General features: G+C 32.4%; 2 protein-coding genes and 1 long non-coding RNA gene across 4 annotated transcripts; 1 reads left to right on the top strand and 2 right to left on the bottom strand.

The window, feature by feature from the left end:
* Positions 1-4,697: 4,697 nt before the first annotated feature.
* LOC109120133 (uncharacterized) lies at positions 4,698-8,607 on the bottom strand. Its single transcript, XR_002027622.3, has 3 exons — positions 8,478-8,607; positions 5,143-6,744; positions 4,698-5,050 (listed from the first exon to the last, which is right to left on the bottom strand). It is a non-coding gene; the product is annotated as an uncharacterized lncRNA (long non-coding RNA).
* Positions 8,608-14,021: 5,414 nt separating this feature from the next.
* On the bottom strand, positions 14,022-19,444 carry LOC101252076 (uncharacterized). Of its 2 annotated transcripts, XM_010321539.4 has the most exons (9): positions 19,273-19,444; positions 18,710-19,172; positions 18,600-18,613; positions 18,276-18,397; positions 16,438-16,541; positions 15,614-15,699; positions 15,101-15,210; positions 14,973-15,005; positions 14,022-14,305 (listed from the first exon to the last, which is right to left on the bottom strand). In XM_010321539.4, the coding sequence occupies exons 1-9, from the start codon at positions 19,370-19,372 to the stop codon at positions 14,243-14,245; spliced, it is 1,095 nt and encodes a 364-aa protein (XP_010319841.1). In that variant the 5' UTR covers positions 19,373-19,444; the 3' UTR covers positions 14,022-14,242. The 2 variants fall into 2 exon arrangements, with proteins under 2 accessions (XP_010319841.1, XP_004237525.1); XM_004237477.5 differs by lacking the exon at positions 18,600-18,613 and having other exon boundaries at positions 18,276-18,393; positions 19,273-19,442.
* Positions 19,445-38,231: 18,787 nt separating this feature from the next.
* On the top strand, positions 38,232-39,105 carry LOC138348129 (uncharacterized). The gene is made up of 3 exons (XM_069296738.1): positions 38,232-38,425; positions 38,522-38,576; positions 38,779-39,105. Exons 1-3 carry the CDS (start codon positions 38,232-38,234, stop codon positions 39,103-39,105), a joined length of 576 nt encoding a protein of 191 aa, XP_069152839.1.
* Positions 39,106-59,652: the final 20,547 nt, after the last annotated feature.

The raw sequence follows: 59,652 nt of genomic DNA, 5'->3' as shown, positions 1-59,652 counted from the left end.
ACACAACAAGAGATTAAATAAATAAGTAATCTAACATAATTTATAAAAGCAAATCAATATAAATGTACCTCTTGAGTGGGTGTTGGTGTAGACTTAGGTTTAGGATTTTTTGGACAATTTATCTTGTTATGATTTGGTCCTTTGCAAATTGAACATGTCATTACTGTCCCCATTCTTGGCAACTTTCCAGATTTTCTCACTTCACCAATTTCTCTTTTTCTGTTCTTTGGTGACCTACCAGGCATTTGTCTTGCCTCAGGTGGTTTAACCATTGGGTTTTTGCTTTCAGGCCACATTTCCATGTTTGGGACTGGTTGAATGAAATGAGAATATGTCTTCATATATGTGTCTTTTCTATACCAACTAGATATTGCTTATGATGCATCCATGTTCAAGCAATTCATTGCTGCTATACCATGTGCACATGGGATACCTTTTAATTCCCATGATCTGCAACTACATTTTTCTTGACCCAAATTCACAGTATGCTTGTATACCCCTTCTAACACTTCAAATCCAACATCACCATTCCATTCAATGTTGCAATGCATTCATCTTGTTACATGTGTATTGGATACCATCATTGTCATTGGAGATATTCCATCTGTCCATGTTTCAACAAATGCTCTTGACTTACTCACTCTACTCATCACCTTAACTCTAATCTCTTCCAACATAGTTATAATGGTCTTGTTCCTAGGTCCCAAGATCCAAGAATTGAAACTCTCTGCCATGTTGTTATCTATATTATCACACTTTGAAAATGTTTGGATAAAAGCTTTGCACCATGTCTCCTTGTTGAATTTGATAAGGGATTCAACTATACCTATTCCCAGCTTGGACAGGGATTTAAATTGTACTTAAATTGTGACTCAAATGTTGATCTAGAACAAGCCCAAAATTTCTTCCTTCTCTCTAAGCCTCTGAAGTTTTATGACCAATTTGATAATATGTGTCTAGCAAACATTCTGTGCTCACATTCTGGAAATAGTTCATCTACAACAACTATTAATCAGTGTAGTTGCAAAGAAAAACAATAAAGTTAAATTTTGGTCAAATTAAATTAGCAATTAAATTAAACATAAACAAAAGAAAGATATTCAATTACCTTTTGCATATCACTCATGATAGTTAGCTGGGAACCATTTCCTAGATTAAGATCATCTTTCAGAATGGTCCTGAACCATTTCCCTGTCAACTTTCTTTCAGTATCAATTACCGCCCATGCTATTGGATACATTTGGTTGTTTGCATCTTTAGCAACAGCTACCAAAAGTTGACCCCTACAAATTCCCTTTAGAAAACACCCATCCATCCCTATACATCTTCTGCATCCTTGTTGAAAACTCTTTTTCATAGCATCAAAACAAATATAAAAAGAGTGAAATTGTTTCATCTCATTTCCTGATTCTGAATCTTTAAGCTTCACAACACAAGTGCTACCAGAATTTGTTTGGAGTAACATATCCTTGTAGTCTAGGATTCTGTTAAATTCTGCCACATGATCCCCCATAATTTCCTTTAAAATATTTTTTCTTGTTTTAAAACAAACTGCCTTGCCTACATGAACATTCAACTCTTTCCTCACCAATTCTTGTATCTCCCACCCTTTTATACTAGGTTGAGAAATAATCCTATCTTTCAGATACTTGCATAAGAACTTTGAATTACACAAAATATTATTGATGGTCCTGGTATATTTGTGCTTTGAATTGTATGTCGTGATAGTAAAGTTTTCACTCCTTCCTTCCTTCCTTGCATACAACAGCCATGGCAACCGCTTTTATACTTCACTCTCACTCTAGTACTCTCATTCACATACTTATCTAACTCAACTCCTTTTTTATAGCATATTTTGTAACTGCCTCTCTAAATTGCTTTACACTTTCAAATACCAAACCACACTGTCATATTACAATATCACAAGAAGAATCATATACCACCATATAACTCTTCTTTCTCCCCCTTAAACTCCCTCCTTCAAGTTCATCATCAGAAACAGGTTCTTCTTCATCACTTTAAAGACTATCACAGTCAGAACGGTCATAGTATGGCTCATCCTCTGTTAGCTTACCCTTGAAATTCTTTTTCCCTTTTTCAATATCCCTATACCCTTCATCAAATCCAACTTCACCTAAAAAACCTTCTATTTTTTTCTTCTTATTTCTCCTCCTACTTTCTCTAAGTTTTCTCACATCTTCCTTAACAATTCCCAACTCCTCATGCACATCACTTTCATAGTCAATAGACTGGTCTGAACAGATAGAATCACCGTCTATTTCTTCCTCTACATTTTCTTGGGCACTTGGCTCAACTTCTTCTTGAAAAGAAGGTTCAGTTCCTTGTTGGACAGTTGGTTCAACTTCTTCTTCAGTATCAGTCCAATCTATTGAAGAATAATCATCATCACTTTCTTGTTCGACCCTTGCAATTCCATCATTTTCAAGTCTTTCAGTAGCTGGAAAGGAAGAAGAAGAACCTAACCCTAGATCTGATTTATTTGGTTGTGCAGTTAAGGATTCCCCGTGTGCATTAAAAGACTCAACCACTTGACTTAAAGATTGACTAATTTGACCTTCACTAGTACCAACATCATCCAGGATAGTGTTATCACACACATAATATCTATTGTGTCCCATCATGCATAAATAATGTCATGCTACAAATGTCCATGTCATTTTTCAATTCCACCAAATCACCCCCTAGAGATGGTGTTGCATATATTTTTCCTCATTAATCAAATCAGGAATTGATAAATGATCTTCATCCACATTCTCTACATATTCAGTCCTACCCCTGAACATATACTGGACCTACCTCACTCACCAAGATACCCCCAAATTTGAACCTTAAATTGAGGTACTTATTAGTCATAGTGTCAACCTATAACCACAATAGCAATCGTTATATTGTACAATGCAAGCAACAAAATCGAAGCATATACAATAACACCAAAACAGAAGCAACAATTGGTACTTAGTATAGTAGATGTATTACTCATCAACATACAATAGGCATCCCACACAAAATACTTAAACAAATTATAAAATACCCCACCATTTAACAATACCAGAAACCCTAATACTTAGAACCTAAATTTTACCAAAAGCCTTAATTTTTTAGACTGATTATCAGAAACCTTAATGCTCATACATGAATAAGGTAAAAAACTTCATAATAATACATTCATTAAGTGAAAATTCTAGTTGAAAACTATTAGACCCCTAATCGGAAACTCAATCGGAAACTATGGCGAAACCTTAAATGAAAAATAGGGCAAAATATGAATGAAAAAGTAAAGTAAACAAACAAAAATAAATCAAGCCTTCACAAAATCGAGTGGATAATCACTTGTTAACAATTTCAGACAAGGTCCAAAGAAAATCGACCAATCGACCAAAAACTTCACGAAATCTAGAAAGTCTTTACTCCAGAACTGCAACTGGCACAAATCTACTCATTACTTTGTCAATTACACTTGTCAAATCTACTCGTGAGAGGTTTAGAGAAAAGCAAAGAGGTTTAGAGCAAAACGGAGAAGTTTTAAGATTTGTGAATTGTGAAGGTTGGTATTATCTAGGTGACAAAATATTTATCTAGGTGGCAAAATATTTATCTAGGTGTCGTGCGCGTGTAGACACGATCGTAGTGAGTGGACAGAAAAGGTGTACGTGTTGGATGAATAAGCCAAGTTCAGGGGGGGGGGGTAATAGAAACGAAATAATGTTTAGATGTACAATGAATAAAAAGCTTCAAGTTCAGGGGGTAATGAATACTTTTGCCTTTTCTAAATATCCAACGTTTCTCTTTTCTAAATCAATTCTCTTTTATCAAATGTCGCAAAGTTCAATGAATATCCAGAAAATTGATGTATGTAAGTATGATCATTATTGTCGACTGAAAACTTTGAGGACTCCATTAAATCCAGGTCATCAATTTTTTGAATGCAAAGCATCAAAGGTTTGTAATTATTCGAACAAAAGTTATTGTTGTTGTACTATTTGAAAAATCAACATTTTTGTATATTTATTACGCCTTATTACTGTTATGTGGTTTGTAGGAACACGATGGATGTGGATATTTTAGATGGATTGATCCGTCCTTGAAAATGTTGATGAATCATCCTTAATGAATAGATACATAGACGGTCAAACTCTGATTGATCGACTTAAGAGAAAAGTGAAAGCTCAAAGAAGAAAAAGATTCTTTGAAATTTCAATTGAATGAAAATGAATCAAAGTTGATGGTATTGAACAAGAAGCTCAAGACAGTTAAACTCCAAAAAGATTGGGAAAATGTCAAATTTAATCAAGTTGTGATTGTTTTTCTTTGTCTGCTAACTATTAAATGGTTCTTTAATATTGTGTCGTTCATAGTAATTTGGGATTGTAGTACTTAATTGTTTAGTTTTGCAGTAGTTGGAAGGCTATTCTAGATCAATTAGTGATGTCTTAATTGGTATATAACCTTTATATTTTGTATTTAATATGAAGTTTGAATTGAATTGATCACTGTCGAATTGATTACTTGCCCTTTGTTTTGAAATTTGTTCTGAAATTCAATTGATCAATGTCGAATTGAATTGGTCACTAGTCTTATTGACAAAAACACAAGGCATACATTTAGAGGTAGTGTAGTTGTTGTTCAAAAAGAGATCTAATAACACAAATGCATGGCTGGAAAATACATAACACAAAGTAATGGTTGAAAAATACATAACAAACCATTGTCTTACATGGTTCAAAAATACATAGTATTGCTAACACAAAAACAATGTTCAAAAATACATTAGACGAGTGTTCAAATAAACTAAAGAGTAACTTGTTTTTCAAAAAAACCCTTTTAACATGAGCCAAAATCATAACTACTTTCCAAATTAACTACTTCTAATTTTTCTTTTTAGCTTTCATTTGTTGCAACTGTGAGGTGCTGACTGCATCTTTTCTCTTCCATTTTAGGCCACGGAGTTTAAAATCAATGTTTATATTGGTTGGTGAAGCACTCTTCAATTTTGTTGACCTATGCAAAATCTTCTCACTTGATTACCAGGCTGCAATATAAGAAAAAAAAGGTAATATAAGGTAAGATTGTAAGGCTATCAGAAATACACAAAAAAAGAGTAAATATATTCAGTAAACATACATTAAATACTTGGGCTCCAGTTGTAGGATCAAAGTAAATATTAAAACCAGTTGCAAGCCTTTTGTTTTCTCCAGTAGCAGCAGCAAATGAGGCAGAACTGTATTATCTCCTGTGACCTGATAAAGGTTACAATTGACTAGAAGAACTAATCCTTTCAGTAACAAATGAGGTTTCTCTTGCATTAGCTTTTGTTCTTCCCAATCCTCTTTCAGTCCCAACTTGAACTCTATTTTGAGCAGGTCTTGGCACAGATGTTGTGTCAACACAAATAGAAGTTGGTTGACTTGATTGTGTAGTTGCTTATGTGATTCTTAAGTAAAATGTGATGGACCTCCCATTGTAGACTATATAGCATAAATAAGGATATATGATAACTTGTAGAACAAACAGAAAATGCAAATGAGTTACTAATGGCAAAATTCTTGGCACAGTAGTGGTATCAGGATAAACAGAACTTTGTGTTCTAACCTATTGAGCAAAAATAAGGACATATGAATAACTTATACAATAAAAATTAATGCAAATGAATATGTAAAATAAATCTTACTCCTGTTTGAGAATAACTTTGTTTGCTTGAATTTCCTTGACTTGTAGGTTGATAAATGTTCCCCCCCTCCCCCATACTATGTCACCACAAAATAAAACATATGATTATAAACTTAAAGCAATTCATAAATGTGAATATAACTAGTAATACTTACTCTTGCGCACACAACTTTGTTATGATCAGTTTTCTTACATATAGAACATCTCATCTTTACTCCTTTTCTTGAAATTTCCCCCATTTGTTTGGTTCATCCTTACTCTTTCTTCTCTTCTTTCTAGGTCTATATGGCATTTTTCTTGATTTTGTAGGCTCAATTGATGGATTTGTAGTTTTAGGTCACATCCTCATATTAGGAATAGGTTGGATGAAATGGTTGTAAGCCTTGAGAAATGTTTCCTTCATATACCAGTGCTCTACATGTTGGTCAGGATCTTGGCTCAAGTAATAATAATCACAAATAGTATGAGGGCAAGGTATACCTCTCAACATCCACAACTTACAGTCACAATGGTTCTTCTCCAAGTCAACAACAAATGAGTATTCACCATCACTAATCTCAAAATCATTCACTCCATTCCATTGAACATTACATTTATTTGAATACTCTTTTTTTTATATAGCATATCCCTTGCCATAGGTGAAATGTCTGATATCTATGTTTCATCAAATTTGATCATGTGTATATGTCTGTTCATTATTTTATGCCTAATATCCTCTAACACGGTAAATAATTGATTTATTTAACTAAGATCTAGGAATTGAAAGTCTCACATATGTTATTTTCTACAACATCACACTAGGGTGAGTATGAAAAAAGCCCTACACCAATTTATGGGATCATAATATAGTAAGTCATCTTTTATATCCTTCTTACCTAACTTAGACATTGCATGAACTTTTTCACCAAACTTGACTTCAAACGAGGCCTTTGAGCATCTCCAAAAATGTTTCTTTCTTTCTCCTTTCCAGTTCACATGCCAGTTATTCCATATAAGTCTAGCACACATCCTTTTCTCAACATTTGGTAACAATTCTAACAAGACAGGAATAAGTCCCTAACAAAAAATATATAGATAATAAGTAATTGAAGTAATAAAACTACAACTAAAATATAAGAAATTGTGTAATCAATACCTTTTGCATATATGATATTACAATCAAACGTTCACCAGTTCCCAAGTTTAGATTAGCAATTAAAATAACTAATGAACCATCTCCAACTATGTTTTGTTTCTATATTCACAACTACCCAGGCAATAAGACACATTTGATTGTTCCCATTTTTTTTTGAACAGCTACTAATAACTCACCCTTACAAGCTCCTTGAGAAAATTACCATCAAATCCAATTAAATTCCTACACCCCTCCAACCACCATTGCTTAAATGCATGAAAGTACACATAAAAATACACAAAAAGGTTCTTTCCTGATTCAATTTCCTTATCAATTTTTATCCAACAAGAGCTTCCAGGATTGGTTTGTTTGATCATATCTGCATAGTCACATAACCTGGGAAATTCCAGATTCCAATCACCCATGTCTTCCCTCATAATCTTTTGTTTAGCCTTGTAACAAAGAGTCTTACCAACATAAAGACCCAATGTCTTTCTAACCAAATCTTGAATTTCCCAGATCCTTATATATGGTTGAGATGTAATTTTGTCCTTAAACTTTCTAGCAATTAACTTTGAATTACACAGCTTGTTCCTGTTTAGTGGAATACATTTGTGAATAGGATGATAGTTCTTCACAATGAAATCACCTGAGTCCTTGTCAATAGAAGCATATAACAACCACTTACAGTTAACATTTTTGCATTTCATCTTCACTCTATGTTTTTCATTAGGCCTTAGCTTTAACTGCCTCATGTACTCTACAACATAATCTGTCATTGCTTTCCTGACTGATTTTCACCTTCAAGGACCATTCCAAGCTCAAATATTGACACTTCACAATCTTCATCATACCTAACCTTTTTGCTTCTCCTTCTAGCAGTTATATCTACTACCCTAACAACATTCACATCTAGTTGTTCATCACTCCAATAGTCAGAGTTATCAATATAATCTTCATCTCCACCCAATTTTTCTGCATATTTGTTAGTTTTATTTTTCCCAATATCCTCAAAGGCTTTATCTATACCACCGACCTCACCAACTGGTATTTCTTCAAATTCAATAGCCTTTTTTCTCTGTTTTTTGTTTCTTCTTTCTTCATTAAAAGCTCTCAACTCTTCATCAATATCTGAACCATCTTCTGAAGGTATATCTAGATCTGAATCATTACTCAAGAATCAGATGCATCTTCTCCACCTAGGTTATCATCCACACCCTCTCCATCTAGGTTATCATTCACACCCTCTCCATGTAGGTTAATATGTTCACCCTCAACAGCCTCTCTCTCTTCAGCAATGTTAACATCAACACCCTCACCCTCAACAGCCTCACCCTCTTCACCAATATTAACATCAACACCCTCACCACCAAGGTTACAAGCCTCACCTTCTCCACCTAGGTTAACAGCCTAACCATCTTCAACATTAGTTAGATAGCCTCTAGGTCTCTGAATGTCTAGTAAGGGTTCATCTGATTAATGACATACATATACTTCAAAAGTGTCCTCATGTTTTAAGTCTTTAATATGGTGTAGTAAATGTTGGTCAGTTGTAATTAGGACCCATTGTTTATTCAATAAATCCTTCACATAAATGTCTCAAACATTTTCGTACCTTAATTCTTTAGTATAATACAATAGATCCAAAATGGAAAAATGGTCCTTGATGATATACCTGAGTGCAGACACACAGTTTCCAACATAAGTAGGTACAAATATCTCGAATAAGATTCCACCATGGTAAATCTTCGTAAATATGGTTTTCTTCATGGTCAATTGTTAGCCCTACAAAATATCAAACAAACCCTACATTTAACAGAATATACTCATATAACTCATACAAACAACTAAAAAATAAAGCTTTAAAGCATACTTTCTGGGTAATAGTAAAGAATTGACATAATATTCGCAAACTCTATATTTTTACAAAACCCTAGCTTTATGGAATTCATATAACAAAGCATGTAAACAAACAATCAAAACTTACACCAGGAAAGATCGTATCACTAAGAAGAGGAATCAAACAGGAATAGAACAATTTGGAAGAAATCGCGAGATGGAGAGCTTCAAATAAGAAGAAATCGCGAAGTTAGAGAGAGAGAAGTGATTCGTGAAAGTTAACAATTTGGAATTTTTTTCCAATTTAGACATTAACAAATACACATCGGATGCACATGGTATTTTTTAAATGAACATTCAATACACGTCGAATACACATGAGGAGAATAACTACACGCGCCACACAGTTAATGAAAAGTGATAAAAAAAAGGTTGTACGGTTCAATTATGGGGTGATAGAGGTGTTCAATAGGTAATAGGTCTAGTTGGGGTGTCTAAATGAATAATGAGGACAAGTTTGAAGGGCCGCATATGACTTTGACCTTCATATAAAATTAAACAAATAAATTGATGCATCTCACCGGACATAATACAAGTAAGGTTTAACCCATCGGTGACCCGTTAAACATGACACAAACTTTCACTTAGACACCTTACCTAGAACTTGTTCATTTTAGACACCTTATGTCAGGTCCTATTGTGTCATTTTTGCTGACATGATACGGTGAGTGTAATACAATTATAAAAAGCGCGTGAAAGACATTTTTAGCATATTTTTATTTATTTTTTCTTCTTCTATCCTATTTTTGGGGCACCATTTTCCCTACCTTAAGCTCCTTCAATGGTGAAGAGAGTTTATAGTGATTTTAGAGTTGAATAAACTTCTCTATGTGGATTATATTGATGGTCAAATTAGTGAAGAATTTAATTGTTAAATCATGACAGTTCAAATTATGTGGTTGAAAGTTGACATTACAACTTCACCAACAATTTTTTTCTTCTAGATTTGGCAATTGATTGTGTGATATTTGACCTTAATTACTATATGAAATTTTTTATTAAAATGACAGTCCTTAGTTTAGAAGTTGAGAAAATGACCTCTTTGTTAGTGTATAATGGAATCATCCTACTAATAAAACTAAAAAGGATTAAGATATAACGGTCGGCGGAGAAGACGAAGGGGGTTGAGTTTAATTTGTTGGAGAAGATGACTAGGGTGGGTGGGGCAAGTTCTGCAAAGTAATTTTTCTTTAAAAATGATTTAATCATCTTTAATAATTATTTGGGGAAAAATGTCAGGTGTCATTGATTCATTGACTAATTTTTATTTTTATTCAAAATTCATATTAAAGAATTATTTGTGTCAGATGACAAATGTCTTCATTTGATTTGGTACTTTGACACGTCATCAGCGAGTGAGTTGCACTCACTTTAAATTTTTTTATTGCTTGTGAAAAAAAGGGTGTCAAAATACCCTTGAACTAGAGGAAAAGGTCTAAAAATACCATTCATCCATCTTTTGGTCTAAAAATATTCTTCCATTCATCTTTTTGACTCACTTATACCCTTAAAACTAACAAAATTCTCTCTTTATTCTTTATTTTTTTAAAATATCTATTATGTGTCATTCTCCTATTAGATAATATAAAGAGCTACCTCAATTAGATTATTTATCATTATTTATTCTAACCAAAGCAATATACTTCTTCAAGACCCCATTTTTTTAAAATTCTTTTTTTGTAGTTTTTGATTATTTTTTATTTTTGAATCCAACTCCTTTCCATTTCCAAGTTTTATTTGAACTGAATACTCACGACATAAGAAAAAAATTAACAGCTAATGTTTGATTATTTAAATCAAGATTCTAAACTTGATATAGATGATTAATATTTTATAAACAAATTTATCATGTCATAATCATAACAATATATTATTTATTCACAAATACATTTCACAGATTTTTCTCTATTTTCCTACTTATATTTTTCATGGCTACGACCAGCCATCTGTTTTTTTTAAATGAGTTAATATTTTAAGTAAAATTGTTTGTGGGACTTTTTCTTCGAAAAGTAGTTATAACATATTAGCAAAAAAATTGAGCTGAGTTTTTCTATTTATTTATTTATTTTTAAAAAGGAAGATAGATAGTGTGGAACTATTAATATTTCTATGGTATATTAATTATTTAAAATAAACTTCTAAACTTTTTATAGAGAAAATACAAAATTTACTAGATTTTTTTAATTAAAAAAATTAGAATTTTGAAGAGGTATATAAATGTAAATAGATTGTGGGGAAAAACAAATGGAGATGAGATTTTATTTTTATTTTATCTAATAAGAAAATGACAAATAATAAATTATTTTTTAAGAAAAATAATTAAATTTTGGTTGTTAGTTATAAAGGTATAAGCTAGTCAAAAGGTGAATGAAAGGGTATAAGCGATCCAAAAAGGAAGAAAATGACATAAATAGTCTCTTAACTGTAGGAGTGGGTCTAATATGGTTCCTTAACTATACACTTGACGGATATAGTCCTTTAACTATTCAAAATTTAGTCAGCTTTGGTTCATTAACTATACACTTACTGATTTTAGTCCCTTAACTATAAAATTACCGACTTTAGTCCTTTAAGTATTCAAAAACTTATCAGGTTTGATTTTTCCATTTTTTAAAATACAAATAGCTTAGGTTTATATGAACGAAATCCATTTCTCGAGAAATTAAATCTTTTAACAATTTTTTTCTGTTGTTTCTCTCTCTGTGTGTGCTTCATTTTTCTTCAAATTAAGCTTATGCGAAGAACCTTAACCTTAACGATTCAAATAAAATTCATGAGCAAAGAAAATATAAGTCATAATTTTATTCAACAAATGATAAAATGAAGCATATTTATTTCTACTAATGATTTGAATATGCTAAACTTTATTATAAAAAGAAAAAAATTATTTCCCATTAAATTCAATGTTTGTACTCCAACGACTTCATCGAGCGAAATTTGTTTAAAATTTTAGAAATTGAAATTTATAAAATGGTATATTTCTAATTTTTTAAAATTATTTTTGAATAAATCAATTTTATTATTCTATTCATTTTATTTTATGTGAATAATTTGAGTAAATCAAATAAAATCCACACTAATTAAAATATTCAAGTGCGACTTCAAGTCATTAACAATAATATATGCTTAATTTTATCGTCTATTGAATAAAATTAGGACTTATATCTTGTTTCCTCAATAATTTTATTTTGAATCATAGAGATTATTGTTCTTTTTATAAAAGTAATTTGAAGAAAAAAGGGTGGGGATAGAGAACAACCTTAAAAGTGGGTTAAAGACTTAATTTTACGAATATTTTTGTTAATATAAAGCTATTTGTATTTAAAAAATGGACAAAGATCAAACCTGATAAGTTTTTGAATATTTAAAGGACGAAAATTGGTAATTTATAGTTAAGGGACTAAAATCGATAAGTGTATAGTTAATGAACCAAAGTTGACAAGTTTTTGAATAGTTAAAAAATTTTATATGTTAAGTGTATAGTTAAGCGACCATTTTAGACCTATTCATCTAGTTAAGAGACTATTTGTATCATTTTACCGCCAAAAGGTGAATGAAAGGGGAGCCCAAAAGGTAATGGAAGGGTAATTTTAGACCAAAAGATGAACGGAGAATATTTTTAGACTTTTTCCTTGAATTTGTTTGTATACACTGAACTATTTTTAAAAAAGTTCTCTCATATGTTTCAATTGATCATTTAAGTCCTAAATTTATTATTCTATAAAAATAATTGATATTTTAATCATAATAATATTATCAATGTATATTTTTATTTTATTTTTCACTGTGTGCTGACGCTATTGGGCAGGGCCCTTCCCCATAAGGCCCCATGGTCGGGACACAAGCGCCCTCTAGCTACCCATATGTGATATGCCGTCTTAGCCTTCCCTGACCAGGATCGCTCCCACACCTGTAGTGTTCGTGATCGGCCTCCTCAACTGTGTATCGATCGAAAGGCAGGGCAGCACAACCCCCAACCAAGGGAGTGGTTACGTCCAATATGTCCCCCCTTATTCCCGACATGCTATGGTACCCCAGAGTGGATAGAAGTGGGTCGAGTCCGTATCGCCGCGAAGCTACAGTCACGTCTAAGATCTGATCTATTTACTCGGCAATTCATCCGGTGACTTGACGATCGCTAAAGAAGCTCCAAAAAGCATCAAACATTTCCGATGAGATATTTAATATTAATGTTAAAGTTCTAGTAAATTCAAATTCATGTCACAAAATTTTATCGAAGGATAGGGCGTCGCCTAAATATGATAGTACTTAAGATTTTAGAACTTTTAATTTTTCTTTTTTTGGTTTTGTTATTGAAGTGGTAAAAATGTGAACAAAACCACAAAAAAATGGTAGGAGGCAGTTTATGCAGTATATTTTTTTCTTTCTGATATTTCACTAAACATATTTTTTGTTGCAGTCATTTGATTCAAATTATTAATTATTCATTTATTCAGTGAAATAGAAACAAAAGAATATCACAAAATTATATTGAGAAGATGTTATAACAAATTCCGATTAGATGGGAAGTAAATAGGCTTCACATTTTCATCTGTAAGTAAAATTGTAACAACTATACAACAACAAATAATAATATCACTTAATTGCAGAAAAGCATCAAACAGGAATTAGATATTTATCAAGGAAACAAAAACAAAGGCTAAAGTACTACTATATCAACATATCTTCTGACCTGGTACTTGAATACGAATAATCATTCATGATTAATAAAATCCCTAAAAAAGTAAATTTATTTTCCTATTTTTAATCTTTTAATTTGTAAAGCTTGTAAAGTATCCTCAATAATTTTTGTAGGCATTGTTTTTAGTATTAGTTAAGATCTTGTATACTCAACTCACCTTTCTCATAAGTATTGGGTTCACATAAATTCGACATCAAAATCCAAATATATGTGGTGAAAGTCAAATTTTTGAAGGTAAACTGAATTATATTAATTTAATATCTAGTAATTACAGTTTACATATTCGAAAACTTAGGAATAATACTACAATTTATGATTCTTTTCATCTAAACATGAACTAACCTTTTAGAGATGGGCCTTTACAAAAAGATGTTCATTTGGGCATCCAAAAAATTTGAAAAGGCTATTTATTTGCCAAAAGGAACTTGATTCCTCTTTACTAGTCAGTTGATTAATAAAAAGATGGTGTAGAACCAAATAATGTTTCAGAATATGTTGTATTTATAATGTCACTAAATATCATCAGAAATGTGATGTAACTATGGATACTCTACAGTTGCTATGTACATATGAATACCAGATTAACTAGTTTTGCTTGACTGGCCTAATGAAGAGTTGTTTTTATCAAAGTAAACAACTGTTATTGAACTATTCACCTTTGTTTGAGTTAATTACGGTTCTCCTTATAATCAAATGATTCAACATAAAGTCAATTGTACACCAGAATAAATGTAACAGGGTTGTGTGAAGGGAAGATATCGCAGGCTAAAACATTGTGTTTTTAAGATACGACCTTTCCAATCGTACCACAATTAGCACATATTATATGAGGGGAAGATCTACCGGTCATTAAATAGAGAAACTGGATACCCTTCCGTGCTTGCCATTTCCATGACCTCCTTCTGCAGAAAAAACAACAATGAGTCTTTGTTCGCTACTTGTGCAATACAAGAGGCTTCACAATTTTGTAATTGTTCCACTACTTGTGCTTAAGTGACAAACATGGTGCAAGTAGACCAATGATTACTGTCTATATAAGGAAAGAGTACCCAAGAGAACAACTAAAAGGAAGGCCGGGGGCATCATACTCTTGAGGGGTTTTGCCATGTCAATTTTCATAGGTAACTTCTGCTTGTACCCAGACAGCAAGAGCTCAAGACGGGGAAATGAGAGTGAAAGAGATAGTATACTCTGCCCGGGTGAATATTTACAGCCCTATCTGATTCAGGTAATAGCGTCTTCTTTTACAATCAAATTATTTTGTTTAATGCTTCTACAAGCACGCCATAAGAGGATTTCTCAAAATGGAGACTCGACATAAATGTATACTGCTTCTGATCACATTGGTGTATACCCTTTTCAGTATGTTAAGAGACTATTCAGTGTACAAGATTATGCACTTGGTTTGTGTATCTGGTTGGGGAAGCAGGATGAATACTCAATCTTATAACTTAAGTAATGATTAGTAATGTAAGGGTGGACAAATCTACGTTAAAAATGGTACAGAATCAAACAAGTAATCTCTCTATTAAATGACATAAAGATTAAGAAAAATATCTCTTTTATTACCTGGATGAATGCAGTGATCCGTCCAGGAGCATTCTGAAATTTCACAAACATCAGTAAGGGGATTATTCAACGAGCAGCTTCAAAACTTCTTTTATTTATCAAGTTGTTAGTGCATGGATTTGTCATACCTCAAATCGCTTCTCCTCCCAAGATACGTCAGTCCAAGTTTGTGTATCAAGTGATCCCCACGAACTAGGAGCTTGAATAACTTCCACATGCTGCAATAGCCTCAAGCTACCTGTAATAATAGTTCAAATAAGTATGCTAACAGTAAGAATAAATCCTCCACTGTATATAGGAACACAAATTCATGATAAACAAGCTTCTACCACCCTTCACTTCTAAACTGTCAGCAATATACATAATGGAATGTTGGGCACAATTTTCACTCTTATCTTTCACTTTTAAACTGAGTACAACCTTATATTGCACATAACAAGCATGAAGTTGAACTGGAAAACTGATGGGCAATAGGTTTAAGTATTAGGACCACAGCTCAAATATGTATACTACAAATTCAGTTTCCACTTGACCAGGTAAAGGGAAATAGCTTTGGAGCACCCAGCGTAGAATAAAGTAAGCTTTGAGTATATAATGCTGAAGAAATGATAATTATTTGAGCTTATGACTGAGACACATACTTGTAATGAATGCTTCTGACCACGTTTCACGCTCTGACCATGCAGGTGCAATTTCTCTGACTGGGATTTTGTTTCTTGAGCATATGCTGGACAAACACATGATTATCATGGTCATTATTTAACAAAGTACAATTTTAATGAGATCTGGAATAACCTTTTTTTAAGAAAGAAAGCAGCTCCTAGCAGACAGGTCACTAATGTTTTTTTCTTGACAGATCACTTAAACCTAATAGAAACAACATGATTTAATCCTTTCAATTCTAAAGTCCATATTTCTCATTTCTTCAATAAACCACAGAGCCTCAATAGCTTCATATTGTCCTTGCGGTTCAAATATGGGCATCACGCACAAGGACAAATACCAGAGTCCAGACCATTTTATATAGCACTCCTTTGGGAACATATATGATGGCGTGCAAATAAAAGTTCTCAATGCCAAAGATGTACTGCTAAAAGAAATTACTAATTAATGAGTTATTATTAATTAACTTACCTCCAATTATTATATAAAGAGATTTCTGTACAAGATCTGCTTCAATAAGACTCCCTACCAGTAAAGGAAATTCTTTATGGTACAGTATGTAATATGTGCAGAACACATAGGATTAGGGCAACAGAGAATGATCTAGAATGAATCTGTGCCAACCATATAAAACATTAGGCATAACCAAGTCAACACAACAGTAACCCCTTCCAAGTAGACCAGCATTTATTACATTCTACAGATGAATAAGTTGCTCAAAATGCGAGATGAAGTTCCATACAGTAACCTTAAGTTCTAACTTAAAATATGTCAAGTTTCGAAGGCCAGAGAAGGAACGCACTCAAGAATTACTTGGCGTACAACGCCTGGAAGGACACCATCTCTTATAGGGGCAGTCTGCAATTCAATTGAAACTGTAGACTTGTGATTATCACCATTAACATCCTGCAGCAAAAATTTTAGTAATTTCGGTAAGATAAAACATGATGGACTTTGTATAAGTTATACTCTATTCACATAAAGTTAAAGCAAAATGATAAAACTTAAGGGTGTGTTTGGTATGCAGAGATAATTTCCAATTTGCTCATGTTTGGTCGATCGAAATTTTTCTCTGTAAAAACAAGTTCCTTAAAAATGAAGAAAATAATTTCCCTAATGCAAGTAGGGAAAAAAAGTTTCATTGGTGAAGTTTGTCTCCTCCCACCTCCAAGCAGTCCCCTACCCCCACCCCTCCCCTTGACCATCCTATCCTATGCCATCCCCAAACTCCCACTCCATTCCACCCCCATAGTATTTTTCTAAATAACACATAAATGCTCCTTGGACAATATGTTTTTTTTTACATAAGCTTTTCACATCAAGTTAAGAACATCCTGCATTCACTTTGTGAAGGAGAAGATGGAATGTCGTCACTAAGGATTTACCTTATCCTCAGCAAAATAATACTAATGCACTACTTGGGGATAGCTTGGCTAGTAATTGCTGTAACTCCTGCTAGATAGAAGTTAATATGCCTTCAGCGCAGATGCTGTGTCCATTTTAAAGTAAAGCTTAACACTTTTTTCCCTTGAGCTGTAAAAGAGCTTCTTCCCTTATTTTTTGAAATCAGCACTAAGATGGTGTTGTATCATGTACATCCAAAAAGCAAAAGTATAGCTACTTCCTTCTAAGTCAACCTACAAATCAATCGGTGGTGATTCAGCCTCGTGTACATATTACTCCCTACACCAAATAAACGGGAGAAGTATATAACTAGTCTGGACCTTCAGCAAGGAGTTGGTACATCTTCAAAAGCACCCCAGATTTCTTTCCAGATAGACCACTAAATGCATGCAGGAATTGTATTCCATATTTTCTTCAAGCTTCACTCAAACTTTTATAGCCCCGTGATTTTTTTCTATAGCTCCAATAACCTTAAAATTCAGGAGTAGTTCGGCTAGTCCAAGTCATTCCAGTGTGCCCAGAAGTAAAGCTTACAACTTTTTGATCAGTACAATGTAAGTTCTATTAATTGTTACTTTATCAAAAAGAACTTTCATTATTGTTAGAAGACTAGCAACAAGATGGCGCTTATCTGAACTAAATTTAAATATACAATCAATAACCTTCCTGTAATTGACAATTAGAATTTGTCAAGCTATGTTCATCCTGTACAACTAGAAGACAAGCCCATTATTATAGATCTTAAGTCTCATAGAAAGGTTTCAATCTAAGCACTAAATTCACTGATGAATTATTTATGTATGGCTCAAAGATGCCACAAAGTCAGGTTGTATAATTACAACAGTGAGTACTCTAAATCTAGTGTAAAATTCAATTTTACAATTCTCCACCAACAAAAACAATGGCTGTCTTAAAAAGACCAATTGTTCCCTTCAACAAATGAAATCTCTAATTAAACAACTACGGCTTTACATTCTTAAGCTGATGAAACTCAACTTCCCAGAAAAACCATCAATCAACTAATAAATTGGTACACCTTTTACAAGATCAAATAAGATCTCAGTGCCAGTTGTTATTAACAAAATCAATTGAACAGAAATGGTTTTGGTCATCTGAAATCTAACCATGATAAAAGATTATACAGAATAAAAAAATTCCAACTTTTCTTAGTGCAACACAAAACTTTAACAAAATAGGACTAGGTCGACCTAATAACAGTTTTCTAACGACACTTACCTTGTGGCAAACAACAAAAAAATTAGTCAAACAACCCTCTAAGATCTGATCGCCATTGTTTGACAACAGGAGCTCGTTGACAGAAGGTGGCCTCAGCTTCTCCAATTGTTTCCTTTGCCTACCTATAACGAAAACAACAAATTTCCATTACCAAAAAAGATTATGTCAACAAAGTTCATCTCTTCCCTATATCTTCAAATCAGATACTACAGCAAAATCACCATCTTTTTCTCCTTTTTACCCCCTCTAAAGGAGTTCCCACCCTTTTTTCTCCCTTGGTGACTCAAACTCACAACCATAGGGTTGGAAGTGAGCGGTGCTTACCATCGGAGCAACTCCTTCTCGTCAAACGAAATCACCATTCATTAGTATCAACGGGAAACTGAGTACATCACGGTTAAAAGGAAAGCAACCAGCTGTTCATGCACAATTACCTAACCCAATCTGAGTATTTGGCATTTGCAACGCGTCTACCACGACCTACAACTGCCAAATGTGCTGCATTTTCGTGAATACCAAAGAGCGGAGGAACATAGGAACCAACATGGACATAAACATCAAAAGCTGTAGAAAACTTTTCCTCAAGTTCCTCCAAACTATCAACATGTCCACTGACAAGACATGTAATGGCCAATTCCTCCCCACTTGTTCTTTTGTCCAATACAAGAGGCAGAGCTTTTTTCATTGAATCATCCACAAGAGATTGAACCAATGAATCCCACATGGTTGGTTTTGTTGATACTAAGGAAAAAGGGACTCTACATGTTTCTGAATTGAATAAAAGTTCTGGGTTAGAGTTCAAGAGAATTTTTAGAGAATCAGAGAGTCTGCTCATATGCCTTTCCCAAAACAACAACAGTGAACCACCACTGTGAGTTCTAGTTGTTGTATATGCACCTGAAATGGAAAAAATATTGTATCTTTAAGTTTCTACCATCTCTACCATTTATTTGTTGAAAAAGCCTATTTGTTACAACAACAAAAGAAGGTAAAATACCTTGGTGGGCTTCAAGTAAGGTTGTTACTGATGGGTATTCTCCCAATTTAGGAACCAACCCATTTTTGAAGAGAAATCTGCACTTGCTGCTACTCATCATCGCCTGAAACAAGAAGCTGAATGACCTATTTCCGAAGACATGAAATTTGAGAAAAATCTGCTTATGTATTTAAGGTATTTTGGTTTGAGAAAAAGAGTTATTTATGTTATTATTTAATTATTAATTAAATTATTTTGAATATAAAAGACTCAAATATGTAAGCTCTATTGTAAAAGAACTTACTAAAATTAATATACTAAAAGAAGAAAATTTAGAGAGTAATAATCTTTCATAAAATGTATATATTGTATCAACATGTATAATAACTATTTATAGCCATGACTTTTATTTACACATCACTTTGGCCATTATTGGCCAAGTGATGTATCCTTTGGCCTATTATTGGCCAAGTGATGAGTTGCACAAGTGATGCAACTCATTCACTTGTTTGGAGCCCACGTGGCATGTTTTACACCACTCCCCCTTGTATGTCTATGTAAGTATATAGACATACATAATGCGCATTAATTGTTGCCTCATTAAAAACCTTTCTAGGAAAACCCAGTGGGATAAAACCTAGACTAAGGAAAAAAGTACAGTGCGTATTTTACTCCTCCTGATAAAAACCACGATTCAAATGGTTAAGTTTTCGCATTCCAATTTTGTGAATCATCTTCTCAAGAGTTGAGGCTGGTAAAGATTTGATAAATAAATCTGCTGGATTATCACTTGAACGAATTTGTCGCACATCAATATCACCATTCTTCTGGAGATCATGTGTGAAGAACAATTTTGGTGAAATGTGTTTCGTTCTATCTCCTTTTATAAAGCCTCCTCTTCATTGAGCTATGCATGCAGCATTGTCTTCAAAGAGTATTGTGGGTATCTTGACGTCACACTTCAAACCACATCTTTCTTTGATAAAATGTATTACTGATCTTAACCATACACATTCTCTACTTGCTTCATGAATGGCTATTATCTCAGCACGATTTGAAGAAGTAGCGACAATAGACTTCTTCGTAGATCGCCATGATATAGCAGTACCTCCGTATGTGAACAGATAGCCTGTTTGTGATCGAGCTTTATGTGGGTCAGATAAATAACCTGCATCTGCATGACCAACAAGATCTGCACTATCTTTGTTAGAATAAAACAGACCCATATCACTAGTTCCCCTTAGATCTGCATGACCAACACGATCTGCACTATGTCGGGTCTCGTAGCATTAGCAAGATACATAAGTGCCCCAATTGCACTGAGATAAGGTACTTCTGGACCAAGAGGTTCCTCATTCTCTTCTTGAGGTCGGAATGGATCCTTACTCACTTCAAGTGATCGGACAACCATTGGAGTACTTAATGGATGTGCTTTGTCCATGTAAAATCGTTTCAAGATTTTCTCAGTATAGGCAGATTGATGGATGAAGACCCCTTTTACTAAATATTCTATTTGTAGTCCAAGACAAATTTTTGTCTTTCCAAGGTCTTTCATCTCAAATTCTTTCTTTAGATATTCAATTGCCTTTTGAACCTCTTCTGGAGTTCCAATGAGATTAATGTCATCAACATAAACAGCAAGAATAACACACCCCAATGTTGAATTCATAATAAATATACAAGGACAAATGACATCGTTTATATAACCTTGTTTTATCAAGTACTCACTAAGGCGATTATACCACATGCACCCTGATTGTTTTAAGCCATATAATGACTTTTGTAATCTGATTGAATACATTTCTCGAGATTTTGAACTATATGCTTCAGGCATTTTAAGTCCTTCCGGAACTTTCATATAAATTTCATTATCAAGTGAACCGTAAAGATAATCTGTAACCACATCCATTAGATGAATTTCAAGATTTTCATGTACAGCTAAGCCGATGAGATATCGAAAAGTTATTGCATCCATAACAGGTGAATATGTTTCTTCATAGTCGACACCGGGTCGTTGAAAGAATCCTTGTGCAACAAGGTGTGCCTTGTATCTTACAATCTCATTTTTCTCATTCTTTTTTCATACAAAGACCCATTTATAGCCAATTGATTTAACATCACTAGGCGTTTGGACTACTGGTCCAAAAACCTCACACTTAGCAAGTGAATTTAATTCTGATTGAATTGCTTCTTGCCATTTTGGCCAATCACATCTTTGTCGACATTCTTCGACAGATAGAGGTTCAAGATCCTAATTTCCTTTCATAATGTTAAGTGTAACATCATATGCGAAAACATTATCCACTATGATTTTTGATCGATCTAAACTTATCCCATCACCTGTAGAACTTATTGAGAGTTCTTCATTTACTTGAGTCTCGGGTTCACTGATCTCTTCAGGAATATCAGGATTAATTAGATCTTGAATTTCTTTATGAGATTCTTTTGTAGTGTCATTTTTTGTACTTCTTTTTCTAGGATTTTTATCTTTTGAACCCAATGGTCTACCACGCTTCACGCGTATTTGTGATTCAGAAGCTATGACACTTGTAGATGGTCCTTTTGGGACGTCGATTTGGATAGGCACATTAACTGCAGGAATATGCGACTTTGTTATCCTTTTTGAATCAGTAAATGCGTCTGGCATTTGATTTGCTATGTTTTGCAAATGGATGATCTTCTGGACCTCTTGCTCACACACAGGGGAGCGTGGATCAAAATGAGATAATGATGAAACTTTCCATGCAATTTCACTTTTAAGTTTCTTTTTCTCTCCCCCTAATTGCAGAAAATTTGTTTCATCAAATCGACAATCTGCAAATCTTGCAGTGAATAAATCACCCGTCAATGGCTCAAGGTAGCGAACTATGGAGGGTGAATCAAACCCAACATATATGTCTAACCTTCTTTGAGGGCCCATTTTGGTGCGCTAAGGTGGTGCTACAGGCACATATACAGCACATCCAAAAATTTGAAGATGAGCAATATTTGGTTCATGGCCAAACACCAATTGTGATGGGGAGTATTTATTATAATGAGTCGGTCTGAGACGAACAAGTGATGCTGCATGTAAGATAGCATGACCCCAAACAGTAGTAGGCAACTCACTTTTCATAAGTAGAGGTCTTGCTATCAATTGTAAGCGCTTAATAAATGACTCAGCAAGGCCATTTTGAGTATGAACATGAGCTACAGGATGTTCAACTTTTATCCCTCCCGATACGCAATAAGCATCAAAAGCTTGGGATGTGAATTCGCCAGCATTATCAAGGCAAATTGTCTTAATGGGATAATCTGGAAATTGCGCTCTTAATCGTATTATTTGTGCCAATAATTTTGCAAACGCCAGGTTGCGAGATGATAAGAGGCACACATGAGACCATCTTGAAGATGCGTCTATTAGGACCATAAAATATCTAAACGACCCACTAGATGGGTGAATAGGTCCACAAATATCCCCATGTATTCGTTCTAAAAATTGAGGGGATTCAATGTTAACATTCATTGGTGATGGCCTAGTAATCAATTTGCCTTGGCAACAAGCAGCACATGAAAACTCATCATTTGTAAGAATCTTCAGGTTTTTTAATGGATGTCCATTTGAGTTTTCAATGATTCGTCTCATCATTATTGATCCAGGATGACCTATTCGGTCATGCCAAAGCACAAAAGTCTTTAAAGTCAGTAAACTTCTGATTTACGATAGAGTGTGCTTCAATCGTACTTATTTTTGCATAATATAGGCCAGAAGATAAAGTTGATAATTTCTCCAACACATATTTCTGGTCTGAGACAATCTTGGTAATACCAAGGTATTCAACATTCATTTCATTTATTGTCTTAACATGATATCCATTTCGGCGAATATCTTTAAAACTTAACAGGTTTCTTGGGGATTTAGAAGAGAACAAAGCATCTTCTATGATGAGTTTTGTCCCCTTAGGCAGAAATATAGTAGCTCTTCCGGAGCCTTCTATTAAGTTTGAATTACCAGAAATTGTAGTAACATTTGCTTTTCTTCTAAGCAAGTAGGAGAAGTATTTCTCATCTTTGAATATGGCGTGCGTTGTTCCACTATTAATTACACAAATATCTTCATGATTGATCATTGAGGTATCCATATACTCTTCAAGATAAAAGATATAAACGAAATAAACATTATAATATTATTACTAAACAAAAACATTACACAACCTTTAGTTATTTACAAGTTTAGGAAAACACATTCATACTAGTTCATACAAATGACGAAAATGAAATACATTAACATTATCACAGATCCATCACCTATCAGGTGATCTATCTTTCCTTCGGGATTCTTAAAGAAATCCTCTACATCTAGATGCATGGGTTCAACGGTATCTTCCAAGATAAAGTTGGCTTCAACGTTATTTTTCACCTCCTTCAGGGAAGCTTGATATAGCTCAACCAGGTGCCTTGGTGTATGACAGGTACGTGACCAATGTCCTTTTCCTCCACATCGATAACATTTGTTGTCTGAATTTTTCTTCTGCACTGCATCATGTTTTTCATTCTTCTTTTTACACTGCTGGTGTTGAAGGTTATTTTTTAGTGCAAGACGATCACCATGATTGAAATTTCTTCCTCGACCACGACCACGACCACGACTGGAACCACGACCTTTTTCACGCCTAGATTGGTGAAAATTTGCCGTATTTACTTCAGAAAATGGCATAGAACCAGTAGGTCGACTTTCATGTTTTTTCATCAGTAAGTCATTATGTTGTTCAGCAACAAGGAGATGTGAAATTAATTCGGAATATTTTTTAAATCCCATTTCTCGATATTGCTGCTGCAGAAGCATACTCGAGGCAGGAAAAGTGGAAAACGTTTTCTCTAGCATATCATGGTCAGTGATATTTTCTCCACACAATTTTAATTGTGAGATAATTTTAAACATGGAAGAGTTATACTCACTGATAGATTTAAAATCTTGAAGTCTCAAGTGGATCCAGTCATAACGTGCCTGTGGAAGGACGATCAACTTCAGGTGGTCATATCTATCTTTTAAATTGTTCCACAACACCAGAGGATCCTTAACAGTAAGATATTCCATTTTCAAACCTTCATCAAGGTGATGACGGAGAAATATCATCGCCTTAGCATGGTTTTGATTCGATGCTTGATTATTTTCTTGGATGGTGTCTGCTAGACCCATCGCATCAAGATGAATTTCTGCATCGAGTACCCATGATAGATAGCTTTTTCCCGATATGTCTAGAGCAAGAAATTCAAGTTTAGAGAGATTAGACATTATTTAAGAAAAGAAAATTTATACCTCTGAGGCTTTTAAAGTCTTTACTTGAACTGGCAGAGATTCGTGCTGATAACGTGTTATAAAAGAACTTAATAAAATTAATATACTAAAAGAGGGAAAATTTAGGAAGTAATAATCTTTCATAAAATGTATATATTGTATCAACATGTATAATGGCTATTTATAGCCATGACTTTTATTTACACATGTATCACTTTGGCCATTATTGGCCAAGTGATGTATCCTTTGGCCTATTATTGGCCAAGTGATGAGTTGCACAAGTGATGCAACTCATTCACTTGTTTGAGGCCCACGTGGCATGTTTTACAACAAGCTCAACTTTGAGAATAGCATTTTGTATTGAAAATGATGAAGGGAATATTCAATATGCTATATGTAGAAGGTTTACAGACTCTACTAGTCTATTTGCTGAGGTTACGAATTTGAAGGAAGGGTGTGAGCTATGTGTTGAAAAACTATATCTACCAGTAATATTGAAAATAAATTCTTTATCCCCAATAAAAATATTAAGTGGAGATTGGAATTGGCCCTGGAATATTGTCATGATTAGATGGAGGATAAAAGAGTTGATTGAAGAGGGTCTCATACAGCTTCAACACACACAGAGAAGGCAACAATGCTGCAGATTTTTTTATTCGAAAATAGACCAAGTTGCAGATTTTTTAGCTAACTGGTGTTTTAGTTTTGCATGGACAAAATGCATTGATTCATTTGCAACATTACCAAGGAAGGCTAAAGGCATAATTATCTTAGAGAAACAACAAGTTCCACATATGAGAATCAAAAGACTTAAAAGACAAGCATCAGATGAAATGAGACAAGATTTATAGTTCGGATATAATAATATTGTCTAACAAAAGAGATAAGCAAGATGGAAAATAAACAATCAACACAACAACAGCTTACTGGCAGTACATTTCAGATCAATTTACAGATTTGTACATTGGGATAAGTACAAGTCAATGATACATCCGTTTGAAATCTATTAAGGTGGTATCAATCTCACTAGAGTTTCATTCGAAATTAAATTAAAGTATCAGGATGCGTACCATATAGATACTTAAAGCTGTTAGATTTAATTTCACTTGATTTGTGAAAGAAAAGTTAGAAGCTTGGAGTGAGCTCCATCAGAACTTAAATATATAGCACCTGATGAGAGTTTAAAGGTGACTTGAAATGTATTTGGCTCAAAGCTTCAGATTTGTTACACAAATTAGGTGATAAAAGATGGCATAGAAAAGCTACAAACACAAGCTGGAAGGTAATTTATGATGGTCAACTTACCTGAGAGGAAGATTCCGGCGAGTAGCTGAAGAAGAAGACCGATGGACGCAACAAGAGATCGTTTCACTTTCCTTTATCAGAATGTCAACTTTTTATTCTTTCCCTTTGCACTTTTAAGTTAGACTAGATACAATATGCTCGTGAACAAATGGAAAACAAATGCATTAGTACAATTGATTTTAGAAGTTAAATCTCAAGCGGAACAACCTAAAGTTGGCAAAATATGAATAAAATTAGAAAATTAGCAATATACACAAGATTCTTGGATCATTGAATTTCTCGACTGCTTGCAAGTCACAACTCATGTTTCTCGAAACTATTTCATGCCAGAATACAGCGCTGCAACAATCAAAATTAGAAACGTTGGTTAGTAAAACATAGCCAAAGAACACAAGTAAAGTCAGACATTTCATGGTTCATATATATATATATATATGATAAAGCAAAAACAAGACCTCAAATCAGCTTTACATGTTCAATAATTCCCAACTTTTCATTATTCTACAACAAGAATACTAACCACAAGTCACAACTATAAAGTTAAAGGTTTTGCAGAGATCCCAAAAAATCATGTAATAAACGAAGATTGAGATATGCATAGAAAATGAAAGACGACGATTTTTGAGAAGATAATGAGAGTTGCAAAGATTTCTTTAGAAATCAAAAAAAATTGTAACAGTTGTGGAATTGTTCTCAACGTAGGCATAAAGCAGTGTGAAACATGCAGTTTTAGTATGGTAATTGCAAAAGCACAATCATCATATTGATACTAAAAGAAGATCTCAATCAAGAACAACACTTGAAATTAAAAGAGGAAACAAGGTAGGAGGTGTGGTTATATTGGCTATAGTTTGGTAATTTCTAAAGCAGCTATATTCTTCTAGCTACTCCCTTTGTTTCAATTTAGATAATTTTTATATCAAAAATAAATATCTCATTTTACTCGTTCATTTTAACAAAAGTTAGAATAGTAATCTAAGCTAGGAGTCGCTCCTTTTAAACTTTAAGTAGTTCACTTAAGGAAGCATGAATGTAAGCGAACGAAGTAAAGTGAAGAAGGTAAGTGACAACAATCAAAGAAAGCTGAGCGGGACTAACAAAAGTGAAGGAAATTGAACGCACAAATGATCACAGTATGTTACAGGGATAATGATAAGTAGCTAATGTAATGATAGTAGGCACACACTTGAAAATAAATTAAAACCGTAGAACAACAACTTCATTTTTTTCTAGATACTCATCTCTAAATTTCAAAAGAAGTCTTCGATCTAATTTTAATATTTGGCAACACAAGACTATATTAACTATGAAGTTTCAAATTAATCCATAATACGTGCATATAGTTATACTTGATAATATGTTGGTGAATACATATATAAAACAATTATACTAGTGAAAAATTGATAAATATAATAGACAACCTATAAATATACAAAAGGAACAATGTTTTTTGTATACACTTACAAATTACTTTGGTGTATGATAAAAATCACTTTAAAAACTTGTAATAATGTAATTACTACCAACATTTATGATATGTTTATCACTTCTAAGAATGTAAGTATCCAAATTTCTTCAAGTAATAACTCACAATAAATGAATATAGTAATACTTGTGTATATTTTGATATGAAAAAGACTCTAGCATACATTTATACTATTGAATATATTGATTAAAAAATACACGACTGAACATATTGATTATCTAAAGTAGATATCCAAGAGTATATGTTTTTAGATGAACTGTACATTTATACAAACATGCATTCATCTCTTCCTACCACTACATTGAATGTAATAACCCCAACAAAAAGGTTTAACAAAGTAGCTACCAAAACAGTAAAGCAACATGATCATATATCAATAGAAGAGTTGATAATGTTTGAAAAAAATAAAATATTAGTTTTCGTCATAAGCATTAAATAGAAGTTAAAAATGAAAACTAGCACAAGAAACTAATAAATTCTAACAAGTTGACTATTATCGATTTTTGCGGGTGGCCTGATCATTCTGGGTGGTGCCTCAATCTCGCTAGCAGCCCCTTCTTCCTCCTTCTTCGCAGCATATTCTCACAATAGTGCACCGTATCTGATGCGGTGTAACTTAGAATCAAGATATTGAACTGAAATACTTTCACCTTCACTTAGGTACTCTGCAAATGCTAGCTAATATATCCGAATATTCCTGATAAATGAGGAAAATACATTACTTATTAATTAAGATACTATTTTTATAAGTATATTAAGAGAATGACAACACTTACTACAACCAACTTCAGAAAACATAGTAACAACATAACTCTAAATACTCTAGAAAGTATTCAAAAATGTAAAGATATTCAAATACAACAGAAGATATTCAAATTGTAATGACACACTATAAATATTCAATGGTTATATGTATGCCACAATATACCAATTTAGAAGGTATATCCTCTATATAAACTTACTTGTTCAACTTACACTACATTCATATGACTACACCATATTATAGTTATCTTCAAAAAATAGAATGACAACATATATATTTTTTCCATTCACAGTCAATGATGTACCTTCTTTCCTCTTACAAGAACCACCTCTTTCTTATTCTTCCATCAGACTCAATGTTATAGTGTTATTCAACGATTCCGATTTCTTCTGAATCTCCATTGCAACAATGGAGCATGAAATTTGTGATTGCTTTTGTGCTATACACAATCAAACGAGAGCATTCCCAACAAATAATTATCGGGATAATTTGTGCCTCTTGTGACCCTCTTGAGAGTATCCAATTCCGACATAACAATATTGAATACAACCTCCAACTTTAACCCTAATAATCTGCCAAAACGTAAAACTATATAAAATATTCAAAAAAAAGGAGGAAAAAATGGGAATTAGAAGATATTGGTCGAAACTAGTAACAATTAACCATTGACGAACAAGAAAACTTGTTGATTGTGAGGATTTGATGAGCAAAGAGATCCGTAATTTTGTGGATCCTACTAGGAGATGGAGTTGATTTAGGAGTAATATAATTGATTCGGGGATAAAGAATTTAAATTAGGGATAATGAAAGAATGCTGAAAAAGTGAAAATAGGGAAGCAAAAGTGTGAAAAGTGGGAAAAAGTAAATTTTATGTGTGTGAATTACATTTTGCTATTTATTAATTTGGCCAAATACATAAACAGATTCCTAAATTTGTTGGATTTTTTCCCTCGGATATCTCAACTATGTCATTTTTCTATTGAATCATTGAACCACCCATAATTTATTTCTTTAAAACATTGTTGGTTGATTTTGATCGGCTTTTCTACTGTAAATGCCTTCAACTGTGTTCGAATTGTAATAATTTTGATTGAAGGAATGAAGACAAACCGTGTTAGTCTCATTTGTTTTCTAATGTGTTCAAATGACTTAAGTAAAACACAATTATTCTCGAACATTTTCACTATCAATTGGACTAATGAGTTGTGGAACAACATATGTATCCTGTATCAATACCCCTCATAAATCTGGTTCAACATCAGACAACGGTATTTGCTTAAACGGAAAAAATTATGGAGATTCAATGATTCAATAGGAAAATGACGTAGTTGAAGAATCTGAGGGAAAAAATCCAACAAGTTTAGGGATCATCTTATGTATTTGGCATATTAATTAAATATACCTATAAAATATAAATAAATTATAGTGTAGCTATATTATTTTATTATTAATATTTAGTTTCACATTTTCGGTTGTTTTTCCAATTTTAAATTACTCAACATAAATAGCTTTGTACATTGTAAGTTGTTTAAATTTCACTTGTTTAATTACCAGTTTTTTAGAAGACCATGAAAAAGTTGGAGATTTGTAGTGGTTTGAAATTTTTGTACATACTCATAAAATATTTTTTATCAATAAAGTTATTGTGTACTAAAATATATTAAAGAACTAATAAAATAATTAAACTTAGCGAAAATTGAGTTGAGTTGGGTCTCGACTCATTATCTGCCCCGTTTTGGCTCAATTCATATTGATCCAATCGAATTCAGTTTGGATTGGATATTGACCCGTTTGTTGTCTTGACCCATTATGATTGACCTAAAATTGATCCAATTTGCTCAATTACCGTCCCTAACAATGCCAAAGATTAAAAGAGAAGAAAAATCAATGAAACAAATGCACTTATACAAGAAGAAACTAATTAAAAATTACCAAATAGTTATCCTCTTTTGGATGAGTCGCGATTTAACAGAGCAAATGAAGATTAGCCAAGAAATGCCTAATGTTACAACCAAATTGTAGATAGCCATGTGTATTTACCATTTTTCTATGAAATAAAAAGATTAGCTATAAATAGTAATTATTTTTAGCATTCACTACTAACATTACTAATATGATAATTACATATCATAAAATAGTTGTACCGTATAAGTTTTATTTAATTTTAATAATTAAATAGATTCATCTTTCATTAGATTACATGTTGCGCAACAAAAACAATAACATTTTTTCGTAGAATCTTATAAATTTGTCCTTTTATGTTCATTAGGGTTACTACCTCCACTTGATTTAATTACGAAAATTACAGTAGCATAAGATAGGGCAAAGGGACATTGATTTTGTTTTCTGCCTCAAATACGCTCGTTCAAAATCTTGGTATGTATATATACTAATTTCTTTATTAGCATAAATGTTTATGATTTTTACATGCTGTATTAGAGCCTGAAACTTGAACTAATGATTTTCACTCTTGAACTAACTTTATCTTTTTATGAGAGGCGAACTCACATTCATATGTATGGGTGCATAGACATGTATATCTATATCTGACCAAAAAAAAAAATTAACATCGCACTCTTAATGAGTATAGAGCTATCCTTGTGCTAGAGAAATCACCCACTTAGTGTTTGAATCTAGCTAAAGCCCTTATTTCTTTTTAAGTTTACTGGGGCACCTGGAGTCTTCAATTCTAAAGTTCATTTTTTGTTTGTTATAGACACAAATTTTAATTTTCTATTATGACATAGATTATAGACAATCACTATTAAGATTGAAGAAAGAAAAATGTGTCAGATTGAGCATTTAATAAACTACATAGATTATAGGCAATCGCTATTAAGATTGAAGAAAGAAAAATGTGTCAGATTGAGCATTTAATAAACTACAACTTTGATAGATTTAATGCATCATGTTAGGAATCTAACTAAAACAAACAAAATGATTCTTATTTAGTACTAGAACCCACAAATTCCAAAAATAAATAGTTAGGGAAAAACATAGTCAAGTTTTTTAAGTATTAAATCTTTTTTAGGTGGTTTAAAGAGTGTTGAAAGCAAATGACAAATAAAAAATAAGAAGGAAAAAAATTAATCAATTTTCAACATATGTCATTTCTTAATTGAACATTTTAACATTAGTTAGTGGAGAAATCAAGAATGTATCGATGATTATAATGTTGAGCTACAAGCTCCTAACATAGGGGAAGAGTCGTATTCTAGTTAAACTAGGAGTCCTACTACAATAAAAATGATTACATGAGTAGTAATTTATTACAAGTCAAATATCTTATCCTAGTCAACTCCTATAATGTTCAGTAGCTTAATCGTATGTAACTTAGGACTTAGTAGTCTAATCCGAGTATGAATCCAACTATAACTTATCAACCTACTTTGATGGAGTTGTTCTTTCGACGTGTTCCATCAGTCATCAAGCCTCCTTCAATACTTCCCCTCAAGCTAGAGAGTAGAGGAATTGTATATCCTAGCTTGCTGCAAAAACCAGAAAAACATATTTTGTTAAGTCTTTGGTATGAATATCAGCTAGTTGATCCTTAGACTTCACAAATTAAGTAAGAAATTGTCCCCTGGCCCTTTTCTCACGAACAAAATGATAGTCCAGTTCAACATATCTGGTTCTAGCATGCATAACTGGATTAATTGTCATGTACAACGCACTCATATTATCATAATACAACATAAGAAAAGATCGAAGAAATACCACAATGTCATGAAGAATATACAAAATCCAAGTTATTTCTGCGGCGGTGGAGGCTAGTGCTCTATACCCATCTTCAACGCTCGATCGAGCTACTGTGGTCTGTTTCTTGGAGGTCTAAAAAATACAATTTGCGTCTAGGTAGATACTATAACCTGTAGTTGATCTCCTAGTTGTGATACAACCTCCCGATCAGCATTTGAGTAGCCATACAACCTACATGGTGATTGTAAAATAATTCCAAGTGCAAAGTGTAGAGTGCCTTTGATGTACCCCAGTATCATTTTTACCCCTTAAAGATGTTCAATGTTAGGGTTTTGCATAAAGTGGCTTGCTAAATTCACAGCATGAGTGATATCAGGTCTTGTGAGGGTCAAATTTGAAGACTCCCTACTATCATTTTGTAAAATGATGCATTACAAGACTTCCCACATCTTCAAGCAAACCATGTTTTCTAGCCAAAGGATTGGCTAATGCCTTTGCCAAAGTCATCTCTGTCTTGGCCAATAGCTCAGCAACATACTTGCTTTGATTTAAGTGAATTCTACCTACGATTTACCTCAAATCCTAGGAAGAAGTGTAAAGGGCCAAGATCTTTCATAGCAAACTTCTTTCCAAGTTGTAGAACCAACTCTAAGACATGAGATGAACTACTTTCTATGAAAATAATATCATCCACATATAAAAAGAGAAATATCTTGCCTTTGTGAGTTTGGAAGGGTCAGTCTTACTACAAATAAAACCAAAGTGAAAGATATGCATGCTGAACCTATCAAGCCAGGCTTTTGGGGCTTGTTTAAGACCATACAATGCCTTTTTAAGTAGACATACATGCTTAGGATACTAGGGATCAATAAAACCAGGAGGTTGACTCATGTACACCTCCTCTTGTAAAGAGCCTTGGAGAAACACATTTTGACTTCTAGTTGTCTAATTTTCCTCTTTGAACTAACAACAATTGATAGAACCACCCTAATAATTGTAGCTTTAACCAGAAGACTAAATATTTTTTCAAAATCCAGCCCTTCAAGATGAAGAATCCCATTGCCACAAGTCAGGTCTTAAATCTATCTATTGTCTCATCAGCTTTTAATTTTGTCTTAAACACCCATTTTGATCCAACCAAGTTCATACCAGGAGATTTAGGCACAAAAATCTATGTATCGTTAATATGTAAAACATCAATTTCTTCTTGCATCGATGCAAGCCAATAAGGTGATTTTAGTGATTCGTTAGTAGTATTTGGTTCGCTCACAATTTATTTGCTGTTGCAAGCAACAAGTAACAAGTGTCGTTCCTTCGCCTTGTTCCTGGTTCAGGAAGTACCTCAACTATTACATCAACCAAGATAGTGAACTAGAGTGTAGCATTGTCAAGTTGTTGGTCAACTGATAAATCAACTAAAATGGTTGCTTGATGATGAGCATTGGCTGGACCTGTAAGAGCAACTTGTTCCTCACTGCTACTGGCAGATTCAAAATTTGCATCTGGAGTTTCGATGCTAATGTATGGATCATCAACTTCAACCTGTTCCTCAACATCTGACACTGCGCCTGAGAGGTCAATAATGCTCTCATCAAAAATGAGAATATGAGGTGTACCAACATTATCACTAGTAATGCGTAGGCTAGCAATATGTATTTCCCTTGAATCATAATTATCAGGTGTCTGTAGTTTAGAGAAAGATTCAAAAAAGTAGCAAGGTGAGGTGAGACATCAATGTTAGTCTGAGATTGATTTGAAGACACATAGGGTAATGTGTTTTAATCAAGCACAAAATGTCTGGATATGTAAACCCTCCTTGTAGAGGGGTGATAGCATCTATATCCTTTGTGTAAGTTGTTGTACCCTATGAACATATAAGGATAGGTCTTTGGTCTGAACTTATTGTTACCCTTAATATATGGAAAACATCTACACCCAAATACTTTTCGGCTGTTGTAATCAGGTTGTTCCCTATGAAACTTAATAAATGGAGTCACCATCTTTAGGACTGATAAAGGCAAACTATAAATGAGAACTATTGCAGTGAGGAAAGCTTCAACCCACATAAACAGAGGTAGGTTAGCATGAAGTAGTAGAGCTAAGTCCGTCTCCACAATATGCCTATGTTTTCTATGTGCAACTTCATGTTGTTCAGGTGTGTTAGGAAATGAAATATATCTCACAATGGCATGATCTTCCAAATGCTTAATGAAGTCTATTTGGATAAATTCACCACCTTCATCACACTGAAAAATCTTAATCTCTTTAGCAAATTATTTTTCCACCATTTTATGAAATAAATTCAGACTTCTTTTTCAATGGATAAATACATGTATATCTTATGTGATCATCATAAAAAATCATAATATTTTATATGATGGAAAGATTCGACAGGAGCTGGTCCCCATAAGTCACGATGAATTTTCAATAAGGGTTTTTTCTCAATTTTATCTCTCAAACCAAAAGAAAGTTTACAACTGTTTCTCAACTGACAACTAGAACAAACAGTAGGCATTTTATTCTAACTACTAACATTGATGCAACTATTACTACTCAAAATTTTTTAAAAACTTCAAACTAGGGTGTCCTAATCTAGTATGCCACATGTTGTTTGACGTGTTCTAGTCGTGTGCAGCAGTCAAGGAGTAAAGATTGTTGTCTTGCAAAGCATAGAGTCTATTCCTTTTAGATATCATCAAATTCAAGAGTACAACAATTATCCTTTGCAAACTTAGTAACTGAGAGTAAATTTTTGTTGATCTTAGGGACTATCAGAACTTCCTTTAACTTTAAACCTGTTCCAAATATGTTTCCAAAATGTGTAATGTCTAACTTTGATCATTCCCAATAATTATTTTATTTGATTCAGTGTTTTGTTTAAGATCAGTTAGGATACCTGAGTTATGTGTCATTTGGCTACTTGCTCCTCAGTCCACATATAAGGTGTCATCAATAGTGTTTTATAGATTAGTAGTAGTCAATGCTTGTGGTAGCTCATCTGTTGGCTTGGTAAGAGTAGTCTCACCTGTAAAAACACTTAAGAGTATTATGGTTATTCCTACCACAAATTTGACACACATCATAATTGTTTCTTTCATGACTTTCACTTGAAGGACTGTTTTGAGGACCTGGTTTGTTTCTGGTGTTATAAGGACATGTTCCTTGTGCAGCAGTCTTGAAGCCTCTTTCTCTTAAATTGAAGTTATTGTTTCCTCTTCTTTGAGAGTAGTTTACTCTTCCCCTGCCTCTTTGGGCAGAGAATGTCATGTTATGGTTTTGTTGAGGCACTTTTTCTTTATCCTCCCTCATATCAAAACCCCTGAGAGTATGAACAAACTGATTAAGAGTAGGATATGGTGTCTTACATAACATGACAGTCCTGAAGGTCTTGTAAATATGACCTAGACCTCTATCAAAATTAATCACTTTTGTTATCTTCATCTACAGGCTTGTGAATGGTTGCTAGACCGTCACATATGCCTTTAAATTCCTTAACGTATTCGTCAATTGTTTTGGTTCCTAGACTCACACTTTGCAGTTGTTGCTTGAGATAGAACTTCTTATCTTTAGTTGCTTGAAGATATGTTTATTCCAAGCATTTCCACATCTCCTTGGCAGTTGAGCAACCTACAATCAGGTACATGTTTTCTTCTGTCAAGGTGCCTGAAATCCAACTCCTTAGTAACACATTCTTCTCCTTCCAGTCATCAACAATGTTTTTGTCTTCAACACTCTTCTCACCTATTAAAATTTTCTCAGTAGTCTTTCAAGTGGAAAAGGTCGCTTAACGTGGTTATGTGATGAATCCGGTTAATCTAATCACTTGAATCAACTGAGTCATTTATGTCCTTCATATAAGATAGTTCATTGGATTAAGTTTAATGGAGTAAGACGAAATAAAATAATGAAGTGAAGAGGTCAAAAGAGTGTTGGTAGAAGGGGTCATTGTGGTTTGATAAATTTGGTTGTTTTTGTTTTTTATTTTGATCTAATACGTTATAGAGCGAAAAAGATTTATTGCTGTGATACCATGTAGAAATATCACAAAAGTATGTAGAAATCAAGGATGTATTGATGATTATAATGTTGAGTTACAATCTCATTATATAGGATAAGAGTCCTATTTTAGTTATACTAGGAGTCCTACTACAATAGAAATAATTACATGAGTAGTATTTTATTACAAGTCAAATACATTATCCTAGTTGACTCCTATAATATTCAATAGCTTAGGCGTATATAACTTAAGATTTAGTAGTCTAATCCTAGTACGACTCTAACTTTAACTCGTCAGTCTGCTTCGATTGATCTGTTTCTTCGAAGTGTTCTATCAGTCGTCAAGCTTCCTTCAACAGTTAGTACACATAATTGATAAATAAACTCAGTGAAGGCTCAAGATAGATAGTGTCCTAAAAATAAAAATAAGTTGGAGGCCGAAATTTTAATTATTTTTTATTTTTATGTGAGATTCAAATTTTTTATTTATTTTTCATAAAAATAATTTTATTTTTATGATCTTAAACTAAAGATATATTTATACCAAAACTTTTTTTTAATCTTGTGGACTTAAACATATCATGTGAAAGTTAAATATAAAATTGATCCATATAAAAGAGTTCATACAAATTAAAGCATTCTTTTTTTTTACTACAAAAAGCTTAAGATAATTTTGTTGTTACTAAAGTTAGGCCTCTTAATTTTGGGGGCCTAAGACACATGCCTCATCTTTAACGGCATTGAGTCAGGCTCTGAAGAAACCCTAATTAAAACAACATTAATAACATGAATAATTTTTTTTCAAAATAAAAGAACTATAGTATACTCCAATAATGGGTGTATCTGAATTCATGGTATAATGATACTATGATAGCAACAAAATTAAGTTATTTCAAACTTGTTTCCTCTTAAGATTGTAGTATTATAAAAAAATTACACTATTAAGAAAAAGTAAAATATTTGTGTAATTCTAATTATGTTGTCTTGAGAAAACATAGATTAAAGGTACCATATGGACTTATGGCTTAGTCTTGAATAATGAATATCACCTTGTTCAATTATCAAAAAATAATAATTTATAGGAATCTGATTTCTCATTCAAGTCTTGATGGTTTTAGGTTTAATTTTGGGTTTGGATATGAATATTTGAATTAAAAAAATAATAACATTTCTCATTATTTTGGTGTTCTTATTAATAGCTTATACATAAATTAAAATTTCATGATGTATTTTTTTTATTCAGTTTCACCAAAATATTGAAATCAAGTGTTTAGTTCTATAAATTAATATTTTCTGCTTCTTGTAGAACAAATGTTTGGGGTCATATATCCCAAAAGAGGTTAATTGTAATACGAGTAATAGTTGTACCAGAGTTAAACTTACGGTCAAAACATTGTACTAAAATTTCATACAAATACTATTTTTATATATACTACCAAATGACACCTTTAGTGCTGAAGGACATGTCAAGTATTATCTATTCCTATAGTGTTTTTGTATAAGCACTCAATACAATAAATTTCTATTACAATAAGTATAACATCACTAATTTAAACTTCTAAGTTCTCTTAAAATTCTATACAAAAGTACGTTATATGCGTTTGAATTAACCTAAGCAAAACAAATTTACATCAAGAGTTGCGGATTAAAGAAATCAATGCAAACGTCAGCTACAGATAATTTATTTTGCATTTTTTAAACATGGAAAAAGGTTACATTTTCCTCCTATTATGCACCTTTTCTTTTAATCTTAGAGTTGTGACATGTTTGTTTGTTGTTCGTGTAGCATGTACTCTGACCTTACCTATCGTACTTTTCTTTACTTTCTATAGATTATCATGCCTCCTAATGAACAAAGACTTAGTTTACCTTCTCCTGATCAACTTAGAAACCTTAACATTCATTTAATTGATGACATTGTAAGTAGGCTGTCTTTTTGAGATGTTGTTAGAGTTAGTACACTTTCGAAGGACTGGCAATATATTTGCTGGAGAATTCCACATATGAAGTTTGATCAAACAGTGTGGAAAATACCCGAGGACTTGACATCCCCTACCATTGGATTTATTCCTATTCTTGATTGTTTCCTCAGGTTTCATAGAGGAATAATATTGAACGTCACCCTCAATATTATTAATCTAATAGTGTGTCCTAATGTTGATCGTTTGATTTTTTCCCTCAACACTGATCACATTCAACATTTTGTCCTTAAACTTCCATTTACTTATCCTCCTCACAAGTTGCCAAACTTTTTTTTTGATTGTTCAGCATTAAGGCATTTGTATCTCAAGGAATGTGAAATACAACTTCCTTGTTTCTTTAAGGGATTTAATAAGTTGATTAGGGTAATATTGAAATCTGTCACGTTATCTTTTGATATGTTTGAAAGTTTGATCTCTAATTGCCCGTTGTTTGAGGATTTGGTGCTAAAAGACATAGTTAATCCGTACCTCATGAGTATTAATGCTCCTAAGCTAAGGTCATTTGTCTTTCGTGGCGCTATACAATTAATACATCTTGAAAATGTCCCTGTTCTTTCCAATGTTCTGTATGCACCTAGAGAATTAGTTTTAGAGGACGAAGATGATTTTGTCAATTTTTTTCGTCTATTCCTGCTCTCGAGTGCTTCAGCTGGGATCTTTTTGAGGTAATAATTCTTCATTTTACTTAATGGTAATGCATTTTCATTTGTACTTTTTTTGTGGAATTTCTGTCATCCTTATTTTTGTCATTTTATTCATAGGTCGATAATGGATCAACTAAAGTTATACCAACAAGGCTTCCATCAGTTCTTAACTGTCAGAAACGCCTGTTCATGTCTTGGATTACTCTTGGAGAGTTTTTTGAGCTTTCGTTTGCTCTTTGCATTATAAAGATCTCTCCAAATTAGGAAGAAAATGAAATTAAGGTTGTCACTAATGTTTATTTTTCTCTCTAGCTTTTCCATGTTTTTATATTTGTATGTAATGACTTGATGGTTTTCTTCTTCATTTTTCTTAGGAATGTATCCTTAGTGATGGAGATTATTTCGAATCTGTGCCCCAGGAGGTTGTTGATGAGATTCTTGCGAGCTTTTTGGATATCACATTTAATCATCTGAGGACAGTTAAGCTTTATGATATACCATTAGAAGAGGTTGAAATGCAGCTTATCAAGGTTTTATTAGAAAAGTCTCCAGCACTGGCGAAAATGGTAATCAAGCCTCGTCAAATGGAAACTAACAAATCTCTCAACGTACTTGCGGAGATAACAAAGTTTCAACGGGCATCATCTAAAGCAGAAGTTGTGTATCTTTTTGATTATTATCGTTATCACAATTCTTCTTAATATTTGGCTAAAATATTTTGGTAGTACAAACAGAAACGAGACGTTTGGTTGATGGAGTAGCAAGGCTGTGTTTTGCCTTTGCTTTAAGGTACTATAAAAATTTTATCTGCTTGGAAACATAGAATTGTGAACCTGGATAAATGTTTTGAATACTCTATTTGGGAACAAAGATGGTTTTACATTTCATGCTTGTTATTGATTTAAGACTTTGGTTGTTTATTTTGAAATTATGTTGTTGTTGTTCATATTGTATTCCAAACATACTTAGAACAAAACTTTGAACATCTTTGTAAGAAAACAAAGTTTAAGAACATTTTCACAACTAGAAAATTAAAACTAGTAGAGAAAATAGAATCAGAAACAGATTTCAAAAAAAAATATACGAAATATTTTTCTTAAAGAAGAATTGTTGTTAATACGTGTCTAAAGAATCTTACTGATTCCAACAAACTTTGCAGAAACACGAAGTTACCAAGTTTAATGAACCAGTGAAGAACAAAAGAATAGAAGAACTGAAATTAATTCGCAAATCTAATGTTTGTAAAACACATATCAGAATCTGGAAAATTTTTAATAGGAAAAATATCAAGTCCACTTAATTCACAGTGTCCCCTTAAGGAAATTATTCCCCTCTAGTATCCGAGGTTTGATTTGGAATATGACCTCCCAGGGTAAAATGATCTCAATCACCAGAGTATAGATACCAAAAACTCTGGTGTCAGCGAACCACTCAATGGCAGTAAAGTACACTTAGAATACTAGATTTAGTAGTTGAAGAAGAAATCCATAAATTCTATTTATAATGAGAGGAAATCCCTCAATTTATAGAAAACAAAGGATAGTGCGAAAAGGTTCTTATTGTGCCTTACCGGAAAGGTCACAAACCTTTGGAAAAGTACAATCTTTCAGAAAGGTCGTCACCTTTCATAAAAGTAACAACTTTTCATAAAAGTCACAACTTTTCATAAAAGTCGCAACTTTTCATAAAAGTCGCAACTTTTCATAAAAGTCACAACTTTTCATAAAAGTCGCAACATTTCATAAAAGTCACAACTCTTCATAAAAGTCGCAATCTTCATTTTCCATTCACACCTTTTTTAAAATCCAACAATCCCCCGCATGAATGGAGAATGACTCAAAGACAAAGAAACGGACAAGTATGTGTACTTTACAAGCAAGAATTAATTGCATCTGGATAAGTAGGTTTCCCCTTGGACTTTCCGTAGTGAACATATGTCGGATATACTCGGTCAATCGGTAGATGCGATATCTTTGAACCGTCGAACTTTGGTGTATACCTGACAACCATATGTCACACAATTAACCCTTTACCGTTTATGGTTATTACGGTTGTGTTCGTTTTAGCCATGAACACCTCCTGGTTTCAGGAGTGTATAGAGAGATGGGCTTTTTACAATCACTTCTTTGAAGCGGCTTACACTTCACACTCACATAGGTGATTCCTAACCGTGTTATCGCGTAGATACACTATTTGGTCAACTCTGCCAAACTTAGCAAATCATTAAAACCATTAAGCTTTATTAACTCATTAACAAGCCTTAATGTTGTATACTCGTCCCTGAGCATTGTCTTCATCATGAGAATGGATTGAGTTTGTTGATAATGCCGAACCGTCATTCACAACTTTGTTTTTCTCCTCGAATCTAGCTCTTAAGATCTCCAGTCTGCTAGATAGAGTTACAGCCATGATGACTTGTCCTAAGCCGTAAATTCATTCCCTTAGATGATCTTTTAACTTCCTCTCTAGTTAGGCCTTTTTGTAAGTGGATCCGACACATTATCCTTTGACTTAACATAGTCAATTCTGATAATTCCACTAGAGAGTAGTTTTCTAACGATATCATGTCTATGTCGTATATGACGAGACTTTCCGTTGTACGTCATGCTCCATGCCCTACCTATTGCATCTTGACTGTGAAAGTGTATGCATACTAATGCCAATGGTTTCGGCAAAAATAGAATATCTATCAAGAAATTTCGGAGTCTTGCAACTTATTTACCGACCTTATCTAGAGCACCTAGCTCAAAGATCATTGTAGAGATAGCGATACATGTATCTTTTGAAATATTTCTAAGAGACTGCTCCTCTACCAATAGTAAATACATATCCACTCGTGAATTTTACTTCATTCGTCCGATGATTCATTTTGCATCACTATATCTTTCAATATTGTTGGATATTGTTATAATGCACGACATAGTTTTAAGTATTATTTTAAATACTCCAAAACTCTATTTATTGTCATCTAATGAATTTATTTGGGATCGCTTGTAAACCGACTCAGTTTAAAATAGCAGATGCTATATCTGATCGAACACACTATATGATATACAACATGCTTCCCAAAACTCTAGAACAATCCAATTGTGAGTACCTTTTGTTTTCACTCTTTTCAAATGCATAGATCACATTTATTGGAGATTTGACAATATTGGCATCCAAATATTTGAACTAGTTAAGTACCTTTTCAATGCAATGAGACCATGAAAATGCTAAACATTATGGATTTCTACGAATTCTTATATCTAAGATCGCATTAGCAACTCCAATAATTTCCATTCCACTTGCTTTGTAGCATACATTTAGTAGCATTTATGTTATTAGTGTCTCAATTGATGATCAACATATCACCAATATACAAACAAACAATGACATTATGATTTAATGTGAACACATTTATCACTTCCATCATTCTTCAATCCATTTGTCGACATGGTTTGATCAAATTATGTCATTGTTTGGGTGTATCCATAATGTAATTTAACAAGTTCACACACTTTCTTTTATTTATTAGGAACCACAAAACCCTCGGGTTGTTCCATGTAAATTTCTTTCTCCAATTCTACATTTAAGAAAGTTCTTTTCACATTCAATTGATGAATTTGGAGGTCATATACCACACTAATAATTTTTGCATCCGAATGGATATAATTCTAATTACTAACGAGTATATATATATTGACAAGATCAAAACCTTGCTTTTTTCTTCTCTAAAGCCTTTGACACAAAGTCTTGCTTTATATTTTTTGACAGTTCCATCAACTGTTATTTTCCTTCTAAAGATTCACTTTGAACCCAAAGATTTATTTTCTTGAAGAAAATCAATTAACTTTCAATATTGTTTATTGAAACCATCTTTCCAAAGATGAGTCTACAGAAGACACAGGAAATGTTACAAAATCATATTCAAAGGAAGTAAATGTCCTTTAACATTTACTAAGCCTCTGAATTTCTTTATTAAGTACATTATCCTTTTCATTTTCAAGGCCTTTTAGACCGTTTTCTAGACTCTCAAGTCTAATTTTACAGTCCACAGTGATAGTTCCTATTTTAATTCTTTTAGGAATAGGAACTTGGACTTTGACTAGATACTCACACACGTTGAAATACTTCAAGTTGGATTTCCTTTCTTTCCATTTCTCATATGGAAAAGATTGTATTCTAATCAAACAAAGTCACTTTCTTTCTAAAAAGACAACTTTTTGTTGTTCCCTTTTGCAATAAGGATAGTTCCTCCACACAAATTTTGTGTAAACCAGAACTTATAAATAATGCATCCATCATTTGTTTCAACGTTCGGTTTTTCATTAGATTGAGGTGAATATGACAATAGTTTGATGGATATTCCACTTTCCAAACATATTTCTGCACAATAAGATTTATACTCTCCATTCTTATCACTTCTTATATTTTTTCACACTGATTTTCAACTTCGATATTACATTGTCTAGACATTTCTATTGCTTCATCCATACCATTCAACAAATAGACATAAGCATTTATAATGCAATTCTCAATAAAAGTAACAAATACTTTTTCCCACCATGAGATGGTGTTAATTTCATATCACAAATGTCAGTGTAAATTAATTCTAAGGGTTTAGAATTCCTTTCAACAGATTTATAAGAATGTTCAACATAATTAGATTCCACAAAACTTGACATTTTTATTTATTGCACTCAAAGTTAGGCAAAACTCCTAAGTTGATTAATTTTCTTTACATGGTTTTGTAATTGACGTGCCCCAAGTGTTCATGTCACAAACATTGACTCAAGCAAGTAAGAACAAATAAAAAACATTGAGTTTGAAAAAGCTCTTCGTGAGGTAGCTTTTTCCTCACTAATATTTTGTTCCTATTTCTTACAATTTTGTGTGATACAAACATTGTTTAGATTGTCAAATGTCCTTTTCAGAAGGACATTTCCATAACTTTCAATATGATTGTTATAGTACTACCCATGAACAAAGTTTCATCGGGTTCAATAAAGACAATATAGTCCAAATGTTATTTTTACAAAAACATAACAAATGACTATTCAACAATATTCATGTCTATGCAAATACTTTTATTATAATAGACATATCTTTTCATGAAAAATCACAACATTTTAAGTGATTTTTCCCCATAAAAGAACACAATTATTTTGAACAAGTATATATAATAATTTGGATGTTTCATACTAGTCACACTATATACTAGTAATAGAGAAACTCAACAACCACAATACCAAATATACCCTAAGAATTTTGTGGGTATAACATAATACAAAAGTATCATTGAATTTCATATCTTTTGCTCCAAAGTTAAATTAGACACCAAGTCTGATCATAAGCAAATAACCCCCACATTTCAAATGTAATCTCAAAAATATTTTTCAAGTATTTTGAAAATAGTTTTTCCACATATTTTAATGTTGGAAACATTATTCTACGAAAGAATTATAGTGCTGCAATTCTCTTTGACAATGTATACACAATGTCAAAGTTCATTACATAAAGACACAAAATCACAAATTCTAAGTCACTGGTATTTTTTCTCTATCATAAATAGACATGCCACTTAGTATTTTAAATATTAACAATAAGGACAAAACAAAATTGTACAATTTATTTCTATGTTATATTGAAGTTAATAGAAAATCAAAATTACAACATTGACTTATTATGTGAAGTTTTCATATTCTTCAAACCAATTGCAGAGTCCAATTTATCCAGAGTATAAAACCACAAAAATTTTTAGTCTACAAAAATCAGAGACACTAACATTTCTCATGGAGTACAAAACTACAAAAGTCTTTTTTTTGTCCAAAAAGAATAACACATATTCTTTATCACATAGAAATGTTTTTCTTTTCAAATAGTCTTCCAACTATAACAATTTGACATACTATTTTATCAAACAAAAATATGCATCTCTCATTTTTGCAAACTAAAGAATTTTAAAAGCAACAATATCTGCGAAGTAAAATTCATTCCACAACATATGGTTTGCAAATCTTTTTCCAAAGATACACATAATAATAAAAAAATAAAAAATGATTACTCTTAGAAACTATTTTCCTCCTTAGATAATTTAATAAGAAGGTTTCCTGGTAATCTTTAAACGGAATACCATAAATTTTTTTGTTACATTCTCACTTCGACTTTGGTAAAACAAAGGAACGAATTATGGAGAAGTAATGCATTTATTTCTACTTCCATGATCAGATTCTCTCATTCAGTAGAATACAAAAAAATACTAACAACATAATAATTTCCTTAAGATTGTTGTTCATATTGTATTCCAAACATACTTAGAACAAAACTTTGAACATCTTTGTAAGAAAACAAAGTTTAAGAACATTTTCACAACTAGAAAATTAAAACTAGTAGAGAAACTAGAATCAGAAACAGATTTCAAAAAAAAATATACGAAATATTTTTCTTAAAGAAGAATTGTTGTTAATATGTGTCTAAGGAATCTTACTGATTCCAACAAACTTTGCAGAAACACGAAGTTACCAAGTTTAATGAACGAGTGAAGAATAAAAGAATAGAAGAACTGAAATTAATTCACAAACCTAATGTTTGTAAAACACATATCAGAATCTGGAAAATTTTTAATAGGAAAAAGATCAACTCCACTGAATTCACAATGTCCCCTTAAGGAAATTATTCCCCTCTAGTATCCGAGGTTTGATTTGGAATATGACCTCCCAGGGTAAAATGATCTCAATCACCAGAGTATAGATACCAAAAACTCCGGTGTCAGCGAATTACTCAACGGCAGTAAAGTACACTTAGAATACTAGATTTAGTAGTTGAAGAAGAAATCCATAAATTCTATTTAAAATGAGAGGAAATCCGTCAATTTATAGAAAACAAAGGATAGTGCGAAAAGGTTCTTATTGTGCCTTACCGGAAAGGTCACAAACCTTTGGAAAAGTCACAATCTTTCAGAAAGGTCGTCACCTTTCATAAAAGTAACAACTTTTCATAAAAGTCACAACTTTTCATAAAAGTCGCAATATTTCATAAAAGTCACAACTCTTCATAAAAGTCGCAACTCTTCATTTTCCATTCACACCTTTTTTAAAATCCAACAGTGTGTTGCAGAACTAAGAAAGATTTTGCATGACATTCTTGTTATTAATTCATCTCTAAAATAAGACATAGCTTTGGAAGTTGGAACTGTCACGGGCTAATTCAGGTAGAAAATGAAAAACACATGATGATTTACATATAAAACTCGCAAAAGGAAAAAGAAAATGAAACTTTAACTGTGTCTTAATTAGCTTTTCCTTAATTTTTTCTTCTACAATATATTCTCTCTATTTTAATATTAGTGATGCATCTTAAATAAGATATATTACATACTTTAACATGTAAGATGACCGTATGATATACAAAATATTTAAACGACAAAATGTATTTTACTTGGGAGTTAATATATATACTCTTAGAATCATTAATAAAAACGAAAAAAGAAGTTTTAGTTGTTAAATACGAAAGTAAATTTGCTCTTTATTTTAGATGGGGGCACAAAGGTCGATTTGATTTAATTTTTAATTAAAAAAACCTAAACTATTATTTCATTTTATTATTTTTTTGATTTTCTTATAATTGCATGATGATTGAAAAATAGATTAAATATATTTTCAAAATTTTCAAAAAACGATAAAATTCACATAGATAAAAAATACTTTCAACATTCGTTACAAAATAAATTGTTAACTTCAAAAGTGAAACTATAATAGTATAATTATAACTTTCATCCTAATACAAAATAAAATAATTTCAAAAGTTTGTCTCTTCAGTTTCTTCCAACACCTCCATTTAAGAAGACAAAGGGAGCAGAGTGCTTCACATTCATCCTCTCTCAGGTTCTTCTTCTTCTTCTCTGTTAACACAAACTCTCTGTTTTTATGGTTCTTGTTCTATAGAATTTTGATATCAAGATTGCATTTTCATTTTTTGGGTATGCTTTAATATGGTGAAATTGAAGTGGGGTTTGCTTAAAACTTGATGTGGTTAATGTTTTCCAAGGACATGATGTGTTGGTAGGTGTAGGTCTATCATGGATGTGTTTCAGTAGTGGCGGAATTAGGATTTTCACTAGGTTGAAATAGGAATAATAAGTTTCTAAGTTTTGAATAACTAAAACAACACTTATTTTACTTGGATTTGATACTCTTATTTTCTGCAGATTCTTGTTGTAGTAGTCATTTGATGTTATGCTTCCAAATGGGAAAAAAACAACTTTTACCTCCGCGATGTACTTAGCAACCTTCATGATAGTGTAATTGATGACATTCTAATGAGGTTGCCTTTACGAAATGTTGTGAGGACAAGCATCTTATCAAGGAATGGAGATATAATTGGCATAGACTTCCGCAACAGAAATTTGATCAAACACTTTGGAAAACAACAGAGGACTTGATGTGACCTACAACTCGATTTACTAAAATTGTCTATCACTTCTTGGCAGTTCATGTAGGACCAATTACTAAATTTACTCTTGACATTCGTGATCTAATAACATGTCCTAATATTGATCATTTGATATATTTCCTCTCTAGGAATGACATTCAACATCTTGTCTTTTAACCTCCGTTTAGGAGTAAGCCATATGAATTGCCTTCTGCATATTTTACATGTTCACAATTGAGGTATCTGTTTCTCAAAGACTTTCAAATACGTCCCCCTCCGTTCTTTGAGGGATTGATTAGTTTAATTATCTTAGCACTATATGAAGTCACAATTTCTTCTGAATTTCTTGGAAGTATAATTTCAAATTGCCCGTTGCTTGAGAATTTGGTGGTGCAACATAACGCTATTACAAATCACATTGAAATTAGTGCTCCCAAGCTAAGGCCATTTATCTTCACTGGCAATATAAAGTTTTTACATTTAAAGAATGTCCCTCTTCTTTCCAAATTTTCATATGAGCCTACAAAATTTTCGGGAGAGGTAGAACATGATATTGACAAGATTTTTGAGTCTATTCCTGCTCTCGAGAATTTGTGCTGGAGTCACGAGTCTGTTCAGGTAATATAGCTTCATAACTTGCATTTTCATAACTTTGAGTCATCCTGATTTTCGACATTTTCTTCCTAGGACGTGTATATTGGACCAACTCCCTTATGCTCTTTTCTGTATTAAACACCTTCACATATCTTGCATTAATCTAGGATTACTCTTTGATCTTTCGTTTGCTCTTTGCTTGATAAGAAGCTTTCCAAATTTAGAAGAAATTGAAATCGAGGTTGTTAATTATGTTTACTTTTCTCTCTGTTTTTCCTATGTATTTGACTTTCTTATGATCTTTAATTTTAAATCAAGGCTGATGGTTTTTCTCAATCTTTCTTAGAACTATTTTGAACATGCGCGCCGGGAGTCTGTTGATGATATTCCTGAAAGTTTCTTGGATATGACATTTAATCAACGAGGACAGTAGAAATTTATGATGTAACAGGAGTAGCAGCTGAAATGCAGCTTATCCAGGTTTTATTGTCCGAGTCTCCAACGCTGGTCAGAATGATAACCAAGCCTTGTGAAACAGAAGATAAAGAATCTTTTAAAGTACTCACTGAGGTAACAAAATTTCAGCGTACATCATCTAAAGCAGAAGTTGTGTATAGTGTAGAATAGAATCCATATTACGATCCTGTTTGATCTTAACTAGTCTTTAATCAGATCATAATCTTTTGCTAAAATAATTTGAAATCGTAAAAAGAATGTTGATACAACAGATAGGCTGTTATTTTGTATTTGCCAGTGTGAATACCATCAGTTTGTGAACATAAGTGAATCTGGATGTATGTTTTTGATTAATCTATTTCAATGTCTGTTCTTTGAATGATATATGGAATGACTCTTTGGTTGGTTATTGATAATTTTAATATATTCATTGTGGTCCTCATGGTCATTGTGCATTGTTTTTTATTTGATATGATCATGACATGAGTTGAGCGTAAATGGAATAGTGAGGATTCATATAGTCGATTTCAACTAGTTGTTTTATGAGAGCCAACGACGTTGTTGACACATTGTTCTGAATAGTGAGAAAGAATGAAATTCGATCAAATCCCTTGATCTTAATGGTTAGTAAACAATACCCCTTTTGAATGGAAAATATAATCCCTTTCAACAACATTTTTAATGAGAATTATGATACAATATACATTATAAGCTGAAATTGAATTTCAACAATATTATTCTTACAAGCTCATTGTTACAATTCCACATCCCAGAAAAATTATCACTTAAAATAGGAAAAGGGGAAAAAAAGGTGTGGGGGTGGGGGTGGGGTCAGTTGTTCATAAATAAGTCTTTTCCCTATTTAGTCAGAATATATACCATTCCTTTATGCAGCTTCCATATAATCATATATATACAAGCTCAATCGAACCCTATTGCAGACAAAAAGTCTGGTATATAAGTGGAGGAGAGTAATGGGGCGGGTCTATCCTCCACTGAGTTATGAATCGTGCACTATTGACCCTCGAGGACTTCTTGGTTATAAAAAAAGAACAAAAAAAAAGCTCCATAATATACAACAATATTACTTGATCATTCTATCTTAGATGCCCTTTTTTTTTGTTTCATCTAATTGATTATCTTTCATAATCTAAAGCAGAAGTTGTGTATCTTGTTGATTAGTATCGTTATCACAATCCTTCTTAATCTTTAGTTAAAATGTTTTGGAAGTACAAACAGAAACGAGACCTTCGGTTGATGGAGTAGTAAGGCTGTGTTTTGCCTTTTCTTTTAAGGTACTAAAAATATTTTATCTGCTTGGAAACATAGAATTGTGAATGTTTCGAATACTCTGTTTGGTAACAGAGATGGTTTTTACATTCATGCTTGTTCTTAAATGATGTATGATTTGAGACTTTGGTTGTTTATTTCAAAGTTATGTTGTGTGTTGAATTCTCTTAGGGAGCTTGAAACATTGAGTGAAAAATTACTTTTGGCTAGCAGGAATTTGTTTCCTGTTAAAGGATTAGTCCAAGTTAGATCGAGAAGTATTTATGTCGGACATGATTCATCCTTATCTGTGAAGAAGAAACTCAAAGAAGCATCATTCAATTTGGGGTGCTTGTGTTGATGTTTATTTTGGAGCATCATAATAGAAATCTTAGATATTAATGTGATTATAAATTATTTTATTAAAATTTAGAGTGAAAATATGTCTTTTTTATTTTATATTAGTTATTTGTTTTTCTCATTACAAAAAATCATAAATAAAAATGATAAATTTCATTAATTTGGACTTTAAGAATCTTTTTCTGAGTGTTTACAAACTTTATTACATTTACAAAAATAAAAAAGGAATAATTTTAAGGATAAATGAGGTCAAAATGATTGGAAGAATTATCTATAACAAAGTGAACAATTAATAAAGGACTATGAAAAGACTTTCTTTTCGAAACAACCTAAAAAAAGAGTAAATATCACATAAATTAAGGGAAAAAGAAAGTAAAAACAATGTGATTATATATTTAGAGAAATTGGCACGTATATTTAGTTACTCAAAATTTACATTGATCTGTCCAATTTAATCCACTTATTTTTTTTGCATGCGACATTTAATATCTCAAAATAGTTAAATTTGATTGTGTAGACTAGTTACAAATTCAATTTTCTGATGTTATGATTGTTTTAATTATAGGAAATCATCATTTTTATGTATAAGAGATACAAAAAATACCAAGTGGTATCATTTGTTCAATATTATAGACACAAAATTTGTACATTTTAACTATTTTTATAGGGCGAATCTAGAAGGAGCAAAGGTATATTCATTTGAATTTTCTTGACAACAAATTTATATGATATATATAAGATTTTTTTTGGTGTTTATAAATAAATTTTAAATTCCTCAGTATAAATGTCTTTGTACATTGTAAGGCGTTTAAATTTCAATTGTTTAATTACCATTTTTTTAGCAGACTATGTAAAAGTTAGAGGTTTTGTAGTATTATGAATTTTTATACATATTCATAAAATATTTTTATCAATAACGTTATTGTGTACTAAAATATTTTAAATAAGTAATAAAATAATTAAACTTAGCAAAAATTGAGTTGAGTTATGTCTTGACTCATTATCTGTCAAGTTTTGGCTCAATTCATATTGATCCAATCAAATTCAGTCTGTATTGGATCTTGACCCGTTTGTTGTCTTGACCCATTATGATTGACCTAAAATTGATCCAATTTGCTCAATTACCATCCCTAACAATGCCTAAGATTCAAATAGAAGAAAAATCAATGAAACAAATGCACTTAAACAAGAGAAATTAATTAAAAACTACAAAATAGTTATCCTCTTTTGGATGAGTCGCGATTTAACAGAGCAAATGAAGATTAGCCAAGAAATCCCTAATGTTACAACCAAATTGTAGATAGTAATTATTTTTAGCATTCACTACAAATATTACTGATATGATAATTACATATCATAAATAAGATAGACCATATAAGTTTTATTTTATTTTAATAATTAAATAGATTCACAATTTCATTAATTTACATGTTGCGCAACAAAAATAATAACATTTTCCGTGAAATCCTATAAATTGGTCCTTTTATAATCATTAGGGTTACTACCTCCACTCGATTCAATCACAGAATTTACAGTAGCATAAGATAGGGCAAAGGGACATTGATTTCGTTTTCTGCCTCACATATGCTCGTTCAAAATCCTGGTATGTATGTATATTAATTTCTTTATTAGCATAAATGTTTATGCTTTTACATGCCGTATCAAATCCTGGAACTTGAACTAATGATTATCACGCAAGAAGTAACTTTATCTTGTTATCAGAGGCGAACCCACATTCATATGTGTGGGCGCATATACATCTTTATCTATCTCTGACGAAAAAAAAGATATAACTAATTTTTAAGTTTATTGGTTCACATGAAGTGTTCAATTTTTAAGCCCATTTATGCTTGTTATGACACATATTTTTATATTCTATTATGACATAAGATTTTAGACAACCACTATTAAGATTGAAGAAAGAAAAATGTGTTAGAATGGGCATTTAATAAACTACAACAATTTTTCTTGATAAATTTAATACATCATGTTAGGAATCTAACTAAAAGAAAGAGAATGATTCTTATTTAGTCCTAGAACCCACGAATTCCAAAAACCAGAAAAAATCTATTTTGTTAAGGCTTTGATATGAATATCAGCTAGCTGATCCTTAGACTTTACAAATTGAGTAAGAAGTTGTCCCCTGCCCCTTTCTCACGAACAAAATGATAGTCCATTTCAACATGTTTGGTTCTAGCATGCATAACTGGATTAATCGTCATGTACAACACACTCATATTATATTAATACAATGTAGGAACATGTTGAAGGAACACTCCAAGGTCATGAAGATGATACAAAATCCTAGTCATTTCTGCGGCAGTGGAGGCAAGTGCTCTATAATCAGCTTCAACGCTCGATCGAGCTACTGTGCTATGTTTCTTCGAGGTCTAAGAATACAATGTGCACCTATGTAGATACTAAAACCTGTAGTTGATCTCATAGTGTTTCTACAACCTCCCCAATCAGCATTTGAGTAGTCATACAACCTACGTGGTGATTGTGAAATAATTCTGAGTCCAAAGTGTAGAGTACCATTGATGTAGCTGAGTATCATTTTTACTCCTTGAAAATGTTCAACGTTTGGGCTTTGCATAAATTGGCTTGCTAAATTCACAGCATGAGTGATATCAGGTCTTGTGAGGGTCAAATATTGAAGACTCCCTACTATTATTCTTTAAAATGATGCATATACAAAACTTCCCACAGCTTTATGCAAACCATAAATTCTAGCCAAAGGAGTGGCTACAGCCTTTGCCAAAGTCATCTATGTCTTTTCCAACATCTCAGCACCATACTTGTTTTGGTTTAAGTGAATTCCACCTTTGAAATAGTTCACCTCAATTCCTAATAAGAAGTGTAAAGGGCCAAGATCTTTCATAGAAAACTTCTTTCCAAGCTGTAGAACCAACTCTAAAACATGAGATGAATACTTCCCGTGACAATAATATCATCCACATATAACAAAGAGAAATAGTTTTCCTTTGTGAGTTTGCAAAGTAAATAGGGAAGGGTCAGTCTTACTATAAATAAAACCAAGGTGTAAGAGATGCATGTTAAACCTATAAAACCAGACTCTTGTGGCTTGTTTAAGACCATACAATGCCTTTTAAGTAGACATACATGCTGAGGATACTAGGGATCAATAAACCCAAGGGGTTGACTCATGTACACCTCCTCTTGTAAGAAGCCTTGAAGAAACACATTTTTAACTTCTACTTGTCTAAATTTCCACTTTGAACTGACAACAATGGATAGAACCACCTTAATAGTTTTATCTTTAACCACTTAACTAAATATTTCTTCAAAATCTAGCCCTTCAAGCTGCGAAAATCCCATTGCCCCAAGTCTGACTTATACCTATCTATTGTCCAATCAACTTTTAATTTTGTCTTGAACACCCATTTTGATCCAACAAAGTTCATACCAGGAGATTTAGGCACAAAAATTTTTGTCTTGTTAGTATGTAAAACACAAATTTCTTCTTGCATTGCTGCAAGCCAATAAGGTGATTTCAGTGCTTCCTTAGAAGTATTTAGTTCTCTCACAATTTATGTGTTGCTGCTGTTATTCTTATAGTAACCTGTATTTATAAGGTTAACCAATGAACAGAAACAGAAATAAGATGACGCAGAAAATACATAAAATACAAGAATTAATTCGAGTCCACAGAAACTACTGTGTGTCCTTAAGAAATTTAATCCCCTCACTGTACCCAAGGTTATGGATTAATTTCTCCCAAGATAAAACGGATTAAACCTGTTAAAGAAATAGTGGTACCTCAAAATTCTTTAACTTCAACGAACTTAAGAACAATAAAAAGTCACATAGACTCAGTCGATCGATACTTTGATTTTATTTGAGAGAAAAATAAATGCAGAGAAGGAAAATTTGCAGTTTTAGAAAAAATCGAAAATTGACTTCCTTTTATAGCCATTTTCAGCAAGGAACGTGTCTGTTCAGCGAAATCTGTTCAGACCCATATTATCCAGAAAGTTGTGTCTTTTGAAAAAAATAACAACTTTTCAGAAAATTGTGTCTGTTAGGAAAATAATGACTTTTTGGAAAGTAACGACTTTTCAGAAAGTAACGACTTTTCGGAAAGAGTAACAACTTTTCGAAATGTTACAATTACCCGCAAATTTATAAGAGATAACTTTAACAAGATTTATTTGATTTAACAAAAACTGATTAAATAAATTTTGTCCAAAAAATTTATCAATCAATAACATCATTTGCCAAATCGAAATCCAAATCCGAAGCCGAAGCCGAGGCCGAGGCCGAGCGCCGCCGCCGCCGCGAGGGGGCATCTTCTTCTTAGCTCTTTAAGAAGTAATGGAAGTGTTTCCTTCTATATGGACAACAATTTCCCTTTCTTTTGCCGATATGGGATAAATGACTTTTCATTTGCACTTTGCAAATGACTTTTCATTTTCCCTCCAAAGTAGTTCCCTCAGTTTTCATATTCTCTCTTCTCTTTTCCCATTCACACTTGCTAAATCCCAACAGCTGCTAGCAACAAGTAACAAGTTTTGTTCCTTTGCCTTGTTCCTGGTGATCATATGATTCCCTTTTGGTGCAGGAAGTACCTCAACTGTACATTAACCAAGATAGTGGACTGGAGTGTAGCATTGTCAAGTTGAAGGTCAACTGGTACATAAACTAAAGTGATTGTTTGATGATGATCATTGGTTGTACCTTTAAGAGCAACTTGTTTCTCACTGCTGCTGGCATATTCAAAATTTGCAGCTTGAGTTTCAATGTTAATGTACGGATCATCAAATTCAACGTGTTCTTTAACATCTGATACTGTGCTTGAGAGGACAATAATACCCTTATCATCAATGAGTACATAAGGTGTAGCAGCATTATCACTAGTAATGGGCGGGCAAGCAACCTGTACTTCCACTGAATCATAATTATCAGGTGTTTGCAGTTTAGAGAAAGATTCAACAAAAGAGAATGCCATGTTATTGTTTTGTTAAGGCACTTCTTCTTTATCCTCCCTCATATAAAACCCCTTGAGAGCATTAACAAACTGATTAAAAGTAGGATATGGTTTCTTAACTAGCATGACAGTCCTGAGTTCTTGTAATTATGACCTAGACCTCTAGCAAAATTAATCATTTTTTGTATCTTCATCTACAGACTTGTGAATGGTTGCAAAACCATCACATACACCTTTGAATTCCTTAATGTATTCGTCAATTGTTTGTGTTCCTTATCTCACACTTTGCAGTTGTTACTTTATTTGGAACTTCTTATCTTTAGTTGCTTGAAAATATGTTTCTTCCAAGCATTCCCACATCTCCTTGGAAGTTGAGCATCCTACAATCAGGTACATGCTTTCTTCTATCAAGGTTCCTGAAATCCAACTCATTCGCAACATACCCTTATCCTCCCACTCATCAACAATGTTGTTGTCTTCTGCACCCTTTCGCCTTTTACAATTTTCTCAGTAGTCTATCCATTGAAACAGGTAGCTCAACGTGGTTCTGTGATGATTTCGGTTAATCTCATCACTTGAAACAACTAAGTCATTTGTGTCCTCCATATAAGATAGTTCATTGTCTTAAGTTTAATGGAGCAGGACAAAATAAGATGATGAAGTGAAGAGGTCGAAAGAGTGTTGGTAAAATGGGCCATTGCAGTTTGATAATTTGGTTGTTTTGTTATTTTGATCTAATATGTTAAAGAGCGGAAAAACTTTATTGGTTAGATACCACTTATAAATCTCACGAAAGTATGTAGAAATCAAGGATATATTGATTATTATAATGTTGAGTTACAATCTCCTTATATAGGAGAAGAGTAATATTCTAGTTATACTAGGGATCCTACTACAATACAAATAATTACATGAGTAATATTGTATTACAAGTCAAATACATTATCCTAGTTGACTCCTATAATATTCAATAGCTTAGTTGTATGTAACTTAAGATTTAGTAGTCTAATCCTAGTACGAGTCTAACTCTAACTCGTCAGTCTGCTTCGATAGACCTGTTCCTTCGACGTGTCCCATCAGTCATCAAGCTTCCTTCAACAATTAGTACACATAATTGATAAAAAAACAAAAAACTCAGTGACGGCTCAAGCTAGATAGTGTCCTAAAGCTAAAAATAAGTTGGAGGACGAATTATAATTATTTTTTTTATGTGAGATTCAAGTTATTTCTTTCTTTTTCATAAAATAGTTTTATTTTTATGATATTAAACTAAAGATATATTTATACCAAATTTTTATTTTGTCTTGTGGTCTTAAACATCTCATGCGGAGGTTAAATTTAAAATTGATCCATATAAAAGAGTTCAATAAAAATTAAAACATTCTTTTTTTGCTACAAAAATCATAAGATAATTTTATTGTTACTAAAACATTAGGCCTTTCAATTTTTGGTAGCCTAAGGCATATGCCTCATATTTAAAGGCATAGAGCCACCCTCTGAAGAAACCTAATTAAAACAATAATAACAAAAGTAATTTTTTTTTTCAAAAAAGAACAATAGTTTACTTTGATGATGGGTGTACCTAAATTCATTGTGTAATGGTAGCAACAAAATTAAGTTATTTCTTGTTTCCTCCTAAGATTTGCAGTTTTTAAAAAATTATACTATTAAAAAAAGTAAAATATTTGTGTAATTCTAATTATGTTTTCTAGAGAAATCATAGGTTAAAGGCGTATAGACTTTTGGCTTAGTCTTGAATAATGAATATCACCTTGTTCAACTATCAATATTTTTTTAATATATAGGAATCTGATTTATCATTCAAGTCTTGATGTTTTTAGGTTTAATTATGGGTTTGGATATGAATATTTGAATTAACAAAATAATACCATTCTCATGATTTTGGTGTTCTTATTAATAGCTTATACATAAATTAAAATTTCAGGATGTATTTTCTTATTATGTTTCACCAAAATATTGAAATTAAGTGTGTAGTTCACTAAATTAATATTTTATGCTTCTTGTAGAACAAATGTTTGGGGTCAAATATCCCAAAAGAGGTTAATTGTAATACTAGTATTAGTTGTACCAGAGTTAAATTTACGGTCAAAATTGTACTAAAATTTCATACAAACTATTTTTATATATACTAACAAATGACACCTTTAGTGCTAAAGGAAGTGTCAAGTATTATCTATTCATTTATAATGTTACAACAAACACATGTCATTCCTATAGTATTTTGATGTAAGCACTCAATACTATAAATTTCTAGTACAATAAGTATAACATCACTAATTTAAACGTCTAATTTTTTTTCAAATTCGATACAAAAACACTTTATATGTGTTTGATTTAACCTATGCCAAACAAATTTACATCAAGAGTTGCAGATTAAAGAAATCAATGCAAATGTCAGCTACAAATAATTTATTTTGCATTTTTTAAACATGGAAAAAGGTTACATTTGCCTCCTATTATGAACCTTGTCTCTTAATCTTAGAGGTATGACATGTTTGTTTGTTGTTCGTGTAGTGTGTACATTGACCTTACCTGTGGCACTTTTGTTTATTTTTTTAATAGATTATCATGCCTCCGAATGAACAAAGTCTTAGTTTATCTTATCTTGATCGAATTAACAACCTTAACATTCATTTAATCAATGACATTCTAAGTAGGTTGTCTTTTCGAGATGTTGTAAGACTAAGTACACTTTCGAAGGACTAGCAATATATTTGCTGGAGAATTCGACATGTGAAGTTTGATCAAATAGTGTGGAAAACACCAGAGGACTTGACATCCCCTACCATTGGATTTATTCTGATTCTTGATAGTTTACTCACGTTTCATAGAGGAATAATATTGAAGGTCACCCTCAATATTATTAGTCTAATAGTGTGTCCTAATGTTAATTGTCTGATTTTTTCCCTCAACACTGATCACATTCAACATTTTGTCCTTAAACTTCCATTTACTTATCCTCTATACAGGTTGCCCAACTTCTTTTTTTATTGTTCAGCATTGAGGCATTTGTATCTCATGGAATATGAAATACAATTTCCATGTTTCTCTCAGGGATTTAATAAGTTGATTAGGCTAAAATTGAAATATGTCACATTATCTTCTAATACGTTTGAAAATTTGATCTCTAATAACCCGTTGCTTGAGGATTTGGTGATAAAAAACATAGACAATCTGCACCTCATGAGTATTCATGCTCCTAATCTAAGGTTATTTGTCTTTCGTGGTGATATACAATTGATATATCTTTAAAATGTTCTTGTTATTTCCAATGTTCTGTATGTGCCTAGAGAATTGGTTCTAGACGATGAAGATGATTTTGTCAGTATTTTTCGTCTATTCCTCCTCTTGAGTGTTTCAGTTGGGATCTTTTTGAGGTAATGTTGCTTCATTTTACTTAATGGTAATGCATTTTCATGTGTACTTTTATTTTTGACTTTGAGTCATCCTGATTTTGTCATTTTATTTGTAGTTCGATAATGGATCAACTGAAGTTATACCAACATGGCTTCCATCAGCTCTTACCTGTTTGAAATACCTTTTCATATCTTGGACTACTCTTGGAGAGTTTTTTTAGCTTTCGGTTATTCTTTGCATTATACGAAGTTCCCCAAATTTGGAAGAAATTGAAATTAAGGTCGTCACTAATTTTTATTTTTCTCTCTATCTTTTCCATGTTTTTATATTTTTATGTAATGACTTAATGTTTTTTTCTTGATTTTTCTTGAGGGAGTATCAATAGTGATGGAGATTATTTTTTAATCTGTGCCCCAGGAGGTTTTTGATGAGATTCCTGCAAGCTTTTTGTATATCACATTTAATCATTTGAGGACAATTATTTTTATGATGTACTATTAGAAGAGGGTGAAATGCAGCTTATCAAGGTTTTATTGGCAAAGTCCCCAGCACTGGTGAAAATGGTAATCAAGCCTCGTCAAATGGAAACTAACGAATCTCTCAATATATTCATGGAGATAACAAAGTCTCAACGAGCATCATCTAAAGCAGAAGTTGTGTATCTTGTTGATTAGTATCGTTATCACAATCCTTCTTAATCTTTGGCTAAAATGTTTTGAAAGTGAAAACAGAAACAAGATGTTTGGTTGATGAGTATTAAGGCTGTGTTTTGCCTTTGCTTTAAGGTACTATAAAGATTTTATCTTCTTGGAAACATAGAATTGTAAATATTTTTAATACCGTGTTTGGGAACAGAGATGGTTTTTACATTTCATGGATGCTCTTATATGATATATGATTTGAGTCTTTTGTTGTTTATTGCAAAGTTATGTTATTTGTTGAATTCTCTCAAGAAACTTACTTTTTGGTTAGTAGGAACATCTTTCCTATTAAGGGATTAGTCCAAGTAAGATCAAGAATTTTTATTTAGGACATACTTTTAGACCAGTAAAGTCTAGGATAACTTTCAATGTTATTCCTATATGAAACCAGAGGAAACAATCAAATTTAACCTGTGTCAATTTTGAACAAGTATATTGCCAATCCTTAGAAAGTGTACTAGTTCTTATAAATCTTGAAAAGACAACCTATTTAAAATGTTATCAATTAAACGAATGGCAAGATTTCTAAGTCGATCAAGAGAAGGTAAACATAGTCTTTGTTCATCTAGAGACATGATAATTTGTAGAAATTAAAAAGGAATATGATTTATAAGGACAAATTATATACTACACGGACAACAAACAAACATGTCACAACTTTAACAATAAAAGAAAAGGTGTATAATTCGTACATGACACTTGCATTGATTTCTTTAATTTGAAACTCTTGATGTAAAATTGTTTGGATTAGATTAAAGTAAACACATATAAAGTATTTTCGTATAGAATTTAAAGAGAATCTAGAAGTTCAAATTAGTGATCCGATACTTATTGTACTACAAATTTATAGTAGTGAGTGTTTACATCAAAACCATATATGAATGACATGTGTTTATGCAACATTATAAATCAATAGATAAAACTTGACACTTCTTTCAACACTAAAGGAGTCGTTTGGTAGTATAGATAAAAATAGTACTTGTATTAATTTTAGTACAAATGTTTGACTATAAATTTAACACTGGTACAACAAATACTACTATTTCAGTTAACCTTTTTGGGATATATGACCCCAAACATTTATGCTACAAGAAGAATGATTATGTATCCTTAGTGATGGGGATTATTTC

This window comes from Solanum lycopersicum, chromosome 4 (genome assembly GCF_036512215.1).
Source record: "Solanum lycopersicum chromosome 4, SLM_r2.1".
NCBI classification, from domain to species: domain Eukaryota; kingdom Viridiplantae; phylum Streptophyta; class Magnoliopsida; order Solanales; family Solanaceae; genus Solanum; species Solanum lycopersicum.
Note: the sequence above shows the minus strand (reverse complement) of the source record. Positions and strands in the feature narration are given on the sequence as shown.

What these genes read in the sequence shown, in the direction of transcription:
- LOC138348129 (XM_069296738.1), top strand. Translation starts at nt 38,232, where the DNA reads ATGAGTATTAATGCTCCTAAGCTAAGGTCATTTGTCTTTCGTGGCGCT. An exon ending in TCAGCTGGGATCTTTTTGAG is followed by an intron (nt 38,426 to 38,521) that starts GTAATAATTCTT and finishes TTTTATTCATAG; the next exon opens with GTCGATAATGGATCAACTAA. An exon ending in GCTTCCATCAGTTCTTAACT is followed by an intron (nt 38,577 to 38,778) that starts GTCAGAAACGCC and finishes CATTTTTCTTAG; the next exon opens with GAATGTATCCTTAGTGATGG.
- LOC101252076 (XM_010321539.4), bottom strand. Translation starts at nt 19,372, where the DNA reads ATGATGAGTAGCAGCAAGTGCAGATTTCTCTTCAAAAATGGGTTGGTT. An exon ending in TTTTTGTTGTTTGCCACAAG is followed by an intron (nt 16,542 to 18,275) that starts GTAAGTGTCGTT and finishes TTTTTGCTGCAG; the next exon opens with GATGTTAATGGTGATAATCA. An exon ending in GGATCACTGCATTCATCCAG is followed by an intron (nt 14,306 to 14,972) that starts GTAATAAAAGAG and finishes TTTTTTCTGCAG; the next exon opens with AAGGAGGTCATGGAAATGGC.